We start from the raw sequence: 72,089 nt of genomic DNA, 5'->3' as shown, positions 1-72,089 counted from the left end.
CAGCTGCGCATCTCTCTTTTATAAGCAAAAGGAGGGAGACACAGGGGGCAGTGGTTTCTGAGAATGCAGGATCTATGCTAAGAACAAGCTCAGCACCAGTGTTACGCACAAGAACCAAGTCAAAAAAGAATTTGATTGTGAACTGCAAGATGATGGATTAGGGAGACTTCCAAAATGGAAATTTGACAGCCTAGATTTAATCTTTTGCTTCTGGAGAGTGAAATCTATGGATGAGTCTATGAATTATAATGAGTTCCACATAATGAAGTATATTGCAGACTGATTCAGCAGATCCTGAGACCATGATTTGATGGAAATTGGAGTGAAGTGGGAGGCACTGGGTGAGAAACTAAAGGTTTGAATGGAGGGGGGGAAGGAATGGAATTTATCTTTGTAAGCCTACTTTCCATCATGTCATGGAGTCAGCAAGGCATAAGCTGGTCACAGGCTCCTTCAAGAAGCAGAAAATGTCCACCAAAATAGAGTTGAAAACATTACACTACACTGACTTTTTATTTTGTAAAATGACTGGTAATATGAAAGAGGACTGGGAAAAAGTTCTCATAAAATCTGACTAGGTACTGGCATAGGACAGATATCAAGATCAATGCGTTACCACTGAGAATCTTAAAAAACAAAAACAAAAACAAAAACTCACATTTATGGTCAACTGATTTTCCAAATAATTGAATGAGAAAATAATAGTCTTTTTAAGAAATGATACTGGCACAATTGGATATCCACATGCAAAAGAACAAATTTCAACCTCTACCTCACACCATATATAAAAATCAATGCAAAAAAAAATCAATGCACAATAAAAGAGCTAATACTACAAAATTATTAAAAGAAAACATAAGTATGTATTTTCATGACTGGATTTGACACTTATTTCTTAGATAGGACACTAAAAGATAAAAACAGATTAACTGAACTTCGTCAACATTAAAAATTTCTATGGTTCAAAGAACATCATCAAGAAGGTGAAAAGTCAAGCTCCTGAATAGGAGAAAACATTTGAGAGACGTATATTTGATAAAATGTTTAAATCCAGGATATTAAAAGAATTCATACAATTCAATAATAAAAGACAACCCTATTTAAAAATGGGCAAAAACTTGAATAGACAGTTCTTCAAAGAAGATACACAAATGTATAAGCACATGAAAAAATCCCCAACATTATTAGTCATCAGAAAAATGCAAATCAAGACCACAATGAGATACCACTTCACACCTACCTGGATGGCTGTGTTAAAAAAAAATTACAGCTACTGAAAATTGTTGACAGGAATGTACAGAAATTGGAACACTTGTACACTATGGATAAAATGGTGCAGCCACTCTGGAATCCAGAATGGAAGTTCTTCAAAAGGTTAAACAGAATTACCGTGTGATATGGTGATTGCATTCATAAGTATAATCCCCCCAAAATGAAAACATGTTCACACTCAAACTTGGGCATAAATGTTCACAGCAGCATTATTAACAGTAGTCAAAAAGTGGAGACAAACCAAAGGTCAGTCAACTGATGAATGGGTAAGTAAAACATGGTATGTCCAAACAATGGAATATTATTCAGCAAGAAAAAGAAATGAAATGCTGATACATGCTACAAAATAGATGGACCTTGAAAACATTATGCTAAATGAAAGAAGACAGTCGCAAAGGACCCCATATTATGTGATTTCATTGATATGAAATGTCCAGAGACAGGGAGTAGAGTAGTGGTTCCCTAGGGCTGGGAAGAGTGGGGAAGGGGAAATTGGCACAGAGTGATGGCTAAAAGATACAGGCTTTCCTTTTAGGGTGATGACAATGTTCTAAAATGGATAACTGCATAACACTTTGAATAACTAAAAGTACTGAATCAAACACTTTAAATGAGCGAACTGCAGGGTATGTTCATTATATTTCAATAAAACTGTCACCAAAATACAATGGATGCCTGGGGGTCTGGGATGGTGCACTGCTCAGGTTCAGATCACTAGTCGGGGTTCATGACATAAGGGAGTTAATATTAAGCCCTTTTTATAGAAAATGATAGAGGACAAATGCTGTCTTTTTTACTGGTATGAAATCTGGAAAATTAATATTAAAAAAATCTATGTTTCAGTGGTCAAAGCACTGAGTGACTTATATTTCCCCAAATTAAGTAATTTTGATGTCCCAAAATTGATTAAAAATTGCCTTATGCTTTAGCATATTAATCTGAATATCCAATTCAATTTGATTATTTTTCAAATCTCCATGGAAACTAATCTCTCCATTTTCATATTCATACAACTTCCTTCTTGTCATTTTAAAGTTTCTTAAATCTGTAGAAATGTGCTCAATGAGTAAGTCAAGTTCTTTAAAAGTAAATATTGACTTATTATTTAAACAGATATATGTTCTAGCATATAAAATAAACCAATAAACTATGATCTTTTCTCATTTGTTCTAATCTAATATTGTTTGAAATCATAATAAATATATTATAATTTTAGGTAAATAATATGAAGAAAAACCTTATGAAGTATATGGCAGGTAAAATTTAACATAATATATGTATTACATAAACAGTTTTAAACATAAGTTATAATTAATATCCATTTTTAGTATATTAATATGAAACATTCACTTATTAAATATTAACAGTAAACCAAAGGTCAAAGTATCCAAAGTGAAGAAGACCATATTTATAAAATGAATGTTTTGAAAAGACACAAAAATACATTTTGGTACATACTGGACCACAGCCTACAAAAAGAAAAGAAAGAACACACACAAAAAATCGAGGTACTCACTCAAAACAGAAAAAGAAACAAGGAAGATAAACCTTTAGCGTCTGAGTTGTTGGCGGGGGGGATCCAGAGCTTGAAAGAAGGGGAATCAATGGAGAGGGAATGTGTAAGTCTCCTCAAGAATGTTTTAAGGGATCTAGAAATCTTGGCGAGCGCAATGCTGACAAAATATAAAACAATGTAGAGAAAATTTAATGAGAGAACAATGTTGATATGCATCAGGAAACACCTTAAGTATAACCATCTCTCAGTGTGCACAGAGGTTGCAATACCCCTTCACACCCCATGGATTCCAAAATCCACAAACGCTCGATCTCCTACATAAAATGGCATAGTATTTGCATGTAACCTGCACAACATCCTCCCACATATTTTAAACCATCTCTAGATCACTTATAATAACTAAAATAATGTAAGCACTATGTAAATAGTTGTAAATTCAATGTAAATGCCATGTGAATATTTGCCAGCCTGAGGCCAATTTAAGTTTTGCTTTCTGGAACTTTCTGGAACTTTTTTTCTGCATTCTTTCCATCTGAAGTTGGTTGAATCTGTGGATGCTAGAGCTAACTGTGCTCAGCAAATAAATGGAAAGGAAGCCAGGTGGGCACTTCACAGACTTTGGGACGCACTTTAAAAAATCTGAGTGGTTGAAACATGATCACTAATTTTATTATTAAGTCATACATATATTTTTGTATGTACATTTTATGACTAAAATGAGAAGAAATTATAAGCCCAATTAAGATAAATTTTGATATTAAACACTGACACAGGTAGGTTTTTAGATACTAAGTACTTGAGTTTTGAACAACACTACTTAAGGAAAAATTACCAAAGAGAGCGAAGATATCTTACAGAGATGAAAATTCAAGGAAGACAATGAAGAGCAGAGTAATATATATATGCAATATATGCAAGCGGCATGATTCTTATTGTTTTAGATCTTTATAAAGCAAGTGTAATATTGTCGCATTCAAAAAAGTTTCAGAATGTGCTGTGAGTGTCCAAAGTAAATATTTAAATATGATAGTTTGTTTACTTATGAAAATACATACATAAAATGAATTTGCATCTAGGTTTTAATAAAATATAATCATAGTTAAATCAATGAATTAATAATTGAAATGATCTGAAATATTAAAATCTTATCCAGTAATCTCTTTCTTTCTAATTCACTATTTTTCTTCATTTCTTGACCCAAACTATATTCCAGAGATTGCTTTAACTCTGTTAATTTTTTCATTGTTCCTTTTCATCCTCAGACTTTGAAAAAAAATTAAAGAAAATTATTTTTAAAAACCTAGAGACTTCTTTCTTAAAAATATTATTTTTCATGAGTTTGAGTCATATGTGTTAATACTGAAACATAGTTTATAAACCTAATGCCAATGGCCACAGATTTCCAAAAAAAATGACTTTCCTTAAAACAGCTTTAATTGATTTTTCATTATCATCATCCATTTTCTGAAACTTAAATTGCCAAAATGTATCTGTTACAAGCAAAGGTTTTTACACATAAAATGTGAAGTGTTAATGAAATTCTTTGAGTGGCTACATTTACATTTTAGCTTCTAAAGATGCCCTAGAAACATTTTCATCAATAGTTCCAAGATAACTGCAGTTTTTATTAAATCACAACTTACTAAAACACTCTTTGAAAAATTCTCATGCAATCTGCATTACATTTTTTATGATCAGGTGACTACAGCTTTTGATAAAGCCTCTCATTCTCTGTAAGTATCCTTCCACAGGATTCAATTTCTCCTTTTCTATCAACCATTTTTCTCTTTAAATTAAGTGTAAGTCTTCTCTATACTATATAAATATGTAACTTTTTCTTGACCCTTGTAGCTTTTTCTATCATCCTTTTTATTCCCCTTCTATTGGACTCTTAACATTCTTTAATGCATGGTCTCATCCACAGATTCATCTTTCTTTTATATTAAAATCTCGTTCTTCTTTGACACTACAATCTGAATTTCAACTTTATAATTCCCCTAAAAAAATATTGAGGGTTACCAGGAACCTTTTTCTTTAGTCTTTTTCCTGCTTTTTTCTCAGCAGCAACTGATAACATGGCCACACCCTCCCTTTGCTCCTCTAAGCCGACCTCATGTCTAAAGTTCGGTCCTTGACCCTTCCTGATCCTCTTCTGGAATTCTCTCAGAGTTCCTTAAGTTCCAAGGCTTCAATTCAGATTCCTGAACCTACATTTCTGACTTGACCCCTTTACTGAGGTCATCTGTATTTTTCCTCTCCCTTCTAGGTCCTCCTACACAATATCTTCAGCCACACTCATGAACCATCACTTGCTGTGGGGTTGCCTCTATAGCGCGCTCATCTTAAGACACTTGAGGTTTATTCTCATTGGTGTTATTTTGATTAGAGTGTTATTTTCCAGTCTTGTTGATAAGCATATTGTGTCGGTTTTCTGTTATAAAAAAATGCAAAAGTTTTCCACAAAGGTCAGGTTTTCACCTTTCTTTTCTCTTGAATAATTTCCAGTCGCATATAGAGACCTGATCTTATGGAAGCCTTTTTCTGATGCTCCTTTCAGATGAATGACTCAACCCAACTGTTTGGAGCTTTGAGTGAGCTAGAGTCATCTCTTCTTCCCAATCCAGATTCCTCCCCTCAAAACTGTGTTGTTCAGATATCTTAACCCAGGTTAATCTCTCGCCAGGGGATTCATGATTTGAAAACCCTGCAGAGAAGCTAGCGCTATTGACTGAGTTTGTTAAAACCTGACTCATTAAATTTTTCATTCAGGTCGACCTTAAAGTAGCTAATAATTCTATGTCACAACCCTAACTCATTTCTATAGGAATTTACAGAAAATCCCTCAGTATTAAAAATAACATGCTTAATCAGTGTTCGGTATTCCTACAATTTCTTTTCCATTTCTGATACCTTAATAGATTTCCATTTCACAATGTAAGGGGACTTCTGGCACATTCAAAGAAAAGTCTTTTTATCAACAAATTGTGTTGTCACTTGTATGAAAAGTACTTTAATACAATGTGACTACTTCATGTCAAGTCTAAATAACTAATTTTCATTCTTTCTTCAAACACAGGAAGGATTAGTCAACTGAATGTTCAAGTTCCCCTGATAGGTGCATATCTGCAAAGTGACCCTGCATGAATCTAGCTACTGTGACTAAAAGAAATGAGTTGGACACCTCACTGCTCCATCTCAGGGTTCACAATGCAATCTTCTGATTTTTATATCGTGGGTAACTTCTACAAAGGAGACTATAAATGGAAGGAGAATCCTGCTCTGCTTGCTAAACTGATAAATAGTTTTCATTCTCCATCGACAAATTGCAATTCTGAATTACACGTCAATCTTTTCTGAGGCTGGCCGTTAAATCTTTGAAATGCTGATTAACTCAAGCTAATGGGAAAAAGAAATTACTTCTGAACTTGCAATACCGGGAGCACCTGTTCCTGTGTAAGGCCCTGACTGAGCAGCCACTTCCACTTTTGCTCTGCTATCTCTTTCCTTTTTAATTTTAATCCAACAAAGGAAAAATATAGTCCTTTTAGTAAAATGCTTGTATAGTGACCCAGTAATCATTCTTGATGAAGAGAACAGAATACATTAAGGGTAATTCAGTCTCAAAACCCCACTGAAGCATTTAGATCGCAAGAGAAATTCAGAATTCCAGATCAAATCATTACTCAGATTTCTGGACTTCAGAAAATATCTGTAGATCCATGTTTATAGCAGCATTACAAACAATAGCCAAAATGTAGACAAACACAGATGTTCACTGACATTCAATGAACAAAATGGGGTATATATTGCTTTTGGACTGTCACAAACTTTTCAACTAAAATCTTACTATGAAAATTATTTGTGAATTTAGTCAGCTTCCTCTATAAAGGGAATTATATTACTAGTACCAAGTAATATCAGTATAAATGCAAAAAATACTTTTATCAATGAGACAGTTCATATTATCTCAAATATTCTTATATACTACTAGGAAAGAAATTAGAATTCTTCTTCTCTATGACACAAATTAAGAGATTGACTCAACCAAATTTGTACTTAACAGGTTCTTCGTAAGCTATTCAATTTTACCCCCTTTGCTTTTTGACTATAACTTTTAACTTGGAATCTTCAATTTCAAGCCTAAATGTCTATTTTAAAATAATTATTCTGATTTTTAAAATACTACACAGTTTCTGAACAAACAACTCTGTGTTCAAGAACGTAAGTTCTTAAAAGTTTGAAGAGTAGATGATTTGGTAATTGTGGCCTTTTTTTAGTTGGGTTTTGTGGAGAATGTGCAAAATTTACAAATAACAGGGAAAAATCACATATTTCAAAACAGCTCAAAACTGAAAATTTTACCCAGCTTCACAAAGATGTATTTACTATCATTACTGACTTAATTCTCAGGTTAATTACTGCTTCCTACTTATACTCATTAGTTTCTTGCTGCTTCAAATTCTACTTTTGTACGTGAACCTGCATCTTCCCAGCACATCTCACAGCCTCTGTATATCAACCCTGTTCTTCTCGGAACCAAAACAAAGGGAAAAAATGTTTTTAATGACAGATAGCCTAGTACATATCTGCCATTGTCTATTTTGTGTTTTTCATCTGCACAGTGTTTATGGTTACTTTCGGGCCATCACAGCAGAGCTGAGTTACAACAGAGACCTCATGGCTGGCAAAGCCTAAAATATTTACTATCTGGCCCTTTAAAAGTTACCGATCTCTCCTCTAGTACTAAAATGCAACATTATTTGTGCTTGAAAATATATTTTATCAAGTAAATACAGAATTTTATAAATTGGCCAAATGGGAAAAGACATTTACCTTATGGTAAATATTTTTATTTTTGGACTCCAAGCTCCACATCAGCTATAACTTAAAATATTTACATATGTGAATGATCAGGGCTATTTCAGTGAAAATAAAAGTTAACACTGCTTTGGGTGACAACCAGAAGTTTCATGTACTAGTTAGAGAGGCTGTATCTATGCAGGAGGCAGAAAGCATGGGTCTGAGTCTAAATCTCCACCAGTTAAGCTGTGTGTCCTTGAGCAAACTACTTACATTTTCTGTGTCTGTACTTCTCCATCCATCAAGTGGAGATGATCAGAGCATCTATCTCACTGGGAAGTTGGGAAGACAAAACTGAGGAAAATACATAATGAACTTAGAAGAGGATGTGGCACATAATAAGTGTTAAGTGTTTGTGGAGATGGGCCAAGATGGCGGAGTAGAAGGACGCTTTTAGCTCACCCTCTCCCACAGATACACCACACGCTCACATCCACGGACCCACCTAGCCAACCAGAGCATCTGCTGAACTCCGACAGAACATCACCCTCTTCAAAAGACAAAGACACTATTAATCTGGTAGGAGAAAGGGGAAAAAGAGAAGAAAAAGCAAAACAGTGCAGGACCAGTCCTGCGGGGAGGGAGCAGCAAAGAAGGAATAGCGCTTGTTTGCTGGGTCTGCCCCCTCCAATGTAGAAGTCAGAGGGATGGAGGGGGAGCCTCTGAGTCTCAGATCTGTATGGAACAGACCTTGACTCACAAAAATAAGTTAATTGGGCACAGAGGGTCTGCACAACCCCCAGACACAGAGGCAAATTGGCAGGTGGGGAATGGGACAAGCTGCCCGAGTAGGGCAGAGGACTGGGGCAGGCTGCCCTGAGACAACCCCGGGGGACTGCAGGGTGCTGCGTGCCATGGATGTGTGGGTACACAGGGCAGAACAACCTGGGCCCTCCACAAAATATGGAAAAAAAGCAACATTGCTCATGTGCCCTGGGGAGAAGGGTGCCATACCCCCATCTCCAAATACCCACCAAACTGGTTTTCAAAAGAGAGGCGCAGCTCAGCCACAGCTGCCATATCCTACAGTGCCTAGCACTCAGATATGGGTGGGGTCAAATCCTGAATTGACCTTAGGTGTACCTAACGGCTTAGGAGCCGCAAAGGCGAGATGGAGACTTGTTTACAGGCCGAGGCAGATAGGATCGTTCTGCCCTGGTACCTCTTAGAACTTGTGCCTCCACACAAACAAGGAGCTGAGTTTTGGCATGGAATGGGGCAGGGCTGTTCTGTGGTCTTCCCCGAGCCCACCTATGAAGCGTGGACCTGAGGTGGAGTGGGCAGCTGCACAGAGCAGGAAGCGACCGGCACCAGGAGAGGGTGAGTGGTCACCTCTTTCCAGCAGGAGCACAGCACGTGATCGCAGTGCTGGGAGGGGGCAAGACCTGCCCGCCTACCTTGTAAGAGTACAGCACCTGACCGTACTGTTGGGGGGGGCACGACCTGCCCACCTAACTTGCTCAAGTGCAGCAATGACCACAGCACTGGGAAGGGGAGTGATCCATCACCTACCATACAGGAGCTCAGCTCCTGACTGCAGTGTTGGGAGGGGACATGATTTGCTTGCTGACCGTCACTGGGAGCACCACAAACCAGGGGAATGAACTGAGGGCCTCAGGAAGCAGCGGGCTATGTCCACGCATCAGGGAGAGAACAGAAAGACTTCTCAATAAAATAATTAAGAGTGCACAGTCTCCATAAAAGCACATCCACTTTTTTTTTCTTTTATCCTTTTTTCTTTGTTCTATTTTCTATTACTTCTTAAATTTTTACTTTTTAAACAATTGTGTATGTCTCCAGTTTTAATCCCTTTAAAACTTTTCTTTTCAAATATTTTTATTATTTTTTTAATTAACCTCAATTTCATTTTTATTTCTCTTGGTTTTGATCTCCTGTTATTGATTACACTCAGGTTTCAAATATCTTTTTCTCCTTTTTTAAGGTTTTTAAAAGACTTCTCAACTCAATTGTTATTTTGCTTCAATTTGTTCTTCTGTTATTGATTATATGAGTTTTCAAACCTTTTACCCTCCCTTCTTTTACAATTCTCTCTCACTTTTTTAACCTTTATTCCTGCATAAGCTTTAGATAGATAAATAAACTCCTTAAGGACCACAATAGATAACTGATACTCCATAGGCCACAGTGCCAGAGATATGAGCAAGATGAACAAGCGGAGGAACCACTCCCAATTAAAACAAGAGAACTTCCCTGAAACCATGATCAATGAACTGGACATTGATGGCCTACTAGATCAAGATGTCCAAAAAGGAGTGATCAAGTACTAAAGAAACTAAAAGAGAGTGTTAAGAGATATAAATATGTCAAAAATGAAATTGAAGCTATAAAGAAGAGCCAAGTAAAGTTGCAAAACTCATTTGCTGAGATGAGAGCTGACCTAAAGGCTGTACAAAGCAGGCTAGATAATGCAGAGGAATGAATAAATGACCTAGAAGACAGGACAACAGAAAGCACCCAATCAGAACAGCTGAGAGAAAAATAAGTAAAAAGCAATGATAACAGTATAAGGGACCTATGGGGTAATATAAAGCAAGGCAATCTACGCATAATAGGGGTCCAAGAAGGGGAAGAAAGAACAAAGGGGACTGAAAAGGTATTGGAAGGAATCATGACTGAAAACTTCCCGAACCTAAAGAAGGATCAGATATCCAAGTACAGGAAGTTCAGAGGGTCTCAAACAGGAAGAACCCAAACAGACCCACACATAGACATATTAGAATCAAGATGGCCAGGGCCAAGGATAAACAATGATCCTAAAAGCAGCAAGAGAAAAGCAAATAGTGAGTTACAAGGGAAGGCTTTCAGCTGATTTCTCTACAGGCCAGAAGGGAGTGGCAAGATATATTCAAAGTCCTGAATGAAAAAAAAGATGCAGCTTAGGATACTTTATCCAGCAAGTCTGCCCTTTAGAAGAGAAGGAGATAAAAGAACTTCACAGATGAGCAAAAACTAGAAGAGTTAGCAACACTAAACCCATGCTAAAAGAAATACTGACAGGTCTACACTAAATAAAAAAGAAGCAGGATGTCACAGAACTGAGAAAATCATAACTGAAAAGGTGGTAACTACCATAAGTTACAAATAGAATAAACATGAAATTGTAAAAGAAGACATCTAAATCATTAAGAGTGGGAGAGGGAAGCAGGAAAATACAGAATTTTTTTTTCTTTTTTAAATTTTCTGTTCTCGGTAGGATGGGCTTGAGCTAATATTACTACTTGTTTAATACAAACTGTTACAGTAGTAGGTTAATAGACTTAAAAAAATGGGTAACCGCAAGACAAAAACTTACAAATGAGTCACAAAAACTAAATAAAATCCAACATAATGCAAAGGAAAATTATCAAACCACAAAAGAAGAAAGGAACAAAGAGGAAATATCAAATCAACTGAAAAAATAAGTTCAAAATGGCAATAAACACTCATCTATCATTAATTACTGTGTATGTCAATGGACTAAATGCTCCAATCAAAAGGCATAGAGTGGCAGACGGGATAATAAAGAAAGAACCCTCAATATGCTACATACAAGAGACTCACTTCAGTGAGGACACATACAGAGTGAGTGAAAGGATGGAAAAGGATACTCCATGCAAATGGAAAAGCCAAGAAAGCAGGTGTAGCAATACTGATTTCAGACAAAATAGACTTTGAAACAAAGGCCTTAAAGAAAGATAAAGAAGGACACTTTATAATGATTAAAGGAGCAATACAAGATGAGGACATTACACTCGTTAATATATATGCACCCAATATAAAAGCACCTAAATACATAAAACAATTACTAACAGAGATAAAGGGGGAAATTGATGGGAATACAATTGTCAGAGAATTTACCAATGCATTAACATCACTAGACAGATCTTCCAGACAGAAAATAAATGAGGTAACAGAGAAATTAAATGATACAACAGAAAAATCAGACTTGGTGGATATTTTCAGAGCATTACACCTCCCAAAAATAGGATATACATTCTTTTCAGGTTCACATGGAGCATTTTCCAGGATCGATGATGTACTTGGACACAAAAGAAGCCTCAACAATTTTAAGAAGACAGAAATTATCTCAAGCATCTTTACTGACCACAATGCCACAAAACTAGAAATCAACTACAGAAAAATAAAGGAGAAAATAATGACAGAATGGAGATTAAACAACGTGCTACTAAAAAACCAATGGGTCAATGAGGAAATCAAAGTTGAAATTAAAAAATACCTTGAGACAAATGAAAATGAAAAAACAAGCACAAAAAATTTATGGGATACAGCAAAGGCAGTGCTAAGAGGAAAGGTTATAGCAATACAGGTCTTCCTCAAAAAAGAAGGATCTCAAATATACAATCCAACCAACCAGCTTAAATAATTAGAAGGAGAAGAGCAAAAAAGCCAAAGTCACCAGAAGGAAGGAAATAATAAAAATCAGGGAAGAAATAAGTAAAATAGAGTTTTAAAAAAGACAGAAAAAATCAATCAAACCCAAAGCTGGTTTTTGAAAGATTAAATAAAATTGACAAACCTCTGGCCAAACTCACAAAGAAGAAAAAAAGGGAGAGCACAAACAAGCAAAATAAGAAAGGAAAATGGAGAAATTACAACAAATAACATAGAAATACAGAATATCATATGAGAATATTATGAAAAACTATATGGAAGCAAACTGGATAACCTAGAGGAGACAGACAAGTTTCTGGAAATATACAGTCAACCAAGACTGAATCAAGAAGAAACTGACCACTTGAACAAACTGATCACTAGAAATGAAATTGAGTTAGCAATAAAAACTTCCCTACAAATGAAAGTCTAAGACTGGACAGCTTCACCAGGCAATTCTATCTAACATACAAAGAACTCTTACCAGTCCTTGTCAAACTCTTCCAGACGATTGAAAAGGAGGGAATACTCCCAAACTCATTCTATGAAGCCACCACCACCCTGATACCAAAACCAGGCAAAGACACTAACAAGAAAGAGAATTACAGACCAATATCACTGATGAACATAGACGCCAAAATCCTCACCAAAATATTAGCAAATAGAATCCAACAACACATGAAAAAAGATTATACATCATGATCAAGTGGGGTTCATCCCAGGGACACAGGAGTGGTTCAACATATGCAAATCAATCAATGTAATACATCACATCAACAAGAGAAAGGACAAAAACCACATGATCATCTCAGAAGATGCAGAAAAAGCATTTGATAAAATTCAACACCCATTTAATGATAAAGACTTTCACCAAAGTGGGTATAGAGGGGACATATCTCAACATAATAAAAGCTATATATGACAAACCTACAGCCAGCATAGTACTCAACAGTGAAAAACTCAAAAGCTTTCCACTAAAATCTGGGACAAGACAAGGATGCCCACTGTCACCACTGCTATTCAACATAGTCTTCAAAGTCCTAGCCACAGCAATCAGGCAAGAGAGAGAAATAAAAGGGATCCAAAATGGAAAAGAAGAGATAAAATTGTCAATATACAGATGAAATGATACTATATATAGAAAACCCTAAAAGATCCACACAAAAACTACTAGAACTAATCAAAGAATTCATCAAGGCAGTAGGCTACAAAATTAATGTACAAGAATCCGTTGCATTTCTTTACATTAATGATGAATCAACAGAAAAAGAAAGTAAAGAAACAATGTCCTTTAAAATAGCACCCAAAGTAATAAACTACCTAGGAATAAATCTAACCAAGGAAGTGAAAGAATTATACACAGAAAACTATAAACCACTGATGAAGGAAATTAAAGACTTTAAAAATGGAAAGATCCCCCATGCTCCTTGATTCGAAGAATCAACAGTGTTAAAATGGTCACACTGCCCAAGGCAATCTACAGATTTGGTGCAATCTCTATCATATCACCCAGAACACATTTCACAGAACTAGAATTGATCATATAAAATTTATATGGAACAATAAAAGACCTAGAATTGCCAAAGCATTATTGAAGAGAAAGAAAGAGGCTGGAGGAATAACTCTCCCAGACTTCAGACACTACTATAGAGCTACAGTCATCAAGACAGCATGGTATTGGTACAAAAACAGACATATAGACCAATGGAACAGAATAGAGAGCCCAGAAATGAACCCACAATCTTTTGGTCAACTAATCTTCGACAAAGGAGGCAAGGACATACAACGGAATAGACAGTCTCTTCAGCAAATGGTGTTGGGAAAACTGGACAGCAGCACGTAAATCAATGTAGCTAGAACACTCCCTTACACCATCCACAGAAATAAACTCAAAATGGATCAAAGACTTAAACACAAGACAAGATACAATAAACCTCCTAGAAGATAACACAGGCAAAACATTATCTCACATACATCTCAAAAATGCTTTCCTAGGGCAGTCTACCCAAACAATAGAAATGAAAGCAAGAATAAACAAATGGGACCTAAGGAAACTTACAAGCTTCTGCACAGCAAAGGAAACCATAAACAAAACAAAACGACAACCTACGGAACGGGAGAAAATTTTTGCAAAAGATGAAACTGACAAAGGCTTGATCTCCAGAACATATAAGCAGCTCATGTGACTTAATAAGAAAAAAAAAAACAATCCAATCCAAAAATGGGCAGAAGACATAAACAAGCAATTCTCCAAGGAATAAATACAAATAGTCAATAGGCACATGAAAAATAGCTCAATATCACTAATTATCAGAGAAGTGCAAATCAAAACTACAATGAGGTATCACCTCATACCAGTCAGAATGGCCATCATTCAAAAATCCACAAATGACAAATGCTGGAGAGGCTGTGGAGAAAGGGGAACTCTCCTGCACTGCTGGTGGGAATGCAGTTTGGTGCAGCCACTGTGGAAAACAGTATAGAGATTCCTCGAAAGACTAGGAAAAGACTTACCATATGACCCAGGAATCCCACTCCTGGGCATGTATCCAGAAGGAACCCTACTTCAAAAAGACATCTGCACCCCAATGTTCATAGCAGCACTATTTACAGTAGTCAAGACATGGAAACAGCCTAAATGTCCATCAACAGATGACTGGATAAAGAAGAAGTGGTATATTTATACAATGAAATACTATACAGCCATAAAAATGACAACATAACACCATTTGCAGCAACATGGATGGTTCTGGAGAATGTCATTCTGACTGAAGTAAGCCAGAAAGAGAAAGAATACCATATGATATCACTCATTTGAAGAATGTAAAAGGAGGAGGCGGAGAAAAAAATGAAATTATATATAAAACAGAAAGAGACTCACAGACATAGAATACAAACTTGTGATTGCCAGGGGGGAGGGGGGTGCAAAGGGACAGACTTGGAGCTTGAGATTTGTAGATACTGATAGGTATATATAGAATAGATAAACAAGTTTATACTGTATAGCACAGAGAAATATATACAAGATCTTATAGTAGCTCATGGTGAAAAAGATTATGAAAATGAATATATGTACATTCATGTATGACTGAAAAATTGTGTTGTGCACCAGAAATTGACACAACATTGTAAACTGACTATAACTCAATAAAAATGTTTTAAATTCACAAAAAAGAAAATAATAATTTTTTTAAATTTCTAAATGATGAATGGATAAAAATGTTGAACACACGCGCGCGTGCGCACACACATACACACACACACACACAAACGGAATTATTCTTCAGCCTTGAGAAAGGAGGACATCCTGACACTTACAACATGGATGGACCTTGACTATATTATGCTAAGTGAGCTAAGCCAGACGTAGAAAGACAAATACTGCATGACATCACTTACATGTAGAATTTAACAAAGCCAACTTTTTAAAAACAGAATAAAATGATGACTACCAGGGGATGCAGGGAGGGGAGGACTCAACAGATGTTTAGGATACAAACTTACAACAAGCAGTATGTAAATCCTAGAGATATGATGCACACTACAGTGAAAAGAGACTATATTATATTACAATGATCAAAAACCAAGACACGATAATAATTCTTCCAACTACTAAAAAGAAAGGATAATTTTCTAATGAGACAGAGGTGCTAATTATCACTATAACGGAAATCATATTACAATACATTCATGCATTAACATACCTTACACCATACATTTACATACCTTTATTTGTCCAATACATTTTAATTAAAAAAAAAAGAGGATCAGGGTCAAGGAAGGTCTGGGTGAGGCTGTCATGTTCAGTATCAAGGCAAGGGTGAGCATGAGGGTCACAGTCAGATACAGGATAAGGGCCAGGGTCAGGTTGAGGATTTATATGAAGTTCAGAGCCAAGGTCAGTTTCATGATCAGTATGTGGGTGGATCTGGGTTCTGAGGGTCAGGGACATAATCAAGTCCAGCTGAGTTTGTCAAGGTCACAGTCAGCGTAATGGTGAGGGTCAGAACTTCTGGTTAGCCAGTATTAGGATGAAAACATGGAACAGAGGGTCAAGTTCAGATGAAAAGGCAGGTTCAGGATCAGATTGAGGGTGAGGGTTTGGTCAGAGTGAAGGTCTGACCCTCAGAGAGGGTCAGGGTGAGGGTCAAAGTCCAGTCAGCTTGAATTTTGTCACAAGGGTACCAGTGTGAGTCTCAGGGCCTGAACGACAACTTTGCAATTGTTGAGTCTTAGAGCAGGGTCAAGAGCAAGGATGGATCTGTGTGAGGGAGTGTCTGGGTGAGGGCTGAGTTTCAAGGTCAAGGTCAGCCTCAGAGTCTGGTTTAGTGATGAGCGAGAGCCAGAATTAGGGTCATATTTAAATGATTTTCTGGTTCGTGGAAAAGGTTATGATGAACGTTTGGGTGAGGATCACGGTCAAAGGAAGCATCAGTGTTACCAGTTAGGATGAGTTGAGTTGGGGTCACAGGAAGGGTCGGGACAGTGTTAGCATGAAGTTTTCAAAGCGAGGTTCTCTGCATGTCAAGGGCACAGGGTCATTGTCAGGGCCAGGGTGAGTCCGTCAGTTAGTCTAAGGCCCTGGTGGACACCCTCAGGTAAGTGAGGTTGAGGGTAAAAGTCGAGTTGTGGGTAGAATCAGGGAGAATCAAGGGTTAGGATCAGAGTGGGCATTAGCGTCCAGGACCAAGTTAAGGGTATCAGGGTCGTGGTCAAGGGGAGGGTCATCGGCATCTGGGTGGAGTCGAAGGTCAGCAAACCCCGCCCCATTTCCCAGTACCACGTGCAGCTCCCGCAGATAGCACGTCCCTGAAACGTTCTTCCCTCGTTTACCGGCCTACCTACCTCCCTCACCTGCCTGGAGTCTTCGATGCTGCCCATCCGTCTGCCCCCTTCCACTGGGATACAAGTGCTGTGAAGGCAAGGATCCTGGAATGGAAGGTTCTGTTCCTTGATGGGCTCCCAGCTGAGTGTCTGGCACAGTGTAGGGGCAGTTAAAAGCTTAATAAATAATGAGCATGCAGTACAGGATTTCTGGGGAGAAAAGTACACCTGGAAATAAACTACAACAGTTTACAGTAGTCCTTCCTGGGGAAGCATTACAAGTAAGCTTCATGGTTAATGTCATACATGTCCATATTGTTTTTACTTGTTTTTTGAGGGGGAGGTAACTCGGTTTATTTATTTAGTTATTTCAATGGAGGTACTGGGGACTGAACTCAGGACCTCGTTCATGCTAAGCATGTACTCTCACCGCTGAGCTATAACCTTCCCCACCATGTCGGTATTGTTTCGATTTTTAGAAAATTAACACTGCTTGAATCTTTCCATTTTTAAGAGGCAACGAAGAACTTCAGGTAAAGTTCCTGACACAATTGGCACAAAATACTCAATGAACTGTTAAATATTACCTAAACCTTACGTAACTAGCCGCCTTCCTGGGAAGCCTACAGCATCCTCAAGGAAACCCTGTTTTAGTTCCCTAGATGGACTGAAAGGCAGGACAACATGGAAAAAGTCTATTTATTCGAGGGCAACTTTGAAAACAAAGCCTCAGTAATCCGATGGGACCTACTTCCCCCATTTCTACTTCAGCCCTTTCCCACAGGTTTCTGTCCTTCGCAGGCTAGAGCTTGATGCAGAAGGGGCAGATGGCCTAGATGTACTTATACACAACCTTGGAGGGCACAGTTTGCAGGTGCAGATGCACAGGACACTTGTAGAAGTGGGACAGCAGGGTCTCGCTGTAGCCCACGAGGAAGTAGAACTTGTGTGCGGGCAGCTGTCTCAGGACCAGGGCACAGATCTCCAGCTGGTTAGCCCGGCGCTTGAGGACAAGCTGGTCAGCCAGGCAGCCTGGGAAGGTGCCCAGCATAAATTTGCGGAGGAAGACATCTTCCACTGTCCGCTCTGCGGCATGCTCCTCCCCATCCAGGTTACCTGAAAAGAGAAGGGCAGCACGGCACTTTGGTCAAAACTCTAGCGGTAACATCCAAGGGCCCTGGGCACTTGATTCCACACCCGACCCCAGCCTCTTCTCTTTTGTCCTATAAAGGGAATAAAAAGAAATACACTTTAAAGGCAAAGTACATTATGCCAATAACCCCCAAACAAATCCTGTGAAGTACATATGATCAGTACCCTTGTTTTACAAAAAAAAATTCGCCAGGGCACAAGACTCAGGTGATTCCTCTGCCAGCCCCCTTCCCGCTCCTTCTTCACCACCGTATAGAAGCCCTCGCCAGCCCACGGGCCAGAGATGAGGCCACCAGCTACTTCTGAGTTTAAGGATGTGAGTTCTCTCACTGGCCAGCGCCGTGACCTCAACCACTGGATTCTCATTCTGGACCCTTAGCTGTTAAGGGTCTCTACACCCACCCCCAGACTTTAGACCCAGAACTTGAAATGGGTGGGGAAAAGAAATCCGTATTTTAAGTACGTTCTCTAGATACATGTATCTCAAACATTCAAGTTGAGACTCTCATAGGAAACAAAATACTATTGATTCTCATTAATCCATAGTAGTTATATTCTATAAACTCACTAGTTATGTTCCATAAAATCACCGTGAATAATGAATTAGCAAATAATGAATCACTGTTCCTGATGGAAATACATGGTTAGGTTTCTCAAGCCTTTGGTTACAATATTTTTGTCAACAGATCAATATGTAAGGTTTTATTTTGTTTTTCTGTTTAAAGATATCTACGTGTGGCTGGTTAACACTGAACTCTTTCCCAACACCTTTGTTAACTCATGCCTGAAGAAAGCTTTTTTATCATGTTTTCCCTGTAAGGTAAATTGAAGCCTTCTTGTGCTTAGGAACACTAGACAGAACTTCAGTATTATATGCTACTTTGAGGCAGTGGAATCACCAAAAAAAAAAAAAAAAGCACAAAACTTGAAAACACAGCACTAATACATTTCAAAATGGATATCTGTTTACAGCATGAAAGCTGAAGCTAAAAGGCAGAGCCTTGCTTGCATGGCAAGATGCATGAGGGGTTCTGCTCCGCCCATGTCTCAGAATGAACGTGAAAGACCAAGAGTGTGCAAATTCACAAACATGGAATCTGTGAATAATGGAGGGCAACTTGTAGTGAAACGTGTGCTTCGGGGGGAAACTGCAATATTCAGTTTTCCGGGTCATCGATTTCTACTGGGTTATAACTCTTTCCACTGCCTCTGAGCTAGTCTACATCTCCTTAAATTACAGACACCCAATAGCAATACAAAATAATTGCCTTCAGGCACCGTGAATGAAAAATAACTGCCAGCCGTATCACGTCTCTGCCTTTTTACTTCTCCTTTGAAGGCACTAACTGATTTCTGTCTCTGCCACTGATTAGTGAGTCAAATAAAACTTCTGACACGGGTTCATTTCCTGTTTTTGCGACAATCACGATTAAGAACTCCTGCGGTGGGGCCTGGGGTCGCATCACCGACCCCCTGCATGTCCTCCTCCACCTCTACCACTGAGACAGGCATCGCCCCCTCACTTGTCTGCAGCAACAGCCAGCCTTTGCGGTGCGCGATGTAGTGAGGCGAGTGTGACTCCTCGTAGGTCACTGGCTTGTCCCCCTTACCCACTCGAACTCACGCCGCCTGATTCTAGAAGAAAAGAAGAGTCATGACTTCCCGCAACCACTAAACCAAACAGCGACCACTGGACCAAACCACGCCTAAAGCCAGGAACCCATAGCCACTGACCCAAACGGCGCCCCAGGCAAGGCCCCCGTGACCACTAGCCCAAACCGCTACCCAGACCAGGCCCCCGCGACCACTGACCCAAACCGCTCCCGAGACCAGACCCCCGAGACCACTGGCCCAAACCGCTCCCCAGTCCAGGCCCCCACGACCACTTGCCACAACCGCGCCGCAGACCAGGCCACCGCGACCACTGGCCCAAACCGCTCCCCAGGCCAGGCACCCGCGACCACTGGCCCAAACCGCTCCCCAGGCCAGGCCCCCGCGACCACTGGCCCAAACCGCTCCACAAACCCGGCCCCTGCGACCACTAGCCCAAACCGCTTCCCACACCAGGCACCCGTGACCACTGGCTCAAACCAGGCCCCCACAATCACTGGCCCAAACCGCGCCCGAAGCCAGGATCCCGTAGCCACGGACTCAAACAGCGCCCCCGGCCAGGCCCCCGCGACCACTGGCCCAAAACACTCCACAAACAAGGCCCCTGCGACCACTAGCCCAAACCGCGCCCCAGGCCAATCCCCCGCGACCACTGGCCCAAACCGCTCCCCAGACCAGGCCCCCACGACCACTGGCCCAAACCGCTCCCCAGATCAGGCCCCCACGACCACTGGCCCAAACCGCTCCCCAGACTAGGCCCCCGCGACCACTGGCCCAAACCGCTCCCCAGACTAGGCCCCCACGACCACTGGCCCAAACCGCTCCCCAGACCAGGCCCCAGCTACCACTGACCCAAATCGCTCCCCAGACCACGCCCCCGCGACCACTGGCCCAAACCGCGCCCCAGGCCAGGCCCATGCGACCACTGGCACAAACCGCTCCCCAGACCAGGCCCCCGCGACCAATGACCCAAACCGCTACCCAGACCAGGCCCCCACGACCACTGACTCAAAACGGTCCCCAGGACAGGCCCCCGCGACCACTGGCCCAAATCGCGCTCCAGGCCAGACCACTGCGACCACTGGCCCAAACCGCTTCCCAAACCAGGCCCCCGCGACCACTGGCCCAAACCGCTACCCAGACCAGGCCCCCGGGACCACTGGCCCAAACCACTCCCCAGGTCAGCCCCCCGCGACCACTGGCCCAAACCGCGCCCGAGCCAGGATCCCGTAGTCACTGACCCAAACGGCGCCCCAGGCCATGCCCCCACGACCACTGGCCCAAACCGCGCCCGAGGCCAGGCCCCCGTGACCACTGGTCCAAACCGCTCCCCAGGCCAGGCCCCCGAGACCAATGGCCGAAACCTCTCCCCAGACCAGGCCCCCGTGACCACTGGCCAAGACCAGGCCCCCGTGACCACTGGCCCAAACCGCTCCCCAGGCCAGGCCCCCGCGACCACTAGCCCAAACCGCACCCCAGGCCAGGCCCCCGCGACCACTGGCCCAAACCGCGTCCCAGGCTAGGCCCCCGCGACCACTGGCTCAAACCGATCCCCAAACCAGGCCACCGCGACAACTGGCCCAAACCACTCCCCAGCCCAGGCCCACGTGACCACTGACCCAAACCGCTCCGCAGACCAGGCCCCCGCGACCACTGACCCAAACCGCTCCCCAGGCCATGGCCCCGCAACCACTGGCCCAAACCACGCCCCAGGTCAGGCCAACGTGAACACTGGCCCAATCCGCTCCCCTGATCAGGCCCCTGCGACCACTGGCCCAAACCGCTCCCAAGGCCAGGCCCACGCGACCACTGGCCCAAACCGCTCCCCAGACCAGGCCCCCGGGAACACTGGCCCAAACATTTCCCCAGGCCAGGCCCCCGCGACTACTAGCCCAAACCGCTCCCCAGGCCAGGCCCCCGCGACCACAAGCCCATACAGCTCCCCAAACCCGGCCACCGCGAAAACTGGCCCAAACCACTCCCCAGACCAGGCCCCCGCGACCACTGGCCCAAATCGCGTCCCAGGCTAGGCCCCCGCGACAACTGGTCCAAACAGCTCCCCAGGCCAGTCCCCCGGGACCACTGGCCCAAACCGCTACCCAGGCCAGGCCTGCGCGACTACAAGCACAAACCGCTCCCCAGGCCATGCCCCCGCAACCGCTGGCCCAAACAGCTCCACAAACAAGGCCCATGCGACCACTAGCCCAAACCGTGCCCCAGGCCAGGCCCCCGCGACCACTGGCCCAAACCGCACCCCAGGCCAAGCCCACGCGACCACTAGCCCAATCCGCTCCCCAGGCCAGGCCCCCGCGACCACTGGCCCAAACAACGCCCCAGGCCAGGCCCCAGCGACCACTGACCCAAACCGCTCCACAAACCCGGCCCCTTCGACCACTAGCCCACACTGCTCCCCTGACCAGGACCCCGTGACCATTGGCCCAAACCAGGCCCCCGCGACCACTGGACCAAACCGCTCCCCAGACCAGGTCCCCACGACCACTAGCCCAAACCAGGCCCCCACGACCACTGGCCCAAACCGCTCCCCACACCAGGCCCCCGTGACCACTGGCCCAAAACAGCCCCCCGCGACCACTGGCCCAAACCGCGCCCGAAGCCAGGATCCTATAGTCACTGACCCAAACGGCGCCACAGGACAGGACCGCACGACCACTGGCCCAAACCAGGCCCCGGCAACCACTGGCCCAAACCGCGCCCCAGGACAGGTCAACGAGACCACTGGCCCAAACCGCTCCCCCGACCAGGCCCCCGCGGCCACTGGCCAAAACCGCTCCACAGACCATGCCCCTGCGACCACTGGCCCAAACAACGCCCCAGGGCAGGGCCCAGCGACCACTGGCACAAACCGCTCCACAAACTCGGCCCCTGCAACAAGTAGCCCAAACTGCTTCCCAGACCAGGTCCCCGTGACCACTGGCCCAAACCAGTCCCCAACGACCACTGGCCCAAATCGCTCCCCATACCAAGCCCCCGTGACCAGTGGCCCAAATCGCTCCCCAGACCAGGCCCCCGCGACCACTGGCCCAAAACGCTCCCCAGACCAGGCCACCGCGACCACTGGCCCAAACCGTTCCCCAGGCCAGGCCCCCGCGACCACTGGCCCAAACCGCGTCCAAGGTTAGGCCCCCGCGACCACTGGCCCAAATCGTTCCCCAAACCAGGCCACCGCGACAACAGGCCCAAACTACTCCCCAGACCAGGCCCCCGCAACCACTGGCCCAAACCGCTCCCCAGACCAGGCCCCCGCGACCACTAGCCCAGACCAGGCCCCCACGTCCACTGGCCTAATCCAGGCCCCCAAGATCACTGGCCCAAACCGCGCCCGAAGCCAGGATCTCGTAGCCACGGACCCAAACGGCGCCCCAGGCCAGGCCCCCGCGACCACTGGCCCAAAACGCTCCACAAACAAGGCCCCTGCGACCACTAGCCCAAACCGCGCCCCAGGCCAAGCCCCCGGGAACACTGGCCCAAACCGATCCCCAGACCAGGCCCTCGCGACCACTGGCCCAAACCGCTCCCCAGACCAGGCACCCACGACCACTGACCAAAACCACTCCCCAGGCCAGGCCCCCGGAACCACTGGCCCAAACCACGCCCCAGGTCAGGCCAACGCGAACACTGGCCCAAACCGCTCCCCATACCAGGCCCCTGTGACCAGTGACCCAAACCGCTCCCCAGACCAGGCCCCCACGACCACTGGCCCAAACCGCGCCCCAGTCCAGGCCACAGTGACCACTGGCCCAAACCGATACCCAGGCCAGGCCCCCGCGACCACTGGCCCAAACCGCTCCACAACCCCGGCCCCTGCGACCACTAGCCCAAAAAGCTCCCCAAACCAGGCCCCCGTGACCACTGGCTCAAACCAGGCCCCCACGATCACTGGCCCAAACCGCGCCCGAAGCCAGGATCATGTAGCCACAGACCCAAACGGCGCCCCAGGCTAGGCCCCCGCGACCACTGTCCCAAAACGCTCCACAAACAAGGCCCCTGCGACCACTAGCCCAAAACGCGCCCCAGGCCAAGCCCCCGGAAAACAGGCCCAAACCGCTCCCCAGACCAGGCCCACGCGACCACTGGCACAAATCGCTCCCCAGAACAGGCCCCCGAGACCACTGGCCCAAATCGCTCCCCAGACCAGGCCCCAGCAACCACTGACCCAAATCGCTCCCCAGACCACGCCCCCGCGACCACTGGCCCAAACCGCTCCCCAGGCGAGACCCCCGCGACCACTGGCCCAAACCGCTCCCCAGGCCAGGCCCCCGCGACCAATGGCCCAACCGCTCCCCAGACCAGGCCCCCGCGACCAATGGCCCAAACGGCTCCCCAGACCAGGCCCTCTTGACCACTGGCCAAAACCAGGCCCCCGTGACCACTGGCGCAAACCGCTCCCCAAACGAGGCCCCCGCGACCACTGACCCAAACCGCTCCCCAAACTAGGTCACCGCGACCACTTGCCCAAACTGCTCCCCAGACCAGGCCCCCGCGACCACTGGCCCAAACCGCTCCCCAGACCAGGCCCCCGGGAACACTGGCCCAAACATTTCCCCAGGCCAGGCCCCCGCGACTACTAGCCCAAACTGCGCCCCAGGCCAGGCCCCCGCGACCACAAGCCCATACAGCTCCCCAAACCAGGCCACCGCGAAAACTGGCCCAAACCACTCCCCAGACCAGGACCCCGTGACCACTGGCCCAAATCGCGTCCCAGGCTAGGCCCCCGCGACAACTGGCCCAAACAGCTCCCCAGGCCAGGCCCCCGAGACCACTGACCCAAACCGCGCCCGAGGCCAGGCCCCCGCGACCACTGGCCCAAACCGCTCCACAAAACAGGCCCCCGGAACCACTGACCCAAACCGCTCCCCAGACCAGGCCCCCGGGACCACTGGCCCAAACCGCTACCCAGGCCAGGCCTGCGCGACTACTAGCACAAACCGCTCCCCAGGCCAGGCCCCCGCGACCGCTGGCCCAAACAGCTCCACAAACAAGGCCCATGCGACCACTAGCCCAAACCGTGCCCCAGGCCAGGCCCCCGCGACCACTGGCCCAAACCGCGCCCCAGGCCAAGCCCACGCGACCACTAGCCGAATCCGCTCCCCAGGCCAGGCCCCCGCGACCACTGGCCCAAACAACGCCAAGGCCAGGCCCCAGCGACCACGTACCCAAACCGCTCCCCAGACCAGGCCCCCACGACCACTAGTCCAAACCAGGCCCCCACGACCACTGGCCCAAATCGCTCCCCACACCAGGCCCCCGTGACCACTGGCCCAAACCAGCCCCCCGCGACCACTGGCCCAAACCGCGCCCGAAGCCAGTATCCCGTAGTCACTGACCCAAACGGCGCCCCAGGACAGGACCGCACGACCACTGGCCCAAACCAGGCCCCGGCAACCACTGGCCGAAACCGCTCCCCCGACCAGGCCCCCGCGACCACTGGCCCAAACCGCTCCCCAGGTTAGGCCCCCGCGACCACTGGCCCAAACAACGCCCCAGGGCAGGGCCCAGCGACCACTGACCCAAACCGCTCCACAAACCCGGCCCCTTCGACCACTAGCCCACACTGCTCCCCTGACCAGGACCCCGTGACCATTGGCCCAAACCAGGCCCCCGCGACCACTGGACCAAACCGCTCCCCAGACCAGGTCCCCACGACCACTAGCCCAAACCAGGCCCCCACGACCACTGGCCCAAACCGCTCCCCACACCAGGCCCCCGTGACCACTGGCCCAAAACAGCCCCCCGCGACCACTGGCCCAAACCGCGCCCGAAGCCAGGATCCTATAGTCACTGACCCAAACGGCGCCACAGGACAGGACCGCACGACCACTGGCCCAAACCAGGCCCCGGCAACCACTGGCCCAAACCGCGCCCCAGGACAGGTCAACGAGACCACTGGCCCAAACCGCTCCCCCGACCAGGCCCCCGCGGCCACTGGCCAAAACCGCTCCACAGACCATGCCCCTGCGACCACTGGCCCAAACCAGGCCCCCGCGACAAATGGCCCAAACCGCTCCCCAGACCAGGCCCCCGCGACCGCTGGCCCAAACAGCTCCACAAACAAGGCCCATGCGACCACTAGCCCAAACCGCGCCGCAGGACAGGCCCCCGCGACCACTGGCCCAAACCGCTCCCCAGGCCAAGCCCCCACGACACTGGCCCAAACCGCTCCCCAGGTTAGGCCCACGCGACCACTGGCCCAAACAACGCCCCAGGGCAGGGCCCAGCGACCACTGGCACAAACCGCTCCACAAACTCGGCCCCTGCAACAAGTAGCCCAAACTGCTTCCCAGACCAGGTCCCCGTGACCACTGGCCCAAACCAGTCCCCAACGACCACTGGCCCAAATCGCTCCCCATACCAAGCCCCCGTGACCAGTGGCCCAAATCGCTCCCCAGACCAGGCCCCCGCGACCACTGGCCCAAAACGCTCCCCAGACCAGGCCACCGCGACCACTGGCCCAAACCGTTCCCCAGGCCAGGCCCCCGCGACCACTGGCCCAAACCGCGTCCAAGGTTAGGCCCCCGCGACCACTGGCCCAAATCGTTCCCCAAACCAGGCCACCGCGACAACAGGCCCAAACTACTCCCCAGACCAGGCCCCCGCAACCACTGGCCCAAACCGCTCCCCAGACCAGGCCCCCGCGACCACTAGCCCAGACCAGGCCCCCACGTCCACTGGCCTAATCCAGGCCCCCAAGATCACTGGCCCAAACCGCGCCCGAAGCCAGGATCTCGTAGCCACGGACCCAAACGGCGCCCCAGGCCAGGCCCCCGCGACCACTGGCCCAAAACGCTCCACAAACAAGGCCCCTGCGACCACTAGCCCAAACCGCGCCCCAGGCCAAGCCCCCGGGAACACTGGCCCAAACCGATCCCCAGACCAGGCCCTCGCGACCACTGGCCCAAACCGCTCCCCAGACCAGGCACCCACGACCACTGACCAAAACCACTCCCCAGGCCAGGCCCCCGGAACCACTGGCCCAAACCACGCCCCAGGTCAGGCCAACGCGAACACTGGCCCAAACCGCTCCCCATACCAGGCCCCTGTGACCAGTGACCCAAACCGCTCCCCAGACCAGGCCCCCACGACCACTGGCCCAAACCGCGCCCCAGTCCAGGCCACAGTGACCACTGGCCCAAACCGATACCCAGGCCAGGCCCCCGCGACCACTGGCCCAAACCGCTCCACAACCCCGGCCCCTGCGACCACTAGCCCAAAAAGCTCCCCAAACCAGGCCCCCGTGACCACTGGCTCAAACCAGGCCCCCACGATCACTGGCCCAAACCGCGCCCGAAGCCAGGATCATGTAGCCACAGACCCAAACGGCGCCCCAGGCTAGGCCCCCGCGACCACTGTCCCAAAACGCTCCACAAACAAGGCCCCTGCGACCACTAGCCCAAAACGCGCCCCAGGCCAAGCCCCCGGAAAACAGGCCCAAACCGCTCCCCAGACCAGGCCCACGCGACCACTGGCACAAATCGCTCCCCAGAACAGGCCCCCGAGACCACTGGCCCAAATCGCTCCCCAGACCAGGCCCCAGCAACCACTGACCCAAATCGCTCCCCAGACCACGCCCCCGCGACCACTGGCCCAAACCGCTCCCCAGGCGAGACCCCCGCGACCACTGGCCCAAACCGCTCCCCAGGCCAGGCCCCCGCGACCAATGGCCCAACCGCTCCCCAGACCAGGCCCCCGCGACCAATGGCCCAAACGGCTCCCCAGACCAGGCCCTCTTGACCACTGGCCAAAACCAGGCCCCCGTGACCACTGGCGCAAACCGCTCCCCAAACGAGGCCCCCGCGACCACTGACCCAAACCGCTCCCCAAACTAGGTCACCGCGACCACTTGCCCAAACTGCTCCCCAGACCAGGCCCCCGCGACCACTGGCCCAAACCGCTCCCCAGACCAGGCCCCCGGGAACACTGGCCCAAACATTTCCCCAGGCCAGGCCCCCGCGACTACTAGCCCAAACTGCGCCCCAGGCCAGGCCCCCGCGACCACAAGCCCATACAGCTCCCCAAACCAGGCCACCGCGAAAACTGGCCCAAACCACTCCCCAGACCAGGCCCCCGTGACCACTGGCCCAAATCGCGTCCCAGGCTAGGCCCCCGCGACAACTGGCCCAAACAGCTCCCCAGGCCAGGCCCCCGAGACCACTGACCCAAACCGCGCCCGAGGCCAGGCCCCCGCGACCACTGGCCCAAACCGCTCCACAAAACAGGCCCCCGGAACCACTGACCCAAACCGCTCCCCAGACCAGGCCCCCGGGACCACTGGCCCAAACCGCTACCCAGGCCAGGCCTGCGCGACTACTAGCACAAACCGCTCCCCAGGCCAGGCCCCCGCGACCGCTGGCCCAAACAGCTCCACAAACAAGGCCCATGCGACCACTAGCCCAAACCGTGCCCCAGGCCAGGCCCCCGCGACCACTGGCCCAAACCGCGCCCCAGGCCAAGCCCACGCGACCACTAGCCGAATCCGCTCCCCAGGCCAGGCCCCCGCGACCACTGGCCCAAACAACGCCAAGGCCAGGCCCCAGCGACCACGTACCCAAACCGCTCCCCAGACCAGGCCCCCACGACCACTAGTCCAAACCAGGCCCCCACGACCACTGGCCCAAATCGCTCCCCACACCAGGCCCCCGTGACCACTGGCCCAAACCAGCCCCCCGCGACCACTGGCCCAAACCGCGCCCGAAGCCAGTATCCCGTAGTCACTGACCCAAACGGCGCCCCAGGACAGGACCGCACGACCACTGGCCCAAACCAGGCCCCGGCAACCACTGGCCGAAACCGCTCCCCCGACCAGGCCCCCGCGACCACTGGCCCAAACCGCTCCCCAGGTTAGGCCCCCGCGACCACTGGCCCAAACAACGCCCCAGGGCAGGGCCCAGCGACCACTGGCACAAACCGTTCCACAAACCCGGCCCCTGCAACCAGTAGCCCAAACTGCTTCCCAGACCAGGTCCCCGTGACCACTGGTCCAAACCAGTCCCCAACGACCACTGGCCCAAACCGCTTCTCAGACCAGGCCCCGGCGACCACTGGTCCAAACCGCTCCCCATACCAGGCCCCCGTGACCAGTGGCCCAAACCGCTCCCCAGACCAGGCCCTCGCGACCACTGGCCCACACCGCTCCCCAGACCAGGCCCCCGCGACCACTAGCCCAGACCAGGACCCCACGTCCACTGGCCTAATCCAGGCCCCCAAGATCATGGTCCAAACCGCGCCCGAAGCCAGGATCCCGTAGCCACGGACCCAAACGGTGCCCCAGACCAGGCCCCCGCGACCACTGGCCCAAACCACGCCCCAGACCAGGCCACAGTGACCACGGGCCCAAACCTCTACCCAGGCCATGCCCCCGCGAACACTGGCCCAAACCGCTCCACAAACCCGGCCCCTGCGACCACTAGCCCAAACCGCTCCCCACACCAGGCCCCCGTGACCACTTGCTCAAACCAGGCCCCCACGATCACTGGCCCAAACCCGGCCGAAGCCAGGATCACGTAGCCACGGACCCAAACGGCGCCCCAGGCTAGGCCCCTGCGACCAATGGCCCAAAACGCTCCACAAACAAGGCCCCTGCGAACACTAGCCCAAACCGCGCCCCAGGACAAGCCCCCGCGAACACTGGCCCAAATCGCTCCCCAGACCAGGCCTCCGAGTCCACTGGCCCAAATTGCTCCCCAGACCAGGCCCCAGCAACCACTGACCCAAATCGCTCCCCACACCACGCCCCCGCGACCACTGGCCCAAACCGCTCCCCAGGCGAGGCCCCCGCGACCACTGGCCCAAACCGCTCCCCATGCCAGGCCCCTGTGACCAATGGCCCAAACCGCTCCCCAGACCAGGCCCCCGCGACCAATGGCCAAAACGGCTCCCCAGACCAGGCCCTCTTGACCACTGCCCAAAACCAGGCCCCCGTGACCACTGGCCCAAACCGCTCCCCAAACCAGGCCCCCGCGACCACTGGCCCAAACTGCTACCCAGACCAGGCCCCCGGGACCACTGGCCCAAACCACCCATCAGACCAGGCCCCCGCGACCACTGGCCCAAACTGCTCCACAAACCCGGCCCCTGCGACCACTAGCCCAAACCGCTCCCCACACCAGGCCCCCGTGACCACTGGCTCAAACCAGGCCCCCACGATCACTGGCCCAAACCGCGCCCGAAGCCAGGATCCCGTAGCCACGGACCCAAACGGCGCCGCAGGCCAGGCCCCCGCGACCACTGGCCCAAAACGCTTCACAAACAAGGCCCCTGCGACCACTATCCCAAACCGCGCCCCAGGCCAAGCCCCCGGGAACACTGGCCCAAACAGCTCCCCAGACCAGGCACCCGCGACCACTGGCCCAAACCGCTCCCCAGACCAGGCCCCCGCGACCACTGACCAAAACCACTATCCAGGCCAGGCCCCCGCAACCACTGGCCCAAACCACGCCCCAGGTCAAGCCAACGCGAACACTGGCCCAAACCGCTCCCCATACCAGGCCCTCGTGACCAGTGGCCCAAACCGCTCCCCAGACCAGGCCCCCGCGACCACTGGTCCAAACCGCGCCCCACACCAGGCCACCGCGACCACTGGCCCAAACCGCTACCCAGGCCAGGCCCCCACGACCACTGGCCCAAACCGCTCCCCATTCCAGGCCCCCGCGAACACTGGCCAAACCGCGTCCCAGGCTAGGCCCCCGCGACCACTGGCCCAAACCGTGCCCGAGGAAGGATCCCGTAGTCACTGACCCAAACGGCGCCCCAGGCCAGGCCCCCACGACCACTGGCCCAAACCGAGCCCCAGGCCAGGCCCCCGTGACCACTGGTCCAAACTGCTCCCCAGGCCAGGCCCCCGCGACCACTGGCCCAAACCTCTCCCCAGACCAGGCCCCCGTGACCACTGGCCCAGACCAGGCCCCCGTGACCACTGACCCAAACCGCTCCCCAGGCCAGGCCCCCGCAACCACTTGCCCAAACCACGCCCCAGGTCAGGCCAACGCGAACACTGGCCCAAACCGCTCCCCTGGCCAGGCCACCGTGACCATTGGCCCAAACCGCTCCCCAGGCCAAGCCCCCGCGACCACTGGCCCAAACCTCGTCCCAGGCTAGGCCCCCGCAACCACTGGCTCAAACCGCTCCCCAAACCAGGTCACCGCGACAACTGGCCCAAACCACTCCCCAAACCAGGCCCCAGTGACCATTGACCCAAACCGCTCCCCAGGCCAGGCCCCCGCAACCACTGGCCCAAACCACGCCCCAGGTCAAGCCAACGCGAACACTGGCCCAAACCGCTCCCCATACCAGGCCCCCGTGACCAGTGACCCAAACCGCTCCCCAGACCAGGCCCCCGCGACCACTGGCCCAAACCACGCCCCACACCAGGCCACCGCGACCACTGGCCCAAACCGCTACCCAGGCCAGGCCCCCACGACCACTGGCCCAAACCGCTACCCAGGCCAGGGCCCCCGCGTACACTGGCCAAACCGCGTCCCAGGCTAGGCCCCCGCGACCACTGGCCCAAACCGCGCCCGAGCCAGGATCCCGTAGTCACTGACCCAAACGGCGCCCCAGGCCAGGCCCCCACGACCACTGGTCCAAACTGCTCCCCAGGCCAGGCCCCCGCGACCACTGGCCCAAACCTCTCCCCAGACCAGGCCCCCGTGACCACTGGCCCAGACCAGGCCCCCGTGACCACTGGCCCAAACCGCTCACCAGGCCAGGCCCCCGCGACCACTGGCCTAAACCGCGTCCCAGGCTAGGCCCCCGCGACCACTGGCTCAAACAGCTCCCCAAACCAGGCCACCGCGACAACTGGCCCAAACCACTCCCCAAAGCAGGCCCCCGTGACCACTGGCCCAAACCGCTCCCCAGGCCAGGCCCCCGCGACCACTGGCCCAAACAACGCCCCAGGCCAAGCCCCCGCGACCACTGACCCAAACCGCTCCACAAACCCGGCCCCTTCGACCACTAGCCCAAACTGCTCCCCTGACCAGGCCCCCGTGACGACTGGCCAAAACCAGGCCCCCGCGACCACTTGCCCAAACCAGATCCCCACGACCACTGGCCCAAATCGCTCCCCACACCAGGCCCCCGTGACCACTGGCCCAAACCAGCCCGCCGCGACCACTGGCCCAAACCGCCCCCGAAGCCAGGATCCCGTAGTCACTGACCCAAACGGCGCCCCAGGACAGGACCGCACGACCACTGGCCCAAACCAGGCCCCGGCAACCACTGGCCCAAACCGCGTCCCAGGACAGGCCACCGAGACCACTGCCCCAAACTGCTCCCCCGACCAGGCCCCCGCGGCCACTGGCCCAAACCGCTACCCAGGCCATGCCCCTGCGACCACTGGCCCAAACCCAGCCCCCGAGACCAATGGCCCAAACCGCTCCCCAGACCAGGCCCCCGCGACCGCTGGACCAAAAAGCTCCACAAACAAGGCCCATGCGACCACTAGCCCAAACCGCGCCCCAGGCCAGGCCCCCGCGACAACTAGCCCAAACCGCGCCCCAGGCCAAGCCCCCGCGACCACTGGCCCAAACCGCTCCCCAGGACATACCCCCGCGACCACTGGCCCAAACAAAGCCCCAGGCCAGGCCCCCGCGATCACTGGCACAAACCGCTCCACAAACCCGGCCTCTGCGACCAGTAACCCTAACTGCTTCCCAGACCAGGTCCCCGTGACCACTGGCCCAAACCAGTCCCCAACGACCACTGGCCCAAACCGCTTCTCAGACCAGGCCCCGGCGACCACTGGTCCAAACCGTTCCCCAGACCAGGCCCCCGCGACCACTGGCCCAAACCGCTCCCCAGATCAGGCCCCCGCGACCACTGGCCCAAACCGCTTCCCAGGCCAGGCCCCCGCGAACACTCACCCAAACCGCTCCCAGACCAGGCCCCCGTGACCACTGGCCCAAACCAGGCCCCCGTGACCACTGGCCCAAACCGCTCCCCAGACCAGGCCACCGCGACCACTGGCACAAACCCCTCCCCAGACTAGGCCACGCGACCACTGACTCAAAACGGTCCCCAGGACAGGCCCCCGCGACCACTGGCCCAAATCGCGCCCCAAATCAAGCCCCCGCGACCACTGGCCAAAACCGCTACCCAGACCATGCCCCCGGGACCACTGGACCAAACCGCTCCCCAGGCCAGCCCCCCGCGACCACTGGCCCAAACCGCGCCCGAGCCAGGATCCCCTAGTCACTGACCCAAACGGCGCCCCAGGCCAGGCCCCCACGACCACTGGCCCAAACCGCTCCCCAGACCAGGCCCTCGCGACCACTGGCCCAAACCGCGCCCCAGGACAGGCCACCGTGACCACTGGCCCAAAACGTTCCCACACTAGGCCCCCGTGACCACTGGCTCAAACCGCTCCCCAGACCAGGCCCCCGGGACCACTGGCCCAAACCGCTCCCCAGGCCAGGCCCCCGCAACCACTGGCCCAAACCGCTTCCCAGGCCAGGCCCCCGCGACCACTGGCCCAAACCGCTCCCCAGACCAGGCCCCCGCGACCACTGACCAAAACCACTATCCAGGCCAGGCCCCCGCAACCACTGGCCCAAACCACGCCCCAGGTCAAGCCAACGCGAACACTGGCCCAAACCGCTCCCCATACCAGGCCCTCGTGACCAGTGGCCCAAACCGCTCCCCAGACCAGGCCCCCGCGACCACTTGTCCAAACCGCGCCCCACACCAGGCCACCGCGACCACTGGCCCAAACCGCTACCCAGGCCAGGCCCCCACGACCACTGGCCCAAACCGCTCCCCATTCCAGGCCCCCGCGAACACTGGCCAAACCGCGTCCCAGGCTAGGCCCCCGCGACCACTGGCCCAAACCGTGCCCGAGGAAGGATCCCGTAGTCACTGACCCAAACGGCGCCCCAGGCCAGGCCCCCACGACCACTGGCCCAAACCGAGCCCCAGGCCAGGCCCCCGTGACCACTGGTCCAAACTGCTCCCCAGGCCAGGCCCCCGCGACCACTGGCCCAAACCTCTCCCCAGACCAGGCCCCCGTGACCACTGGCCCAGACCAGGCCCCCGTGACCACTGACCCAAACCGCTCCCCAGGCCAGGCCCCCGCAACCACTTGCCCAAACCACGCCCCAGGTCAGGCCAACGCGAACACTGGCCCAAACCGCTCCCCTGGCCAGGCCACCGTGACCATTGGCCCAAACCGCTCCCCAGGCCAAGCCCCCGCGACCACTGGCCCAAACCTCGTCCCAGGCTAGGCCCCCGCAACCACTGGCTCAAACCGCTCCCCAAACCAGGTCACCGCGACAACTGGCCCAAACCACTCCCCAAACCAGGCCCCAGTGACCATTGACCCAAACCGCTCCCCAGGCCAGGCCCCCGCAACCACTGGCCCAAACCACGCCCCAGGTCAAGCCAACGCGAACACTGGCCCAAACCGCTCCCCATACCAGGCCCCCGTGACCAGTGACCCAAACCGCTCCCCAGACCAGGCCCCCGCGACCACTGGCCCAAACCACGCCCCACACCAGGCCACCGCGACCACTGGCCCAAACCGCTACCCAGGCCAGGCCCCCACGACCACTGGCCCAAACCGCTACCCAGGCCAGGGCCCCCGCGTACACTGGCCAAACCGCGTCCCAGGCTAGGCCCCCGCGACCACTGGCCCAAACCGCGCCCGAGCCAGGATCCCGTAGTCACTGACCCAAACGGCGCCCCAGGCCAGGCCCCCACGACCACTGGTCCAAACTGCTCCCCAGGCCAGGCCCCCGCGACCACTGGCCCAAACCTCTCCCCAGACCAGGCCCCCGTGACCACTGGCCCAGACCAGGCCCCCGTGACCACTGGCCCAAACCGCTCACCAGGCCAGGCCCCCGCGACCACTGGCCTAAACCGCGTCCCAGGCTAGGCCCCCGCGACCACTGGCTCAAACAGCTCCCCAAACCAGGCCACCGCGACAACTGGCCCAAACCACTCCCCAAAGCAGGCCCCCGTGACCACTGGCCCAAACCGCTCCCCAGGCCAGGCCCCCGCGACCACTGGCCCAAACAACGCCCCAGGCCAAGCCCCCGCGACCACTGACCCAAACCGCTCCACAAACCCGGCCCCTTCGACCACTAGCCCAAACTGCTCCCCTGACCAGGCCCCCGTGACGACTGGCCAAAACCAGGCCCCCGCGACCACTTGCCCAAACCAGATCCCCACGACCACTGGCCCAAATCGCTCCCCACACCAGGCCCCCGTGACCACTGGCCCAAACCAGCCCGCCGCGACCACTGGCCCAAACCGCCCCCGAAGCCAGGATCCCGTAGTCACTGACCCAAACGGCGCCCCAGGACAGGACCGCACGACCACTGGCCCAAACCAGGCCCCGGCAACCACTGGCCCAAACCGCGTCCCAGGACAGGCCACCGAGACCACTGCCCCAAACTGCTCCCCCGACCAGGCCCCCGCGGCCACTGGCCCAAACCGCTACCCAGGCCATGCCCCTGCGACCACTGGCCCAAACCCAGCCCCCGAGACCAATGGCCCAAACCGCTCCCCAGACCAGGCCCCCGCGACCGCTGGACCAAAAAGCTCCACAAACAAGGCCCATGCGACCACTAGCCCAAACCGCGCCCCAGGCCAGGCCCCCGCGACAACTAGCCCAAACCGCGCCCCAGGCCAAGCCCCCGCGACCACTGGCCCAAACCGCTCCCCAGGACATACCCCCGCGACCACTGGCCCAAACAAAGCCCCAGGCCAGGCCCCCGCGATCACTGGCACAAACCGCTCCACAAACCCGGCCTCTGCGACCAGTAACCCTAACTGCTTCCCAGACCAGGTCCCCGTGACCACTGGCCCAAACCAGTCCCCAACGACCACTGGCCCAAACCGCTTCTCAGACCAGGCCCCGGCGACCACTGGTCCAAACCGTTCCCCAGACCAGGCCCCCGCGACCACTGGCCCAAACCGCTCCCCAGATCAGGCCCCCGCGACCACTGGCCCAAACCGCTTCCCAGGCCAGGCCCCCGCGAACACTCACCCAAACCGCTCCCAGACCAGGCCCCCGTGACCACTGGCCCAAACCAGGCCCCCGTGACCACTGGCCCAAACCGCTCCCCAGACCAGGCCACCGCGACCACTGGCACAAACCCCTCCCCAGACTAGGCCACGCGACCACTGACTCAAAACGGTCCCCAGGACAGGCCCCCGCGACCACTGGCCCAAATCGCGCCCCAAATCAAGCCCCCGCGACCACTGGCCAAAACCGCTACCCAGACCATGCCCCCGGGACCACTGGACCAAACCGCTCCCCAGGCCAGCCCCCCGCGACCACTGGCCCAAACCGCGCCCGAGCCAGGATCCCCTAGTCACTGACCCAAACGGCGCCCCAGGCCAGGCCCCCACGACCACTGGCCCAAACCGCTCCCCAGACCAGGCCCTCGCGACCACTGGCCCAAACCGCGCCCCAGGACAGGCCACCGTGACCACTGGCCCAAAACGTTCCCACACTAGGCCCCCGTGACCACTGGCTCAAACCGCTCCCCAGACCAGGCCCCCGGGACCACTGGCCCAAACCGCTCCCCAGGCCAGGCCCCCGCAACCACTGGCCCAAACCGCTTCCCAGGCCAGGCCCCCGCGACCACTGGCCCAAACCGCTCCCCAGACCAGGCCCCCGTGACCACTGGCCCAAACCAGGCCCCCGTGACCACAGGCCCAAACCGCTCCCCATACCAGGCCCCCGTGACCACTGGCCCAAACCTCTCCCCAGACCAGGCCCCCATGACCACTGGCACAAACAAGGCCCCCGTGACCACTGGCCCAAACCGCTCCCCAGATTAGGTCCCGCGACCACTGGCCCAAACCGCTCCCCAGATTAGGTCCCGCGACCACTGGCCCAAACCGCTCCCCAGACTAGGCACCGCGACCACTGGCCCAAACCGCTCCCCAGGCCAGGCCCCCGCGACCACTGGCCCAAACCGCTCCCCAGGCCAGGTCCCCGCGACCACTGACCCAAACCGCTCCCCAGACTAGGCCCCGCGAGCACTGTCCCAAACCGCTCCCCAGACTAGGTCCCGCGACCACTGTCCCAAACCGCGCCCCAGGCCAGGCCCCCGTGACCACTGGCCCAATCCGCTCCCCAAACCAGGCCACCGCGACCACTGGCCCAAACCACTCCCCAGACCAGGCCCCCGCGACCACTGACCCAAAGCGCTCCACACACCAGGCCCCCGCGACCACTAGCCTAAACCGCGCCCCAGGCCATGCCACCGCGACCACTGGCCAAACCGCGCCCAAAGCCAGGATCCCGTAGTAACTGACCCAAAGGGCGCCCCAGGCCAGGCCCCCACGACCACTGGCCCAAACCGTGCCCCATGGTAGGCCCTCGTGACCACTGGCCCAAACCGCTCCCCAGACCAGGCCCCCGCGACCACTGGCCCAAACCAGGCCTCCGCGACCACTGGCCCAAACCGCTCCCCAGGCCGGCCCCCACGACCACTGGCCCAAACCATGCCCGAAGCCAGGGTCTCGCAGTCCAAAACAAAGAAACAAGAGTAACACCTGAATGAAGGCTCCCGGAGGTGAAACACCCTGAGCAGAGGCGGGGGTGCAGGTTGGGGTGGGTGGCCCCGGGGTGCATGCCCCTCAGAGCCTGGCTGTGAGGCCCACAGCCTGCACCTGGAGGGTGAGGGGAAGCCTCGGTCTGCACATAACTGAGCCAGCAGCCCCGGAGCCCAGAAGAGAGGGGACAGTCAGCCCTCCAGGCCCACGCTGTGTGCCAGGAGCCCAGCGTGGCAGGAGCTGAGGCCATTCGTCACCCCTCCGCCCTGGATCTGAGCAGCCCCCGGACAGCTCCAGGCAGCAGTGGTGGGTCGGGTATCGTGACACCCAGGTCACACCCTGTCCCAACTCTGGGTCTGGGGAGAAAGTCAAAAAAGACTCCAAGTTTTTCAGACAGAACCCCCCCAGCAGGACACCCCCACCCCCATGAGGCGGGAAGAGGAAGAGGGGCAGCCAGGTGACCTCGGACGCTCTTTCTGTGCTGCCACTTGGAAGACGGTGGCAGGACATTTTGGCTAATTTTACAGTGAAGTCCTGCTCTTCAACATGTAAGTATAGGGGTCAATAATTTAAACTGAAATCTCTGTACATGATAGCCAGCTTCTTGGGAGTTACAGAATCATGTAAACTCAAAAAAAAGTAAATAAATAAAAGCAAGAAAACACCTTTGACAGACGCCTCTGAACACACAGACCTACGTGTAGCAATCACTCAACCCTTGCTGGCAGGTGACTTGAGAAGGGTCAGCTTCAAAGGCCACCGGTGGACATGTTTATTCTGCTTGGCCCACAGCACTGTTAAGATAAGGAAACTCTCCAGAGAAACCTAGATTTCCAACTTTTCTGAAGAGCCCAAAGGCCTGTCCACGATCGCCTAGACCACGAGTGGTACCTACCCTGTCCCTCCCACCCCGGTCCCAACACGCCCTTCACACGATGAGGCAAGGTCACACCACTTCTTTCCCATCACTCAGGATGCGACAAACCTGGGGGTCCATGAGACATGAGGCAAATATCATGGGACCTGCAACAGGCACTTGAGGATAATGAAAAACCAGCATCTCCCAATGACCAGCAAAATCCACACTCCTAAGGGGGGAGCAGGAGATCTTATTTCGTCACCATTCACGTCTACGACCAGCCTAGCGCAACCACAGTGGGGTCTGGTGACCTGTAGACGCAGGGCCCAGGGGGGACCAGCCACCTGGAGACACAGGGCCTGGGGGGGGACCAGCCACCTGGAGACATAGGACCCGGGGGGGACCAGCCACCTGGAGACACAGGGCCTGGGGGGGACCAGCCACCTGGAGACATAGGACCCGGGGGGGACCAGCCACCTGGAGACACAGGGCCTGGGGGGGACCAGCCACCTGAAGACATAAGACCCGGGGGGGACCAGCCACCTGGAGACACAGGGCCTGGGGGGGGACCAGCCACCTGGAGACATAGGACACGGGGGGGGACCAGCCACCTGGAGACGCAGGGCCGGGGGAGGGGCACCTGGAGACACAGGGCCTGGGGGGACCAGCCACCTGGAGACGCAGGGCCCAGGAAGGCAGCCACCTGGAGACACAGGGCCCAGGAGGGCAGCCACCTGGAGATGCAGGGCCCGGGGGGGCCGGCCACCTGGAGACATAGGACCCGGGGGGGACCGGCCACCTGGAGACAGGGAAGTTGGGGGGCGTAGGCACTGGACGAGGATCACGTGGGGGTCCGGCCTAGCAAAGAGAACACAATTCTGAGAGGTTTGCTAGCGGATAATGGACAGTCCAGGCAGCTGGGGACCTGGTGCTCCAAATGGACCCCAGATTACCTAAAGGTTTCATGAGGGACCCAGGACGAGTTCATCACAAACCATTACCAAGCACTGAACACACTCCGGCTCTTAGAGCAAAGGCCCGCTCAGATAGACAGTCACGGGGCAGGAGGGCCCCGGGCCCTTCACCATTCGCCCATCCCTTAGGGCAAGTGACCCCAGTTCCGACATGCACACCCCGTGGGACAGGAGACTTGGTGATGGATGCACGCGGCTCATGGCTCGGTTTCGGCCCAAAGCCCCAAGTCTGTGACTTGTCTGGACAAAGGCTGAGGAAGGAAGGGACCCTCAGGTACCATTTTTGCAACTGGGGCCGAACCAGGCTCTGGGTTCTCAGAGCTCTCCCCCTCTTTCCCACCCTTGGAAACAGCCTGCCCATCTCCACCGCCTTCCCCAGGGTGACCCGGAGGGGCAGGGCTACCCTGGCTGACACTCCGAGCACTGGACACTTACCCTGAGCACCGAACAAAAGGAGGTACTTCCTTGCCCCCAAAACTACATTCTGAACAGACACCCAACTCTACGGAGAATACTTTGCCCTCTTCCCAGACAAGAGAGCGTGGAAATATTCTAAAATAAATCCCCTTTATATATATATATATATATATATATATATATATATATAAAAATCTGTGTATTTAAAAGCCTGCACTCTCATCCTTTCTAAAGAAAAAAAATGGGACTCCCAAATCAGGAAAAGGCTCATTTCCACCCACTCCCACCAGGGTGACTGCAGGGACTGAGAGCCTTGTCCAGGAGAGCAGCCCCTGGGTCGCCCACATCAAGACCGGGCCGCTCCCCAGGGTGCCCCCCGGAGCCCAGGTGCCGGGGGTCCGGGGGCCAGAACAGTCGGGCACAACGAGGGGGGCCGCCAGACAACACCCGTGCTGGGGAGAGGGCACAGCATTGGTCCAAGGACTCCAGGCGGAATCCAGCTTCCTCACCTTGCATAACACGGCCATCAGAACCAAAGGGGTAACAACATCAGCCAACAGGCCAGTCTACCTGCCACGACAGCCTGGGCACAGGGCGGACGGTCAGCCCGCCTCTGAAAGACACCTGCAGTGTCCGCACGCACGCGCTGGTGTTTTAAACCTCTGTGTCTCGTAACGGGGGGAAAACTTACTTCTGTCCAAATGAGCAAACATAGCGTTTGACCCAGAAATCATACATGCCGCCGGAGGGAGAATAAACTTGATTTAAAAAAAAATTAACTTTCTGAAAGTCAAGCTGGTAAGACATAGCAGATGCCCTTAAATCCGTCAATCAGCTCTGGTCTGTCTGGTTATTCCATTTTTAGAAATCTACCTTAAAAAAAATCCAAAACAAGTAAAATGCAATAAAATAAAAATCCCAAATGCACAAAGAGGCTGATCTTAGGATCCTTAAAACCTAGGAAAATGGGGAACAAGCTGAATGTCCAGCATCTGGAGAATGGATGACTCACTCCATCAAAAACCACCTCGAAATATTACAGAGCCACTGCCATGTTTATGGGCTCATTTTTAATGGAATGCAAGTGCTCATGACAGAAGAATGCGAAAATTTACGCATGCTGTGACCACTGTATGCATAATGCAGAAAACAAAAGCTGCAAGGAGACGTCATTCGAGGTTAATGGCTCCTGTCTTGGTGAATTAGGAGGGGCATGGTTTTGTTCCTCTGCATATTTCTCTGCTTTAAAATTACTCCATGATTAGAATGCATTCGTTTTATTTTCATAATAAATATCGCAATGGTTTAACTATGAAGTTTGGAAGTTGGAGATTCCTTTTGGCTTGAGAGATCAGGGCAGGCTTCCTGGAGGGGGCCATGTTTGAAATGAGAACAGAAAGCCAGGGAGAGAGGGCTTTCCCAGAGGAGGCAGCAGCCCCAGCAGAAGCAATGGGGTTGGATTCTTCCGTGAAAACACAGAACATTCCTGCTTGGTTGGCAAATTCCCCACAGATTTCCTCGTGGGCTGAAACAGCACACAGCGCGCTCAGTGCCAAATCGGATTCTGAGAACTTCCGGAAGCGTATCTCAAAGGTCAATCTTCCCATCCAAGGAGAAGTCTAAGTGCAGAAAATCAGAGAAGGTACATCTTTTTCCTTCTTCCTACGAGCAACCCTGAGTGGGGAGGGGGCAAGTTCCCTCTCTGGTACAGCAGGGGGGCAAACAGAAACGCACCGAATTGGGGCTGGGGGGGACTGGAAGCTGAAGCAGGAAGACAAGGCAAAAGTGGGTGTTTGCTTTTTTAAAAAATGAGGTATATTTATTTATTTTTAACAGCAGTAATGGGGATTGAACCCAGGACCTCATGCATGCTAAGCATGCACTCTGCCGCTGAGCTGCACCCTCCCCATTAAACAGGTAACAAAGGATGGAGAGGTGGAGGCCCAGCGCTGGGAGCCAGGTTGGGGACCCTGGTGTCACAAATAAAGTCCAGGAAAGCTAAGTGACATGACCCCCAAAATGAAAGGCTGGAACCGGCTTAAAACTCAGGTCTGCCTGGCTCCAAAGCTGCCCTTTTTCCTACCCCATTTACATCACCTCCAAAAACTGGGGGTTAGACCTCAGGTCGTGCAGCCCGACCTCGCTCCTAAGGCAGGAGTCTGATCTCCCAGGTCGCTGACGGGGAACTCACTCATGGAAGAAAGTGACAAGGCGGCCGGGGGAGCAGGGGACCTCTCCGAGAGCCACCTGTGCTGAAGTCAGAAAGGTGACAGTACACTGGGGGGACAAGACACAGGATCGCCTAGACTGGACCCTTGAACCCAAAGGAAAAAGTCTACGCGGGGCTGTCTACACACTGCTGATAAACATTTACACACTTTGGGAAAGACGTGCAACCAACACTCATGCCTTGCACCCTTCAAAGTCCGGGTGGAGCTCTCTGTCTGGGTTTCAGCAGTGTTGCTACAGCAGAAAACGACAAATGCTTGACAACATAATTACAACTGTCACTCTTTCTAAAATGTATTAAGCTTGGAAACATTCAGAGAGTGACTGTGTAGGCCCAGGAGTTAATTACATCTCATAACCTTGTTGCCAGTGCACGTTAACACTGCCAGGAAGCATTGCTAGAAAGGAACCATAATTCATCTATTGTGTCGGCTATTTTTAAATTTTGGATTCAAGAATTTTTGTTTTTTGACTAGGAATAGATTTACCATATGACCCAGGAATCCCACTCCTGGGCATATATCCAGAAGGAACCCTACTTCAGGATGACACCTGAACCCCAATGTTCATAGCAGCCCTATTTACAACAGCCAAGACATGGAGACAGCCTAAATGTCCATCCACAGATGACTGGATAAAGAAGATGTGGTATATTTATACAATGGAATACTACTCAGCCACTAAAAATGACAACATAACGCCATTTGCAGCAACACAGATGTCCCTGGTGAATGTCTTCTAAGTGAAGTCAGCCAGAAAGAGAAAGAAAAATACCATATGCGGTCGCTCATATGCGGAATCTAAAAAAAAACCCAAAAAAAATAAATATAGGACAGAAACAGACTCATAGACATAGAAGACAAACTTGTGGTTGCCAAGGGGGTCAGGGGTGGGAAGGGACAGACTGGGATTTCAAAATGTAGACTAGATAAACAAGATTATACTGCATAGCACAGGAAAATATATACAAGATCTTGTGGTAGCTCACAGAGAAAAAATGTGACAATGAATATATGCATGTTCATGTATGACTGAAAAATTGTGCTCTCAACTGGAATTTGACACAACATTGAAAAATAACTGTAACTCAATAATAAAAATGTTAAAAAGAATTTTTTTTTTGCAAAAAGGAGAAGTTTGGGGGAAAGTTTCTTTTTTATTTTACTTCTTTGGTGGGGGGAGTTTTTAACACCCCTACTTAGTTCCACCCCCTCACAGAATTTAACGGGGCTATATTCTGTGTGTGTGTGTGTGTGTGTGTGTGTGTGTGTGTGTAAAACACATACTTTATTTTTTTACTGAAGTACAGTCAGTTTACAATGCTGTGTCAATTTCTGGTGCACAGCACAGGGCTTCAGTCATACATGAACATACATATAATTCTTTTCATACTTTTTTCATTGAATATAGTTCCCCGTGCTGTACAGTAGAAACTTGTTGATCTATTTTATATGTAGTAGTTAGTATCTGCAAATCTCAGATTCCCAAGTTATCCTGTTATTTCTCCTCCTGCACCGTGTATGACAAGGAGTCAGGGCAGGCTGATGGAATCCGCATCAGTGAACAATCTTTGTTAAGAGGCCCGCTTTCAAAGGGAGGGAAAGATGAGCCTGGGGAAATGGGCTGTTTACCTACAACACAGACCCTGAGACAAAGTTACTAGGTTTGGCTGCATGTGCCAATTCATTTGCTGCAAGACGAATAAAATTTTGATTATAAACCTAGGCCAAAATATTTTGGTTTTTCTTTAAATATTTCCTTTACCAAAACCAATAAGACAAACTGGGGGTCAGAAGTAAATATGGCCCTCAAGCCTGCCGGGTGCCCCCATTCCGTGTCTTCAACCCCAGCCCCACCCCCCACACACCATGTCTACTTGTCACGCATCACCATGTAAGAAGGCCCCCCTACTTTTGATTCCACTGTGTTCCCTCTCCTCCATCCTCAACACACACCCCGTATACACATGTACGCGTGCACACACACGTTCACTCACTCTCCTCCTGTGGCATCACAGTCAGCCATCATTTCCGTCCTCACAACAGGATGGCTCCCAGGTCTGCCCTGTTCAGTCTCACGGGTGGCGCACTGCACAAATCAGTGGGTGCCACTGAGAAAGACTGCACGTCCTGGTTGCAGCTTAGCAATGTACCCTGTTCCAAATTTGCAATCTTGGATCTCTTTCCCTCCCACCCTTTGTGATTTCCAAATTGTGAAAGCTTATCCGGGGCTGTGATCCCCGACAAAGAGGAGAGGCAGAGAGAACTTGCCACTCACAGGCCCTCCCTTCCTCACCTGCTTACTGCTGACGAGACAGGCTCTGAAACTTGTACAATGATCAGTTAATTCTCCTACGATAAAACACACTTAAAAATGTGTGATGTCTGCTCCCTGACTCCTGGACAGAGCAGCTGGTTCGGGCAAGGGCGTGGAGCCAGACAGCTGAGGGGCAGCACGGCCACACCACCACACACTCCCTAAGGAATGGACAGGTGCCGACGGGAGCTGTCAACTAAGCTAAGGTGGGGCGGAATTTCAGGGCCACTTGTGGATTGCCAGTAAGGAAGTGACAGGCTGGATTAGGGTTTCAAACGATCATACAGGCAGAAGGAGGAGGGTCCTCCACAGGGAGAAGGGCCTGGACTGCAGCAGGCAAGCCAGATGGAGGCCTGAGAGAGGTGAGTTCTGGGACCTGGGAGGAGGGCGAGTCGCAGGACTGGGGACGGCAGAGACCGCACGGAGGGTGGGGCTGGAATGGTCCAGGTCTCCGGGGCAGCGTGCCGGGTGCGTGGCAGGGCCCGCCGACTGAGATAAAAATCCACGGATGGGCTCTCTTTCGGATACAGGACCTGAGAGATTCCTATTACATCACTGGATCCCCAGGGGCCGGCACTCAGCAGGGAACTCAGGCTAGAAGCATAGATTTGGGAGACAGCATAAGTACCGTGATGGAAGATTTAGAGGAGGCTGAGATCCCTCAGGATCGTTCAGAGAATCAGAAGAGGAAGAGGTCCTCAACCAAGCCTGGAGGACGTCAGCAGCCAAGGTGCACATGAGAGGTGCGGGAAGGGGGCGCAGGAGGAAGAACCATGGGGCCGGGAAACTCTGCCGTGCGCCGGGAAGGGAAGGAGCAGGCGATGTCACCTTCACCAACACGTGCTGTTTCCACGTTAAACCACTACAGTAAAACATGCTTGGAAGCCAAAAGACAAACCCATCGGGAACAAGTTTCACAGAGAAATATATATACATGTATTTTAAGCTGAAGTATAGTCAGTTACAATGTGTCAACTTTCACGTTTCAGTCATACACATACATATGTATATTTGTTTTTATATTCTTTTTCGCTAAAGGTTACAAGATATTGAATATAGTTTCCCGTGCTGAAGAAACTTGTTGTTTACCTATTTTTATGTATAACAGTTAATATTTGCAAATCTTGAACTCCCAATTTATCCCTTCCCACCCCCTTTTCCCCTGGGGTAACCATAAGATTGTTTACTATGTCTGCAAGTCTGTTTCTGTTTCGTAGATGAGTTCATTAGTGTCTTCTTTTTTTCTTTCTTTAGATTCCATATATACGTGATCTCATATGGTATTTTTCTTTCTCTTTCTGGCTTACTTCACTTAGAGTGACATTCTCCAGGTCCATCCATGTTGCTGCAAATGTTGTGATTGTATTCTTTTTTATGGCTGAATAATATTCCATTGTATAAATACACCACAGCTTCTTTATCCAGTCCTCTGTTGATGGACACTTAGGTTGCTTCCAAATCTTGGCTATTGGAGAAATACACTTTTTTAAAGGTCTTTAAAAAAAATTTTTTTTCAATTATCAGCCTGCCTGCAGACTTCAGAGAAGTAGTTGAAAGAAAGCGGCAAACCATGGGCCAGAACGGAAGGCGGGGACCCGTGTCGGCACACACCCCACCAGGCACACGGCTGCTCCCTCCCCCTCCCCCACCAGACACCAGCCCACGAAGCATAACGGGGCTTCACGGATGCCGAATTGCAACAGTCTTCAAGCTTCAGTGCCTCAGTTTCCGCACATGTCAAAACTAAACAGAAAACCCCCATCTCCTTTTACTGCACGTGTGACCTGTAACAAATCACCTAACTTCTCAGCCGCAGCGGAGTGACCATGTGACAGGGTTACCGTGGGGACACAGGTAAGGCACGCAGCACATTGTGGTTTGGCGCGTTGTCCTGGGTGGCCTTGTCCCTAAGTGTCCCCCTGTCAAAAGCTCTTTAGCCCCGGGCTCCCCTCCTACTCCCCGGCCCCAGGCCCCCTTATTAAGCACAGCGGCGGCCAGTTTCTTTCACAGGAGCTGTATGCCTTTGGCTGCGAGCATGATGCTTTATGATGAATTTTAAAAAGAGACCAAATTTCACTCACATAATTTCTACTTAGAGAGGCCTTTCAAGGACTATAATCCTACTGATTTAAAGACGGCTTGCACTAGAATTCCTTCAGTGAGTGCAAGTAAAACAGAGTCCACAAATATAAATTAACAAATAAGGCCAAACTTTCTACGAACCAACACCCACTTGTTTTCTTTTACACGTATTATAAGATGTTTGCCAACAGATTCTCCTAATAGCTCGTGCTTGGCGATGGCCCAGTGGGGACGTCTGCCCAGGGCCTCCCACCCCGCCTGTGCAGGCACCACGCGCTCACAGTTACGAGGCAGAAGGCCACCGCCTTGCCTGCCACCTGTGCAGCCGAGCTGGTGACGTGGGGGTCTGGGGGAGGGGGGTGCTGGCAGGGCTGCCCCGCAGAAGATGTGACACAGAGGCCACAGAGACAACCCAGTGGGGCACACTAGTTCCTGAGCTGCCTTCCTGAACTTAAGCTGGTTTATCCGTTTCTGGATTCCATGAGCCGGACTCCCCATCTTCCTCATTTCCACATCCTATTTACAATAAAGTCGCACCACTTAGGGTAACACGGCTGAGTTTCTCAGACTCTTAAGAACCAGAAAGCCCTAAATGTGAACCATCCAGCAGGACCTCCTTCCAGGCCAGGCCAGGCAAGACCCCCAGAGAAGAAAATATTATTATTATTATTATATAAATATATACATTTGGGGCAGGGGGACCACAGTATTTAAGGACACAGACTCTAAAATCAGTCTGATGAGGTTAGCATCCTGGCTCTAGCTGGAAAGTCTGGGGCAAGCTTCTCCATCTCCTGTGCCTCAGTTGGTTCATCTGCAAAATGGACACAACACAGCACTACGCTCAGAGAAGGGCGCTAGAGATGAAACGCCACGTGTCTAAAGCAGTGTTTGGCAGGATATCCGCGTGATGTAGAGTAAGAGGTCCCCAGCTCATGCCCCCCACCCCAAGAACAAACTGGCATCCATCCACAGGCAACAGTATCTTCGTGGGAGCTTTTCGATTCAGGCAGGAAGCTGCAAAACCCTAGTGAAGCCCGAGATCAAGACCTGGAGAAGGCAGGCTGGCTGACGGCAGCCCTGGCTACAGGCCCAACGCAGCTCTGTCCCCCGTGGACTTGGCTCTGGCCCAGCCTGGCCGTGGTCCTGCACAGAGCCAAGCTGCCAAGGGGCCAGGGGGGCCCCTCGTGCCCACGTCCCTGGTAACAGGACCTCCAACACAGACCCTGAAGTGGCACTGTGACCAGGCTGCAGCCCCGCCCAACCACAGGCTTGGAGGCAGCCCCGTCGCCCAGGGGACAGACAGTAACGGGCCTGCCCACGGTGGACACAACTGTAGATCTGACAGCAGCCGTGTGACCAGGCTCCAGCCCGCTCAAATTCAGGTGCAAAGGCAACGCCACCAGTCTTGGTTCCCCCTAAAATCAGCCTGTTAAGACAGGAGGAGGGGTTTGCCCCTTCAAATGCACAGACAGCAATGCCAGGCTTCGTGGACCACAATGAGTCAGGCAACCATGAGCCACCACAGAAACCAACCACAAAGAACTGGAAATCAATGACTCCGCCCTACGACGAACTCAAAATAATTGTCTTAAGGGAGCTCTGCAAACTGCAAGAGAACACAGACACGTAATCCAACAAAATCAGGATAATGCTACGTGAATGAGATGAGAATTCCAACCAAAAGAAATCACACACACACACACACACAAGATGCAAACAGAAACGCTGGAGCTGAGGAACACAATGAAGAAAATGAAAAATCCAGTAGATTCCTTCAACGCTCTGCGATCAAGCAGAAGGAAGAATCTATGAACTCAAAGACGGGTCATCTGAAATTATCCAGGGAGAGTGAAAAGGCGAAAATGAGGAAGAGTGAAAAAAAGCCTATGGGACGTATGAGACGCCATCAAGCAAACCAAAAGATGTACCACGGGACTCTGAGAAGGAGGGAAGAGAGAAAAGGGCAGGGAGTTCATTAGTTAAATTATCCACAGTCAAATGCAAGGCGGAAGTTTTAAAAGCAGCGAGAGAAAAAAGATTTACAGTTAGAGGAACCCCTAAAAGGCTGTAAGTGGATTTCTATGAGTGTATAAAACTTACAAGCCAGGAGATACTGGGATAATTCAAAGATATATTCAAAGTGATGAGAGAAAAAGATGACCAATGAAGAATTCTACACGCAGCAAAGCTGCTCTTGCCGAAATGATGATGAGATAAAGACTTTCTCAGATAAACAAAACCTGAGGGACTGACTCATCACCACTAGACCTGTCTTCCGAGACATGCGAAAGGGAATTCTTCCAGTTGAAATGAAAGGAGGCTATTGATTGAGGAACACGAAGACATGATGGAAGCATCAAACTCACCAGTAGACAAATAATCAAATTCAAAATACTCTAATACAGCAGGGCTGATGGGAAAATTACTTTCAACTCGAGTATGCGAGTTAGACACAAAAATATTACAAACAGCTATGGCCGCGATGATTTGTTAGTGGACAGACAAATACAAAAAGAAGTTTGACATCCGTAGCATACAATGTGCTGTGGGGACTTCTTGTGTGCGGCTGACGGTAAGCGACTGGCTTAAATTAGACTGTTAGAACTGTAAGCTGTTTTATATAAACCTCATGGTAATCACCAAGCTAAGGCCTACAGCATAGGAACGAAAGCTTAAGAGAACTGACTCAAAGGAAATACTGCAAAAAATGATCGAATCCCAAAGCAAGAAAGCAAGCAGGCAGGAAAGGAGCAAAGAAACTATAAAAAAAAAGTCAGAAAATAATAAACAAAATTGCAAGAGCAAGTTCTTACCTGTTAATAACTAATAATTTAAATTTAGATTAAATTCTTCAATCAAAAAAAAAGAGTGGCTGAATGAATGGAAAAAGAAGATCCAGCTGTATGCTGCACATGAGAGACTCGAGCTTCAAAAGCACACAGAGGCTCAAAGAGATGGAAAAAGATATTCCATGCAAACAGCAACCAAAAGAGAATGTGGTGTCTATAAGCTTAACAACACAGGCTTGAACTTCACGAGTCCACTTACATACTACACTGGTGTTGCTTTCATTTCTTTCTTTTTGAAAATTTTTTTTTATTGAGTTCTAGTCAGTTTACAATGTTGTGTCAAATCCCAGTGTAGAGCACAAGTTTTCAGTTATACGTGAACATACATATATTCATTGTCACATTCTTTTTCGCTGTGAGCTAACACAAGATCTTGTATATATTTCCCTGTGCTCTACAGGATAATCTTGTTCATCTATTCTGCATATGCCTGTCAGTATCTACAAATTTTGAACTCCCAGTCTGTCCCTTCCCACCCCTTCCCCCCTGGCAACCACAAGTTGGTGTTCTATGTCTATGAGTCTGTTTCAGTTTTGTATTTATGTTCATTTGTCTTTTTCTTTTTTCTTTCTCCCTTTTTTTTTAACTGGTATTGTTTTCAATACATACATACTAAATAAGGACTACACGAGCCACGGTTGAATTCATGGATGTGGAATCGCGAATACAGAGAGCTCACTGTAAAGTTACATGTGGATTTTTAACTGCGTGGGCAGTTGGCACCCTATCCACCAAAATGTTCAAGGCTCCATTGTTCTTATATCAGACAAAATTGACCTTAAGTCAAAACTGTCAAAAGAGACCAAAAAGGTCATTATATAATGATAAAATTCAACAGGAAGCTATGACAGTTATAAATATTCACCCAACATCAAAGTATCTAAATATATAAAGTAAATATTGACAGGTCTGAAAGGAATTATAGACAGCAGTACAGTAATACTAGGAGAGTTCAAGATCCCACTTTCAAATGGATCAATCACCCAGGGAGAATGTCAGGAAGGAAGCAGCCAAAGTACACTGCACAACAAATGGACCTAAAGGACATATCCAGAACTTTCCACCAACAGTAGAAGAACATACATACTTCTCAAGTGCATACAGAACATCCTGCAACATAGATCACGTGTTAGCTCACAAAAAAAATTCCAAACAGATCAAAGCATTCCAAGTTTAAAGCCTTAAATTTTAAGAGCTAAAACTATAAAACTCCCAAAGAAAACATAGGGGGAAAGCTCCTTAACATAGGTCTTACCCATATTATTATTTTTTTAATATGACACCAAACACACAGGCAACAAAAGCACAAATTAACAGGTGTGACCACATCTAACTAAATGACGTCTGCACAGCAAAGGGAATAGTCAACAAGGGGAAAAGGCAGCCTACAAAGTGGTAGGACATATTTGTAAACCGTACATCTGGCAAGGGGTTCACATGTAAAATAGACAAGGAACTTAAACCATTCAACAACAAAAACAACAATAAAAATTTGGCAAAGTACCTGAATCCACATTTTCCCGAAGAAGGCATACAATGGCCAACAGGCACAGGGAAAGGTACCCAGCATCACGAATTATCAGGGAAATGTAAATTGAAACCACGATGAGGTTATCACCTCATACCTGTCAGAATGGGCATCACCAGAAACACACGAGAACAAGGGTCGGCAAGGACGTGGAGCAGAGGGAACCATCAGTGAGAAATGTAAATTGGTGCAGCCGCTATGGAAAACAGTGTGGAGATTCCTCAACAAATGAAGAACAGAGCAAACACAAGGTCCAACGGTCCCATTTCGGGGTACAAATCCAGAGGAAATAAAATCACTATCTTGAAGAGATATCTGAAGCCTCATGTTCACTGTAGCATTTTCCATAATAGCTAAGATCACAAAACAATGTAAGTGTCTGTCAGTGGATGAATGGATAAAGAAAACGTGATGTAGTGGGGGCGGGTACAGCTCAAGTGGGAGAGCACCTGCCTAGCAGGCGTGAGGTCCTGGGTTCAATCCCCAGTACCTCCTCTGAAAATAAATAAATAAACCTAATTACCTCCCCCCAACGCAAAAAAAAAAAATTATAAAAAAAAGAAAATGTGATGTATATACATATATATATATATACACACACACTATATTTACTTATTTAAATAAAAGTTACATAAATAAACATGTGTTTAAATACAAGTCATTATTTATATATAAACATAAATATATTTATTTAAAATATATAATATTATATTTATAGTGGAATATTACTCAGCCATAAAAAAGCATATTCTGCCACTGGACAACACAGATGACCCTGGAGGACATTACGTTCAATGAAATAGGGCAGACTCACAAAGACAAAAACTACACAATCTTACGTATACATAGAATCTAAAAAAGTCAACCTCGTAAAGAGGGTAGAATGATGTCTGCCAAAGAGCTGAGTGGATGGGGAGATGGGGAGGTGTTGGTTAAAGGGTACAAGAGTTCAGTTATATAAATCAATAAAAAATGGTAAAAAAAAAGAGTTCAGTTATGTAGGAGGAGTAAGTTCTGGAGATCTAAAGCACAGCATGGTGACTGCAATTAATAAAACCATTAATTTGCCAAGAGACTTGTTCTCAGTACACACGTACAAAAGGTAACTGTATGCGGGGATGTTAATTAGCTTGGCTGTGTCAATCACTTCACAATGTACATATATATCAGACCATCACATTATACACCTTAAATGTACGTAAAATTTTAACTTGTCCACTAGATCTCAGTAAACTCGGAAAAAAGAAAAGAAAATTCGAAAGACCCAAATTTTTTTATTTGGATAGTGTTTGGCACAGAATAAACATGCAGGAAGTGCCAGCTACCGCATCACCCCCATCATCTTTTAAGTCAGAAAAAGTAAAGAATGTTGGAGAGTCTGAAAAATACTCCAGTGTAAGATGTTTCAAAAAAACAGTTACAAAACCCCACATCTCAGCAAGAAGGTCTCTGTGTGTGTTTACACCTGAATCACTGGGCTGATTTTTGATTCCACAATGCTGATCCCTAAGGACCCATCTAACACCATCCTCGTCCAAAATGTGTTTCTCACCGGGGAAACCTGGGGCTGGGGGAGCCATGCAGCACCGCTCGGCCGGAACAGAACAAACACATCGATGTCTTAACAGACCCGTGGGAAGCTGGCTTATCTGCATCTCGCACAGAACCAACTACCCCCACCCACGACGCGACCACAAGGACAGAAGCAGCCCCAAGTCGCGGCCGAATGACAAAGCAGAAAGGCCCCGAGGATAGCACAGAGCTGCCGCGTGAACTGACCCTGAGGGGGCCCCAACCACGCGGGACTTCTTACCAGAGGAAGGAATACACGTCCTCAAAGTTTACATCAGTTGAATGGGTTTCCTCCTGGTAACCCAACCGGTAACACAGTCTAACACACAAGAAATAAATGTAAACTCACACAGCAGCCACTATGGAAAACAGTATGGAGATTCCTCAAAAGACTAGGAATAGACTTACCGTATGACCCAGGAATCCCACTCCTGGGCTTGTACCCAGAAGGAAATCTACTTCAGGATGACACCTGCACTCCAATGTTCATAGCAGCACTATTTACAATAGCCAAAACATGGAAACAACCTAAATGTCCATCAACAGGTGACTGGATAAAGAAGATGTGGTGTATTTATACAATGGAATACTACTCAGCCATAAAAACCGACAACATAATGCCATTTGCAGCAACATGGATGCTCCTGGAGAACATCATTCTAAGTGAAGTAAGCCAAAAAGTAAAAGAAAAATACCATATGAGATCGCTCATATGTGGAATCTAAAAAACAAAAACAAACAAACAAAAACAAAGCATAAATACAGGACAGAAATAGACTCATGGACAGAGAATACAGACTTGTGGTTACCAGGGGGGTAGAGGGTGGGAAGGGATAGACTGGGATTTCAAAATTGTAGAATAGATAAACAGGATTACACTGTATAGCACAGGGAAATATACACAAAATGATATGATAAATCACAGAGAAAAAAATGTGACAATGAGTGTATATGTCCATGAATGACTGAAACATTGTGCTGAAGACTGGAATTTGACACAACACTGTAAAATGATTATAAATCAATAAAAAATGTTAAAAAAAACAAAACAAACAAAAAAAAACGTACACTCACACAAATGACGTGAATGTTTCACACCCACTGACTTGTGTACATGCTCACAATCACACGGAAGATCGACACTGGGTTCAACAGCGGGTGGACCCTGCCCCCCTGGATGCTGTGACGCCAACTCCAGCCATCTGTGCTCGGGCTCCCAAGAGCCACGATCAGAGCCTGGGACACGGGCAGCGAGACCGCGCCGTGGGCTGTGCCACCCCCACCGCCCACGCTCACCCACCTATCCCCCCGCGCACTCCCCCCAGCCTCCCTGTGGACACAGACCCCACGGGGTAAGGACTTCAGACTGCGGCCTGAAACATGGGATGCTCAAGGGCTGCCACCAGACCCCGCATCACTGATGGCACTGGGTGTCAAAGAGCGAGCCATGTTAGTGCCCTGAGACCTTTTCTGCAATAATGTGGACTTGCTGAAAAACAAGAGAACGCCAAGGGGAGGTCGGGGTTCAAGGTCAGCGAGGAGTAGCTTCACTGGAAAGCCTTCTAGTACTTCAGGTTTCCTTCCGAAGGCTTAACTGCATTACTGATATTTGTGCTCCAAGTACACAGACACCTTAGGTCAGGAGGACGTTAGGTGTAAGGTGGACAGTCAAGGCGGTCCTTCATCCAGGAGGAAGCCTCCAGGAACAGCCCCTGGCCAGCTGTCCCAGGGACCACACCTCACGCCCGGCTCAGCTGACCGAAGCCCGGGGGTCATGAGCTCAAACAGCAGCTCCTTGCCTGCGAGGAAGTGGTCGAAACACCAATGGCACCAAATAACCCGGAGCCAGCTCCGTCGTGCCAGAAACCTCTTCCTTGTCCGCAATACTGAAGGAACTTAGAAAAGTTAGAAGGAAACCCTCACCTTCCACTGACGTGACTGCCGCCAAGAACCCAGAGCATGAGACAGACCGAAACTTAACTCAGAAAATCCTTAATGAGGCTTTGAACTGCTCAGGTCAGTGACCAAAGAGCCGCCTCATTATTTGCCAATGAACTGCAGAAATATGCCACTAACAGTGGCTCAGGTGCAGTACATATTTTAAGAAATAATTTTTTTTCAACCCTGTGGTGAGCAGAATTCTCTTCTGCCCCTCAGAGATGTCCCCGGTCCACCCTCGGAAGCTTCCCCTGCAGAAGGGCTTTGCAGGTGGGATCAGCCAAGGATCCTGAGCTGGGAAGATGCCCCGGCTAATGCAGGTGGGCCCAGTGTCACCCCGACAACCGTTGTACTTGACAGAAGGAGGCACAAGGGTGAGGGAGACTGGAAGACACCACGCTGCCGGCTTTGAAGATGGAAGAAGGGGGCACCAGCCAAGGACTGGGGACAAGTCTCTAGAAGCTTTGAAAGATGAGGAAACAGATTCTCCACTAGAAAGAGTGCAGCCGTGCAGCCCTGCTGACACCCTGGTTTTAGCAAGACTCTTGTAAGACTTCTGACCTGCAGAACTGTAAGACAAAAACCTGCGTTGTTTCAGGCCATCGGTGTATGGTAATTTGTCACGGCAGCCATGGGAAACTAACACAGAGCTCACAGCACAGCATCTCCACCCTCACCCTCTCCCGAAGGCTCCCGTCTGGTGGATCTGCCACACAGACTCACCTGGCTCCCAAGGGACCTCCACTTTTTTCTTTGCCATCATGCAGTCCTCATTTCCCAAGCCATCAACCCCCTTCTAGCCTCACATACTCCAGCAATGACCCTCAGTGACCCTCAGGTGGTTGTCAGCCACCTGAACACTAACCCCTTAGAACTCCTACTCCAGGCACGCCGCCAGGCCCACAGCACTAAACCCAGCTCTGGTGCCACCTTCCCATTCGTCTGTCCCCATGCCACTGGGGGGCAAGCCAAGGACTCCCGGCTGTATCCACAGGACTATCAGAAACGCTCAACCCCGGGGCAGCCAGTGTGGAAAACAGGGTGCAGATTCCTCAAAAGACTAGGAATAGACTTACTGTATGACCCAGGAATCCCACTCCTGGGCTTATATCCAGAAGGAACTCTAATTCTAAAAGACACCTGCACCCCAATGTTCACAGCAGCATTATTTACAACAGCCAAGACATGGAAACAGCCTAAATGTCCATCGACAGATGACTGGATAAAGAAGCTGTGGTATATTTATACAACGGAATACTACTCAGCCATGAAAAAGGATAAACTAATGCCATTTGCAGCAACATGAATGGCCCTGGAGACTGTCATTCTAAGTGAAGTAAGCCAGAAACAGAACAAAAAATACTATATGAGATGACTCATATGTGGACTCTTAAAAAAAAAAGACACATGAACTTATATATAAAACAGAAACGGACTCACAGACATAGAATACAGAGTTGCGGTTGCCGGTGGGGGGGCGGGGTGAGAAGGTATAAACTGGGAGCTTGAGATTTGCAGATACTGACTAGTAAATATAAAACAGATAAACAAGATTATACTGTAGAGCACAGGGAAATATATTCAATATCTTGTAGTAGCTCACGGTAAAAAAAGAATATGAAAATGAATATATGTATGTTCCCGTATGACTGAAGCATTGCGTTGTGCACCACAAATGGACACAACGTTGTAAACTGACTATAACTCAATTAAAAAAATAAAAGAAAAAGAAAAAGAAAAAGAAAGGCTCTCCTTCACCTCCACCATGGATGCTCTGAGATGCTAGGATGCAGCTCCCTGGGGACCGGTCCCCCAGCTGCTCTCTTGGACCTTCCCCACTACTTGAAGTAAGACCCTTCTCACTCATCTTCATGGTTAACAAAAAGTTCAGGACATCCCACCAGTGTTGCCTCAACCTCTTTCCACTAAACCTCAAATATACGTGCAACTTCCCTCCAGCTCATCTGCCTCCTCAGACCCCCACTCTCTTTCCTGGCGCTAACCTCTATATCCAAGCTCTGCTCTCCCCCCGTCTCTGCTCGAGAAGACCTAACAGGCAGGCGAGGAAGACCCCTGAGCTAGGAGCTTCTGGGAGGAGACTGGCCAGGTCCTGCTACTCTTACCTGCGGGGACCATCAGCACTGTCTTCCCAGACATCATCTGAGGGTCTTTAACCACAGTGGGAGCTGAAATGCCAAAGTCAGGGGGAAGGGGAAACGCGCAGAGGAAGTGTGGTGCCTTCAGGGAACCTGGCTGGAAGGACCGAAGGCTCCCATCTCACCATCTCATCAGAAGCGCCTCTCAGAAAGCAGAGCTGCCCGGGGCCCACACCCGGGGACACACGCCGTCGCTCTGCGCTGCAGCCCAAGGCGCAGGTAATGGCTCAAAGCTCCCCAGGATCAGATGGGCAGGGAGGTCCTCGGAGGATCAGAGACTTAACTAACGGACACTCCTTCGTGCTGTTAAAAACCCGATTTCTAGACCGTAACTCCCATAGGCCCTCTTTTCCTAAAACTGACCTGCCAGGGAACTCAGGTTCTGGTGAAGATGCTGGTCAAGTGACCAAGATGGTCCCCCTTTCCCGGTCACCCTTCTCCTCTTTACAAAGCAAGGCACACCTCCCCCCCGACTCCTGCTCTTACTGGGATGCGCTGTCCTCGAACTGCAAACTGTCCCGGGCATCAGATACCAACCCTGCCCGCGGGGACTGACTCTGCTGCTTGCTGAGACGGTAGGAAAGGGTTCGCTCATGGCTCTGCACTTGCAGAGAGGGTGACAGAGCTCAGCTCCAAACCCAATGGGGACAAACGGGGGTTTACAGCCACGGAGCAGAGCGACGGGGTCAGGGAGTGGAAAAATCACTGGGAGGACGCACTGAGGGCGGGGACATTTTTGCGAAACTGACTGAACAGAATTCTTGCTGAAGGCAGGTCAAAGCAGTTGGATACCAAGGGTAGGGGGCTACTCGGCAAGATTCTTGCTGAACTTGGCTCTGTGCAGACCGACCCAGAAGGGCAACTCAGGGGCCTGGTCAAGAGACCCTCAGAGGAAGCTCACTGAGGGTCTGTCAAGGAGGTGGTCTCCGTCAGGACACACTTGACCGCTGCTCTTAAACTCTTTGCTTCCAGCTAAAGTGAAAAAATGACCTGATCACAGCTGACTATGAGGTTTGGGCACATGAGTCAAAAGAAGTTCAGTACAAAACTTCTTCCATTTCTACCAGTGATACATGATCTAATTGGAAAAAAGAAATCCTCACCCAGCTCACCCAGAAATTCGCTTCCAGTAAACTTGTCTGTTGAAGACTATTCAGCTTGGAATGTAGTTATTGTTTCAGTCAAATGTGTAATGATAAATCCATTAGTCAATTTTTTTTATTGAGTTATAGTCAGGTTCCAATTTCTAATCTTTGAATGGCTTATCTGAGGAAATGCTTTTAAAATTAACTCAAGATATGTATTTCTGTTACAAAAAAAGATAGATATTAAAAAAAACAGACTTAAGCATGGGTTTCATTAAAGTTCTGCAGGGTAAAAAGAATGGAAGCAGAAGGTCAGAGAAAAGGAGATGACATAAATTTTCCAACTGTTAGAGATGAGCTTGTTTGTCTATTTTTAAAGGAATGATAATGTTAACTGAAGAAAAATGCACAACCTGAAAGTTGAGAATTATGGGGTTTTTCCCCTTCTATTTTTGGTTTGGTCTCATATTTCTTTTTTTCTTTAATTTTTAATTTTTTTTGAGAATTATGTTTTATTTGGCAGACATACTGAGGACTTCAGCCCTGGAGACAGCCTCTCAGATAGCTTGGAGGGACTGCTCCAAAGAGGTAAGGGATATATCGGAGTTTCTGCAACAAAGACCAGGTAGTCTGAACATCAAAACATTGCTGTTAATTAAAGAAAACCAGACATCTTGCACTTTTCTCTCCATGGGAAGATGCAATAGTGTGGACTCTGAAATCATTTCTTTGACGTGCACCTTAGCTACTAAAGCCAGTATGCTGTTTTTCTGCATCCTGAATCCCCTCAGGGTGCCCAGTCATGACAGCTGCAGTGGCTGATGGCTTGCCGGCCGCAGCATCCTTTGTCTACTGATACGGCAGGCGACGCTCTCCATCCACAAGAATCAGTATCAAATTGCAGCTGGTATTTTGATTCCATTGGATGCATTAAAAGAATGATGTTCTAGTTTAATTTCAAGTAGTTTTCAGAATACCGGAGCGATTAATACCCATTGATCTCACTGGAATAAATTTATCGATCATTTAAAATCTGTAATGCAAAGGATTCCATAAAATGTGCGAAGGGGTATACGGGTTTTGAAAATGCCTCCAGAGAGCATACAAACCCAATTTTTGACAATCTCTGAGCTAGATAAAAGTGGTCAGGAGGAAAGCGACATGAAATAAATTGAAAAAAAAAAACAAACAGAAAAAAGAAGCCAGGGTTCCTGAAAAGAGAGCGTAAGGCTGAACTCCTTGGACTGTATCTTGAGGTCAGCAGACAGCAGAATGAGGTTCTAGAGGCTTCATCAAAGACAGGGGTGCCCTGAGGCTGGGGGACCTGCCTCATACACGCCACACCCTGCCAGCCCTGCTTCTTTTCCATCTGACTGAGGAAACGAGGTACCACAACTACACTTCACAAACACACTCCCCACCCCCCATAAGAGTCTGCGATGTGTCCCCACCCTCCGCGAAGCCATGGTTGGTTTGATTCTTGGGACAACACTGGTCACAAATCACCGAACGCCACGAGACTGAGATGAGCTACAAGGGTGTCACTCATTGTCACTTGGTTAAAAAGTCAAGATGTGACGTGCGTGGCTGCTGCCTTCCAGCCCACCACCCAAAAAAGCATAGACGCGGGGAGAGAATGCCCGCTGGGACCCTTTGATGACCTTACCCAGGGCAAAAATTACGAGCCAAAGGTGACAGTAATCGCAATCTTCCTTTGTTTCGGCCGCTAATGACCGAGCCTAGTCACATATACCCTAAAAAGGCCCAAAAAGCATCATTTTTAAACAGAAAGGTATTTGGGGCCCTCCCTCTCTGCAGATGTGCAGCCTCCATTTCTGGCAGGAAACCCGGGCGAAAAACCTTGCTCACAAACAGCTGACCGTGTTCGCAATCTGTTGGCGCAACCTGTGCGGAGCTAAACTCCAACCGGTGGCCCTTCCCACCGCTTCCCTCAACAACGAGGGCCTTCTCTTCCTACAAGGGGCTCAGCTAAGCCAAGGACAGCCTGAGTTTACTACAAAGGCTCCCAGCCGATCCAGAAAGCGCCGAGGTCCCACAACACGGGGCTATGGTGCCACCTGCTCTGGCCTGAATGTTCATGTCCCCCCCTCTCAAAATTCACGTTGAAATCCTAACGCCGATGTGGTGACTTAGGAGGTGGGGGGCTTTGGGGTGTGATTAGATCACAAGGGTTGATGGGATTAATGTTTTTATAAAAGAGACCGCGCAGAGATTGTGTGTCCCTCCCACCACGTGAGGAGGTGCCAGGTACGAACCAGGTATGAACGAGGAAGAGGTCCCTCACCAGGACTGGACCAGGCTGCTGTCTTCCCAGCCTCCAGAACTTCTGCTCTTTGCAAACCACCCAGTGTTCTGAAGTTTGTTACGGCGGCTCAGATTGACTGACACCATCTAAACAAAACACCACCAGCAGGCGTCTTCTGTGCTTCAAGTTCAAAATCAATCATCAATCAACGTCCAACCTGATTTATAAGATACTACCTCAGTTCTGTGCCCTTGTCAAAAGCTCTGAAGTCCACAGCTGCATTTCCTGAAAGTGTATATGTTCATACTCGCTGCCTCCCTGTGTTCATCCACCACCTGACTCCTTAAGTAGCGAAGGGTCACCGTTTCCTGGGCACCAAACAACGGTGTCGCATAAGGCTTCTGGATTGCTCGGCAGCATGAGTGCAAAGAAGTCCCACATTTAGATACTTTGCCAGAGTTCCAGGCCCTCATTTGCTGGGTCTTTCTTCACCAAGGGCAAGTGATCAAGCACTTAAAAACACTGAATATTTACAGCTAAATTCTGACTTTTAAAAATTAAGAATATCGGTGTCAAAAATCTTCACCATATACTTCACCCTTGATGTAGCAAAATCATAAAGGATACTGGATTTTTTAAAAAAATAGTATTCAAACAGATGTTGACAGGCTTAAGAACTTGAGATGAAAAGTAATGTAAAATATAATTAGAATCAAGATATCGTCCTCAATTTGGGTTTTAAATATGATGCTAAACAGCTCTGCAACTGCAAACTCAATGTGCAACTCTTGGCTTCTCTTCGGGATGAAAAGGTCCAAACGGGGGCCGAGACAGTGCCAGAGAGACGGCACCTGCAGGGTGGAGTGTGTCTACCGCTCAGACAAGGCCCAGCGGGGAAGAGATGGGAGGCACGCCGGCTGACAAAATGCACTCAGCACCGAAGTCACCCCTTCTCAGACAGCGCCACGTCACACGAGCTGCTCCGGGTCAACCTCAGAGGGCAGGATCCCAGGACAGTCCAACACAGTGACCATGACCGTGACCATGCAGATCTCCCAAAGACGCAGTGGCTCATGAAGTCTATGAAACAGACAAACGGATGTGGCAGGTACCTGTTGGTAACAAGCCAACAGGTGGCTTCATTCCTTTGATAACTATGTAAGTTCAAAAAGCTAAAGCTCTGAACATTCTTAGAAACAATAAACAGTACATATATGTAAATTAAAATTTAAAAATATATGTGCAGTTAAAAAAAAAGGCTTACCAAGCCATGAAAGACATAGAAGAAACTTAAAAGTTACATTAGTAAATGAAAGAAGCCAGTCTGGAAATGCTACAAACCGTACGATTCCAACCAAATGACATTCTGGAAAAGGCACAGCTACAGAGACAATAAAAAGATCATGGTTTCCAGCGGTTTGGGGAGAAGGAGGGAGGGAGGGAGGAACAGATGGAGCACAAGGGAATTTTAAGGCGATGAAATTATTCTGTGTGACACCATAGTGGTGGCCACATGTCATCATGCATTTTGGCAAAACCCACAGAATGTACAACATCAAAAGCGAGCCCTCATGTAAACTGTGGACTTTGGTTGATAATAATGTGCCCATGTTGGTTCATCGATGGTACCAAAGATGCCACACTGATGAGGGATGTTGAGGGTCGGGAGGACATATGTGTGGGTGGGGAGGGCTCTGTGTGAACTCTGTGTGTTCTGCTCAATTCTGCTGTGAACCTGAAACTCCTCTAAAAAAATAAAGCCTATTAAAAAGAAATAACCCAACAGATGCCCAAAGGAAAAGTGATATGAATTAAAAAGACCAAGAGAAGCTGGAGGTGGACGTAAGGTGGGCTTTGATTAAGAGACTAAATAATTCTGGGGGAAAAAAAAAAGAAATAAAACCCTTACTATGATCATGCCCTTAACTTGCAAAGTCAAGTGAAGACTGTGCTGTTACACATCACAGGATTTTAGCAGAAAAGTGAATCTCCCTTCCTCGCCCCCACATTGACTCAATTCTAAAAATGGGTACTTAGGATAAAATTCATTCATCTTTGGGGGAGGGTGCAGCTCAGGGGTAGAGAGCGTGCTTAGCATGCATGAGGTTCTGGGTTCCATCCCCAGCACTGCCATTGAAAAAAAAAAAAAGAAAAATGAAGAAACCAAATTGCATTCCCTCTCAAAGGAAAAAAAGAAAAGAAATGAGAAATGATAAGACAAACAACAAATTAATTCATCTTTCTCATCTGGGCTCTGCTTTCTCAAAACAACGCTCCATCAAGCTTTCTCCCCCCACTATCAGCTATGAAATTTTGATCCCTCTTTTGAAGTGGATCCACTCTGAGGGGCCGTTTTCTAGGACCACTTTTTTCAGACAGTGATGGTTTCCTGAGCGCTGCCCATGCAGCTTGGCGGTTTTCAAATTCGAAACTACATCTTGTGAGAAACGACAGATGGAGATGGAGCCTGGGGGAGAACACAGTGGGGACCAGCACAGCTGTGTTCAGACACCAAGGGGCCGTCATCGTGATGGCACTTCCTCTGGAAAAGCCCAAGGAACAGAGCTAGAGCCAGGCGCAATGGCGCAGACATTTCCGCTCAACGGAACAGAAAACTTTAACGGCGGAAATGGGCCGCAGAGTTGATGCTTTGTTTTGAGACAGTGAGTTTCCAGCCCTAGAAATATTCAAATAAAAGTCAGCTCCAAGTTGAAGCACACGTGGCCCCCTTCAGAGCCCACGGCTAATGGATCGCCTTCCCCTCTCTTTCTAGAGACCTATTCAGACTCTTCTCCATGGTCATCACCCCCTGATCTATTTATTCACTCAAATACGCACTGAGTCCCTGCTCTGTGCCAGATACGGTTTCAGATAACACAATGGACCACTAGATTATGGAAAGTAAATTCCATGTTTTGAAGGTGATAGACACAGAAAAAGGAGGGGCTTGGTCAGAGCAAGATGTTGGTAGGCCTCATTGAGAGGACACACATGGGTTCTAAAAAAATGACGTGCCACCCCATGGTGAGATATCCAGTGGCCACCAGCCTAATCTATGGACTTCTGGAGTCACTGACCGACCTCCCCCCCAAGCTGTGTACAAACCAAAGGACAGCAAGGGCTCACGAGGCTCCCAGGTCTGGGCCCAGAGCTCTGAGACCTCCTCACACACCGGGAGCCAGTTTGCCCCACTTCGGAGTGGTGTCCTTGCCACCAGGTTCGCTGATCACTGCCACCTCGCATCCTCGCGCCCCCGGCCTCCCGTGGAGCTTCCAGCCCTAACAGACTCCCTACAGGCTCCTTTCTCATTCAAACTGCATGTTGCCCAGAAATCTAAAAACTCTTCAAGAGCGGGAGGCTTGAAACGATGGATTTCAGAAAATTGGCACTCAGAGGCTGCCACGTTCGTGGCAACAGGAAACACTCTAAAAACATGACTTGGGTCTCATTTCAAGACTCCTGGGCCTCAAAATACAAAGGACTTGAGAAAAATGCTCAATAACTCTCTTATTTTTCCCTAGTTGCAAAAGACAATGCTTCCTTCCCGACCCTCTCTCTCTAAGACAAGACCACTCCTTTCTTTCTAGCCCAAGGAGGGCTGTTCATTGGCCAGAATAATTATGAAACACACGGTGGCTTTGCTTAAAGTTTTCCAGCTTTTGGCTCCAGGAGAGGGTCAGAAAACTACTGATGCCAGTCTCTTAATAAGGTCACCTGGCACAGAGTTCTTTCCCCCGTGAATGGGCACAGCGGGACCCCCGACACTGGCACGGGAGGGTGTCACACTGAACGGGGCGCTGCGCAGGTCTGCGCTCATTTCCGGAAGGACAGAAGCCAGAACAAACACCACTCAGTCTATTACAAAAGTGTCAACAACCCGGCCCCTGGGAAGAAACTGCAGTGACAGAGCTAGAAAGCCACGCCCTCTGATGAAGGCCCACAGGAGCGCGTATGCTCGGGGCCTAATGGCTCCCCAGGGTCAAAGGCACCATCAGCTTTCCAACCTCTTTTCTTTTCCAGTTTCTAAGGTGCTCTGCAGCCCAGGGACGGCCACTGGGAGCTGCTTCACCAGGGCTTCTGGGAGGCGGCTCTCAGCATTCTCCCTCTTCCTAAAGGCGCTGTTCTCAGGGCCTCACATGAACCAGGGGACAGAAGACCATCATAGAATTTTATGACCCCAAAAGACCCCTACTGTGTGGCCACGCTCATGGCCCGGGGGCCTGGGATGTACGCAGAGTGACCGGGGAAGGGGGAAGATGAAACAAGGGTCCTCGCCGGCTCCCCATGCAACTCACAGGCAACTCTGAGTTAACAGGAAGGAAAGGCCACTGCGGGAATCAGGAGCCTCCCCGGGGAAGGGACGCTGCGATCAGCAGCCTGTTCCCACTTTGTTAAAGCCCTGCCTGGGTTTCTGGCGAGGGGTGCACACCAGGGCTTCCAGGACGGTTCTGCTGCCTGGGGTACAGCCCCCGATTTCAGTTTGGATGCTAAATTCTGTGGTCCCCTAAGGAGATGTGGCTGAGTTCCTAGAGGGCACTTTGCTGGTTTAGCTCCTGCGTGGACCGAACACCTCTCCGAGCCCACCACCGGCCCTGGGAGCACCCATGTACAAACCCTTTCCATGTCTGTCTGTCCAGGAGCACAGCACAGGGAGCAGGGGCCACCGCCTGAGCTGACATCTCAAGCCCTCCCACCTCACAGCAGAGGGACGGCGGACAAGCTCTTTTAACACCTCCCATTTGAAACAAAAATGGGTACAAGCAATTGATAAGATGAAGGAGTTAATGTTTGTCAAGTGCTCAGAACAATGCGTGCCTCAGGGTACACACTCTGGAAGTGCTTGCTAAGTAACAAACACGCAGTCTTTCTGTGTAGAAGCAAAGTGAATTTTTTAAGAGGATGTGAGGCAGGGGAGGAAAGCCCTTCTGAGACAGCTTTCAGACCCCTCTCCCTGCTCAAGGACCCCTTGCTAGCTTAACCCCCGCCTGCAATCTTCCTGCGTGGTGCTGGCTAGGAACAGGGTGCCAGAGGAGGGGCCCGGACGGCTTACAGGCTGCCAGGTGGCTTCTGATCTACCACACCAGGACTGCAATGAAGCCAGCTCAAGCAGAACAAAGAAACAAAGACAAGAATCCCAGGTTGCAGCTGGCTGTCAGAAGCCTTCAAACATCTGCCTCGATCTCTTATGCCCTCACCTGGAAGACAGCCCTCGGCCTCTCCACATTATCGGCAACTGAAATCGCACATTTATGCATGTGATTCAGGGCTTCAAAAGCACGCGAGGTATGCTGGTAACACCCAATTTTAGACAAAATTCAGAGCAACCCCCTTCAGGTGACAACATCTCAGACGTATACCCCATGTATAAAATTCCACGCGATAAATTAGAAAGAAATCTTCTTAGTAATTCCTTGGAGAGATACCTCTGCCACAGACAGAACAGGTGCTTGGAGTAACCATCCCATGAAAACAAAAGTCACCAGTCATCTAAATATTTGACTGTGTGCCAGCATCCATTTCGTCACTTAAATTTTAGTGTTGTCGCAGTTCCGCCTAAGATTGTTTGAAGTTTTCAGACATGACTTGAATTCTCTGTTAAGACCATAAATTCCTGTGGGCAAAGAATGTCACCTGCCATATTCAGTGAACAAAGGATGTGGCATCCATCTAGCCACCAGCCACTGCAGCTGCCCCAGACAGCACCCTGTGGGGATTCAGGACGGAGAAAAACAGAATTCTGGCCCCAAGACAGTTAAGTTGCAGATCAAAGGAATGATTTCAACGCGCCCAGACTCTTCCAGCATCTTCCCATACAGAGAAAGGCGCTAAATTTATTAACCTGAGATGTCTGGTTTTCCTTAATTAACAGAAATTAATTATTTCTTTAATTTATTTTATTTTATTTTATTTTTGCAAAAATATATATCCTGGCTCCTCCCTGACCTCTTCCCAGCAGTCCCTCAGAGCTGAAAGGCTGTGTCCGGGGCTTAAGTCCTCAGTAAGTCTGCTGAATTAAACTTAATTCTCAACGTTGCAGTTGTACATTTTTGTTTTTGTTTTTTTCCCCCACAGCGACATTCCTGTGCAACTGAGCATCTATTTTGGGAAGAGGCAGTCTACCCTACATTCAGGGGACAGTACCACACAGACGATCTGGGGAAGACAGAAGCAACAAATGCCAGATAATTTCATCAAGTGCTGATTGAAAAGTGCGGGGACTGCACGTGTAAGAACAGATACATTTGTTTTTTTATGTGAATAGTGGCCTCAGACTCATTTCCCCATTATCCTGTCTCGTAATCACCGAGGCGATGTGATTCGTAAGGTCATAGAATTCTGAATGAATGAAAAGAATGCAAGTGGAGGGAAACCACAAAAACAGAAACCACTCTGCCAGGGAGATATAAGAACAGAACAGGAAGCCTTTGTTATGGCGGATCCTGGGGCCAGAAACTTGGCCATCAACCTACCTTTTAGGAGAGCATTTGTAACGTATCTTTCTTTATAAATGGAGAAAACCAAGGGGTGATTTCCAACACGAACACCCCACTATTAAAGAAAAGAGTTGAAGACCACAAATATTAAAGACAGAAACGGAAGACAGTCTCATCACTCACTCTCACTTCATTAATTTAATACACATTCACTTCAAAATAATGGAGCTGAGCAGGGGACGGAACAAACCCGAATGCAAACGACACCCCAGAATCCCACGAGCTCACATTTGAAGGAAGCCGCTCTGGCAAGAAGGAGGTGGCCCGCATCCGAGGGCGCGACCTCCCAGCCGGGGACAGCCGAGGTCCCCACGGGGGCTGCGGTCACCAGCGCCCCCGCCGCGACCGCTTCAGCAAGTCCAGTCCCCGGTCCAGGCTCCGAAGGCCACACCCACCCTGCCAGCTCTCCAGGGCTTTCCTCTCGCATCTGAAGCTTCCGCGCTGTGTTTTCACAAGGGCGACATTCCCTCTTACTCAGCCCTGCCGTCCGCCTCGCGCTCCCGTGACATGTCCCACATCCGCGTCCCCGCGCGCTTGCACCTTGACCCGGCGGCACCCCACCCCGCCCCGAACAGCCGGGCCGCTCCCTGGACCCTCATCGCCCCCCCCCAACCCGAGCCGGGCCCCTCGGGGAAGATGCTCCGGGGTCCTCCCCACACGCGTGGAGGGCGTCAGAGGAGCGGGGGGCACTGGGGCGACTCCCCGACACAGAGGGACCCGTGGCTCTCGGCCCTCGGCCTTCCGGGCTCCCCGAAGAGGGGTTCGCGTGCGCCTCGGGGCGGCCCCCGCCCAGCCCGGCCCGGCGGGGCCCTACCTCCACGAGCAGCCCGAGCAGCAGCGCCGCCACCCTCCTGGCCAGGCGGCCCATGGCGGCGCGCCCTCCTCGCCGCAGACGCGGGATAGCGGCACGTCCCCTGCGCGGTGGGCGGGATCCGGCCCCGGGGGCGCACGAGCCGGGGGCGCGCGAGCGGGCGAGGAGCGGGGATGCACCGCGCAGCCTTCGCCGCGCCCCGCCCCCGCCCAGCTCACCCCCGGCTCGCGCGCAAGCTCCGCCCCCGGCTCGCGCGCCCCCGCCCAGCTCACCCCCGGCTCGCGCGCAAACCCCGCCCCCGGCTCGCGCGCCCCGCCCCAGCTCGCAACCCCCTGGGCACACCCCTGGGGACCAAGGTCCGCCCCGCCTGAGTGCGCTCGCCAGGGGCCCCGAGGGCAGTGGCTGGGCCGCCGAGGTGGAGTGTGGCTGCCAGGGGTCTCCTCCCTCTAGGACACAGTCCTGTCACCCTTGAATAGGCCTGGCAAGGTTTTTGAAAGAAGCGAAGTCCCTGCGGGCTGAGGCTTGTTCCAGAGGGCGGTGACTGGCCGTGAACCCATTGCTCTGCCTCGCGGCGTCGTGTGCTTCTAGGTTCTTCAAGGTCCCTTCGATCTCTGCGCCCGGTGGGGCCATGCACTCTCCCCACGTGTGACAGCAAGGACAGCCAAAGGATGAGGAGGCAGACCGCGGACGGAAGGCTCCCTGAGCCTCACCTCTCACTTAGATGTGGAGCTTTCATGCCTGGATCTTCCCGCCCTGGCCCTGCCCCGCGCTCCCCTACAATTCGCCCACACTGAAGCCCACCCTCCAGCTGGTGACTTTGAGATGTCCTTCACCTCTGCTGAATTCCCCTTCCACCCCCCACTACCTCTTACCCACCATGTTTTTTTTTTTCACAACACGGCTCAGATCCCATCTTATTCGTGCAGTTATTCGAAAACCATTTATTGAACTTGTAAGTTGTACCAGACCCCGAGCAGGAGAGCCAGTACACAGAGGGTTGCAAGAAAATTCTGCCTGGTGTCTAGAGAGAGAGAGAATCAATTACGCCAGCAGGATGCAAAGTGCTGAGTGCAGACGGTGAGGCTACAAGTTAGTTAAGGAGGTAAAGGAAATGAACTTACCCGTGACTGGAGGTGAAGGGAGGGGGTTCAGGGAAATAGACAACACCTAAGGCGAGTCCCAGACACTTTTCCAGATCTCAGCAAATGTGCACATCTGATTGACTGAATCGTGCAACACCAGACCACACCTGTTGGAACCAGAACTTGCCAGTAAAGCAGAAAAGCCGCCCTTGCTCTTCATTGCAATGGTAACACACCATTGGACAGGATCGCCAAGGGTCTTTGGACTCCAGTAACTTTGACTTACTATTTAAAGTGAGAGAATTTTATTACTCTTAAAGGGCAGAATTTAACTTGCAGAATACGAAGCCCAGGCTGTGTTGTGTAACAGAGATGCAAAGTTTTTTTTTCCCCAATGATGATGTAAATGATCTTATCCTGTAAAAATGCAAGTGACCTCTGCCACGCTCAGAGCCTTAACCAGTTTTCTGTCTGATTCATCAATTTCACCCCAAGAGTTTTCTGTTTCTCCTTTGTCACTTGCTCTGTATACACACTTGCTTGCATTCTCCCTTGAAGTAGCTTTGCTGGTTCCTCATTAATGGGTTGTTGCCCTGAAACATATAAGTAATTTCTTCAGCAAAGATGGGTTCATTCGGACACAGCAGAGAATTGCAATTTGAGGTGTGTGGCCATGGCATGCCACATGCATGCCTCACAGTGGAAAGAGGGAGTACCCTTTCATAGAGGAGGACGTTGAGGTGGCTAAAGTAAACAGAGTCCATGACTTTCCTTTGCCTGGGTCCTCCCTGAGCAAGAAGAGAAATCTTGCTTCTTTCCTATTGGGTTCTGCTATCATCATAGGTTATGAGAGCTCCCCCTTCTGGTCTCTCAACTATTTAACTGAGATTTCTTTTCATTAATTTTTTGCATTTACCCCTTTTGATCAAGATCTTCCTGTGAAAGTGTCACTGATGGCTTTTCTAGTGTCAACAGCTTTTTATCCCTTAATGTTGGGAAGAATCTTTCCTGGGTGCAGTGTCTTATGTCAGAGGGAAAATGCACAGGTTGGAAAACTATTAAAGCCACAGCTGAGTAACAAAGAGGGGTTAGGAAAGAGAACTCAGGCATTTTTTCATCTGAAGTTCATATGTTGTCAAGACCATAGACTCTGGAGATCATCTGAAGTGTTACGTCATTGTCAAAGGTTTGGCGACAGACTTCCAGCTAAGATCCAGATATCCTGGGAAAGCTGTTTCATCACATGTCATCAGCTTCAGTTCTGGTAAGTCTCTTCTTTCTGGTCACCAGATGGTGTGAAGATCTAGTCAGGGTTTGGTGCTTTTTAAAGATGTGCCATGCGAATCACGAGTCTTTTCCTTGGAGTTTGGCAGCCCCAGACTTGGTTATCAGAACCTGATGGGGGGAGGGCGCTCCAGTGAGGCTGAAGAGAGTTCTGGAGGAATCCCTTCCAATGGACAAAAACTCCACGTTGAAAAGTGTGATACTTCAGGTCTTTGAATCCCACACTGTGGGGGCACACTGTGAAAAGATTGCTCTGCCAAAAGATGGTTATTTTTTGACAAATGCTGGAGAGGCTGTGGAGAAAGGGGAACCCTCCTACACTGCTGGTGCGAATGCAGTTTGGTGCAGCCACTGTGGAAAACAGTGTGGAGATTCCTCAAAAGACTAGGAATAGACTTACCGTATGACCCAGGAATCCCACACCTGGGCTTGTATCCAGAAGGAACCCTACTTCAGGATGACACCTGCACCCCAATGTTCATAGCAGCACTATTTACAACAGCCAAGACATGGAAACAGCCTAAATGTCCATCAACAGGTGACTGGATAAAGAAGAAGTGGTATATTTATACAATGGAATACTACTCAGCCATGAAAACTGACAACATAATGCCATTTGGAGCAACGTGGATGCTCCTGGAGAATGTCATTCTAAGCCATGCTGCTGTATACCTGTTCTGACCCCACTGCTATAAATAATTTTAAAAACCAGAATAATTTTTAAAATATTAAACCTCTCCAATGAGTTTGTGAGAGAGCTAGGAATTTTCTGGTTAGGTAAAAGAAACAGAGAAGTGGAACGAAACAGCAACCGTGGTCTCCTTCTTGGGGATCTTCACCTTGCCAGGTGAACTTGAATTTGAGCTTCCACAGCCTCGGGTATTTGAAACACAGAAAACATCCCTCAGACCCACCCACGGCAGGGACTGTAAAAGAACAGACTTCATCCCTAAGCTGGGACCCCAAAGGCCATACCCACAGTATTGAGAGTGAAGCTGCCCTCCACTTCAGAGGAGAGTCGAATGTCTCCAATTTGGCTTAGGAGGAGAACTTCCAATAACACCAAAGTGACAATGGTCCTCATTATAGGTTTATAGCCTGAATCCACCCTACCTGGGTAATCTGAAAATTGAGAAGGAAATTTCGAGAGATCCCGGATTGGGAGGCCTTCTGGAACCCTGGAAGACACAAGGACAAATCACCACTGGAAGAATAAATGACCTCATTTATTCCAGGCCTCAAAGAATCTCTGAAATAAAATTCCAAGAAAAACGAGCATCTGATAGTCAAAAATAACACGAACAGTGACAAGGCACCATGGATGAGAAAAACACTAGAACAGACCTTCAAGAATTTTAGATAAATAGGGGTGGCAGGGTATAGCTCAAGAGCTAGAGTGCATGCTTGGCATGCCTGAGGTCCTGGGTTTAATCCCCAGTACCTCCTCTAAAAATAAATAAATAAACTTAATTATCCCTGCCCAAAAAATTAAAAAAAAAAGAATTTTAGATAAATGGAATTGTTAGACACAGATTTTATAATAACTGTTTAATATTTTAAAACAAATAAAAGATTATCTTGAATATACAATATAGAAAAAAGGATGAATGAGACTCAAAAAAGAATCAAGTCAAATCAAATATAATTTAAATTACGGATGTAATGGATGCTTTTAGCTGCAAATTAGACACCCTGAAAAGAATATATAACTAAAAAGATTATTTGGAATGGAGCGAAAAGCCAAAGACATGGAAAATATGAAGAAGGGTTAAGAAATAACAGAGGATACAGTAAGAAAGTTTAACATCTATGTAATTATGGACCCAGCTGGGAAGAAAGAGAAAATGGAGAAGAAGCAATATCTGAAAAGATAAATGACCAAGAATTTTCCAGAACTGATGAAAGATATCAACTCACGGATTGAAAGAGCTAAACAAATTTCAAGCAAAAAATAAAAATGAAAATAAATCCACACCTGGTTAAATATGAATGAATAGCACACCACCAAAAGACTGTACTCTAGGGAAGAGGAAAATTGGCAGACGGAAGATCTGAGCTGCAGGAGGTAATAAAGGGCACAGAAATTAATAGCTGTGTGGGTACATTTAAACAAACATTGGCCTTAAAAACAAACAAAAAACAACAATTATAATAATAACCATAGGTTAAATAAAACAACTTTAAAGGCAAGATTAGCAGGCAAACTAATGTTCCCCCAAAGGTGCCCATGTCCTAATTTCTATCACCTGTGAATACGTTATATGGCAAAGGGAAATTAAAGGTTGCAGATGGAACTAAGGTTGGTAATCAGATGATTTTAATACACAAAGAGTATACAGGTTACTGGAGGAGGGGTAATGCCCATTATTACAAGGGTCTTTAAAGGCACAAAAAGAAGGGAGAAGAAAAGGTCAGATAGGTTTAAATGATTTGACCTGCTGTTGCTGGATTTGAAACGCAAGGAAGGGGCCATGAGCCAAGATATACAGGCCACCTTTAGGAGTTGGAAAAGGCAAGGAAACACATTCTTCCATTGGGGCCTCTAGCAAGGAACACAGCCTTGCCAACACCTTGATCCCAATGAAATCCTCATTGAATTTCTTACCTACAGAACTGGGAAATAAACTTGTATTGTTTCAAGCCAGTAAGCTTGTGGTAATTTGTTACAGCAGCAATACAAAACTAATACAGAGTTAAAACACATGCCAATAACAGCTAATAGGCAGCAAATGAAAGTAAAGTATTCTAAGACCTTTTGATTTATTGAGGGTATAAGCAATGTGAAACCAGCTCAAAGTCACTTACAAGCCATTTCTGTACATTTCTTTCCAACTCCACATTCCAATGATGGTAGCTTGAAATCAGCCATGATGGATTTACATGACAAAAATAAACAAATGCCACAAATCAGACTTGTATTTTTAAAATTTATTTGTTTTTTTAAAGAGAAAAAAATGTTGTCATTCTTGGAGTAAAATATTATAGCCCTAGTCCAAA

At 50.2% G+C, this 72,089-nt stretch overlaps 1 protein-coding gene across 1 annotated transcript; it reads right to left on the bottom strand.

The window, feature by feature from the left end:
- Window positions 1-17,545: 17,545 nt before the first annotated feature.
- LOC140691674 (small ribosomal subunit protein uS3m-like) lies at window positions 17,546-66,783 on the bottom strand. Its single transcript, XM_072955530.1, is given in 3 exon segments — window positions 17,546-17,980; window positions 19,540-19,651; window positions 66,529-66,783. Coding segments are annotated over 3 exon segments (651 nt in total). The 3' UTR covers window positions 17,546-17,696.
- Window positions 66,784-72,089: the final 5,306 nt, after the last annotated feature.

This window comes from Vicugna pacos, chromosome 36 (genome assembly GCF_048564905.1).
Source record: "Vicugna pacos chromosome 36, VicPac4, whole genome shotgun sequence".
In the NCBI taxonomy this organism is placed as follows: domain Eukaryota; kingdom Metazoa; phylum Chordata; class Mammalia; order Artiodactyla; family Camelidae; genus Vicugna; species Vicugna pacos.
The sequence above is the reverse complement of the archived record's forward strand: the minus strand, read 5'-3'. Positions and strand labels throughout refer to the sequence as shown.